This window comes from Strongylocentrotus purpuratus, unplaced genomic scaffold (assembly GCF_000002235.5).
Source record: "Strongylocentrotus purpuratus isolate Spur 01 unplaced genomic scaffold, Spur_5.0 spur5_scaffold_3, whole genome shotgun sequence".
In the NCBI taxonomy this organism is placed as follows: Eukaryota; Metazoa; Echinodermata; class Echinoidea; order Camarodonta; family Strongylocentrotidae; genus Strongylocentrotus; species Strongylocentrotus purpuratus.
The window spans coordinates 22948443-23014632 of record NW_022145609.1 but is presented as its reverse complement, the minus strand read 5'-3'; the positions used below and the strand labels follow the sequence as shown (position 1 = coordinate 23014632).

At 38.8% G+C, this 66190-nt stretch overlaps 2 protein-coding genes across 3 annotated transcripts; both read left to right on the top strand.

The window, feature by feature from the left end:
- Positions 1 to 8901: 8901 nt before the first annotated feature.
- Positions 8902 to 23931, top strand: LOC105444823. Its single transcript, XM_030995576.1, has 4 exons — positions 8902 to 9113; positions 18255 to 18336; positions 20506 to 20664; positions 22118 to 23931. The coding sequence occupies exons 1-4, from the start codon at positions 8925 to 8927 to the stop codon at positions 22432 to 22434; spliced, it is 747 nt and encodes a 248-aa protein (XP_030851436.1). The 5' UTR covers positions 8902 to 8924; the 3' UTR covers positions 22435 to 23931.
- An 11448-nt stretch (positions 23932 to 35379) lies between these two features.
- On the top strand, positions 35380 to 63243 carry LOC115928886. 2 transcript variants are annotated; one of them, XM_030996928.1, is made up of 4 exons: positions 35380 to 35536; positions 57522 to 57603; positions 60089 to 60244; positions 62675 to 63243. In XM_030996928.1, exons 1-4 carry the CDS (start codon positions 35513 to 35515, stop codon positions 62965 to 62967), a joined length of 555 nt encoding a protein of 184 aa, XP_030852788.1. In that variant the 5' UTR covers positions 35380 to 35512; the 3' UTR covers positions 62968 to 63243. The 2 variants fall into 2 exon arrangements, with proteins under 2 accessions (XP_030852788.1, XP_030852789.1); XM_030996929.1 differs by lacking the exon at positions 35380 to 35536 and adding an exon at positions 53984 to 54130.
- The last annotated feature ends 2947 nt before the right edge of the window (positions 63244 to 66190 follow it).

The window sequence follows — 66190 nt, the reverse complement described above, 5'->3', positions numbered from 1 at the left end:
TTCTAAGTGACAATCGTGACATTTTTGTGGTAATTTACAAATTAATTAATTGCTGTATTTGCTATTTTTGCTTGTTTCACTCTGTATATCATCTTATGTTAAGACCTTCTTGGCTTTCTTGCCCAACTATTATTATTGTTACATCCTTCACCATTGCAACCACTTCAATCAAATGTTAGTTTTATTTATACATCTACAAGCTGAGCTTTTCACTTTTTTCCTCACATTTCACCCTGTATTCAATACAATTAATTTCGACGTCTTTTCAAATAATTGATTAATAATGTGATCATGGGTGTCGACCCCGGGGGGGGGGGGATGGGGGGATATATATCCCCCCAATATTTCAGGTGGGGGATGGCTTGTACAATCATCCCCCCCCCCCAATAATATTCATCATAATTTTTTTTTTTTTTAATGAAGAGAAAAATTAATGATGAGAGTCCGATGAGAGTAGTTATTGGTTATTACTCGCAAGATGACCATTAATAAACACATTTTGCTATCTCATTTTCATAATACATACATATATACGAAGTAAATAAGACAACCGTATATAAGACAATAATAAATTGAATTCTCGCTCATACGGCTTCATCAGGAATTGATGAGAAATGCAGTGCGCCAAATGCAAAGACGCAGCATCAAAAGCAACGAGCTAAATGTTAAGCGCGAAACACAAAAGTAGCAATCTGCAATGCACATCAGACAATCCTGGACAGTGTAAACATAGATGAACTCTGTGACGATTTCGTGCCAAATCGGAGACCAGGGGCGGATCTAGCTTTTTGCTAAGGGGGGGGGTTTGACCAAAATAATGACGATGCAGAGCATCGTCCACGAGCCGCGTAGCGGCGAGCCGATTTTTTTTGGGGTGTTTATTTGAACCCCGTAAGTGATGTTTTCCTGGCATCTATTAACACAATGGAGACCATAAAAAGCAGTGCATGATAACGTCTTTTTAAATCAAGTAACAGCTTAATACACAGTTATATCCAGCCTTTTTATCATGTGTTTGGTTAAGTTACCAGATGAGTTGAATATCTTCTCACAATATTTGCACTTGAAAGGGTTTCTCTCCAGCGTGCGTTCTTTTTTCTTTCTTTTTTTTTTTTTTCTTTCTTTCTTTTTTTCTTTTTCTTTTTTTTTTTTTGGGCCGCCCAAGGGGGGGTTTGAACCCCCTAAACCCCCCCCCCGTAGATCCGCGCCTGCAGACAAGGAGAAAGATTTTCGGACATTAGTATGACTTATTAAACTATAGTTCACTAGTTGTTATGTTGTTTCCGTGCACCCTTTTTAAAATTCACGTCATTGTATCTTTATTTTTTATTTTTTTCACTCATTTTATTTCCTGATATTTTCTAAAACAGTTTTCATTTTTGGAGAATTATTATGTCACAACTTATTTGTGACACAACTTATTTTCAGTGGGGAAACTGAATTCAGACAAGGATTAATACATAATCTGCAATGCACATCAGACAATCCTGGACAGTGTAAACATAGATGAACTCTGTGACGATTTCGTGATGAGATCGGAGATAAGGAGAAAGATTTTCGGACATTAGTATGACTTATAAAACTATAGTTCACTAGTTGTTATGTTGTTTCCGTGCACCCTTTTTAAAATTCACGTCATTGTATCTTTATTTTTTATTTTTTTCACTCATTTTATTTCCTGATATTTCCTAAAACAGTTTTCATTTTTGGAGAATTATTATGTCACAACTTATTTGTGACACAACTTATTTTCAGTGGGGAAACTGAATTCAGACAAGGATTAATACAGAGAACAGTACAACGAATCGTCTTCTTTCTCTGATAATTTAGCGAACAGGGCAAAGCTGTTGGGGGGCAACTGAATTCAGACGTGGATTAAGAGTAATAATCAAATGAAACGTCAAAGGACACGATACAACAGTACTAATCGTCTTCTTTTACTAATAATTTAATGAAACGTGAAAGCTTCCGCGCTACGCGCGGAATGGGCGAAAATGAATACAGACAAGGATTAAGAGTAATAATTTATTGAAACGTTAAAGCTTCCGCGGTTCGCGCGGTAGGGGGGAAACTGAATTCATGAAGGACACGATACAACAAATCGTCTTCTTTCTCTAATAATGTAATAAAATGTAAAAGCTTCCGCGCTTCGCGCAAGAATGGGCAAAAATGAATTCAGACAAGGATTAAGAGTCGAGAATGGTACATATAGAATTGTCTTCTTTGTTTAATAATCTAATGAAACGTCAGAGCTTCCGCGCTACGCGCGGGGGAAGGGGAACTTGATTCAGACAAGGATTAAGAGTCGAGAATGGTACATAGAATCGTCTTCTTTCTTTAATAATCTAATGAAACGTCAGAGCTTCCGCGCTACGCGCGGAGGAAGGGGAACTTGATTCAAACAAGGATTAAGAGTCGAGAATGGTACATCGAATCGTCTTCTTTCTTTAATAATCTAATGAAACGTCAGAGCTACCGCGCTATGCGCGGAGGAAGGGGAATTTGATTCAAACAAGGATAGAGAGTCGAGAACGGTCCAACAAATCGTCTTCTTTCTCTAATAATTTAGTGAAACGTCAAAGCTTCCGTGCTTTGCGCGGGGGGGGGGGAGGAACTCCCCCTCCCTGCACCCAACCCCCTAGGAACCCCGCTTCGCGTGCTCACTACCGCCCCCCTAAAATTAAATCCTGGCTACGCGCTTGGGAGGGGTGCAACTTGCCACACGCTTCTACCACTTTGGTTGCTTTGATCCATTACCGAATATATTTTGGCACCTATCATCCCCCCAACCACGAATACAAATCGACACCCTTGATGGCCAGTTTTGTCGATAATCGTTGGCCTCTACCCCCCCCCCCCCCCCCCCCCCACTGAAAAGGTCTGGCGACGTCCCTGTCTGCGTGGAGTTAAAAAAAAAATGTCTTTTGATGCTTTCCAGATGTGATCTCAGTGGAACGTATCACCGAACATGCAAAATAGATAATTTTCAGTCTGTGTACGTTATATTGATAATTTGTAAAGCGAGCAAAAAGAAAAGGGGGTTGGCACATTAATTCCTTTTTGAATGTTTTCAGACAGGTTCATTATCTACAATTAATCTTCGAATTAAAGTTTGAAGATATGTCAAATTGTCTTATAATGGTATTGTCTGCTAGTGGGGAAGTGCGTGAACCATGTGCCCCCAGTAGCTTCTCTTCCATCTTTAAGTTTAATTGGCTTGATGGCCTAATAAATCACCATTTTGCAAAGCCGGTCAAGTAAAGGCCGAGCAGAAACTTTTTGGAAAATTTTATTTTAGAATTCGTAGTAATTCCAACAATTAAGTGAAAACTCGGACGTCTTTTCTTGGTTGAAAATGTCGGGGGGGGGGGGGGCGGGGGTAACTGCCAACTTCCCCCTTTTTGCTTCCTTGAAATACACGTCCGTTCCAGAAGAAAATAAATGTGTTATTTGTATTTGATCATCGGATCAGTCATGTGTGACGTGCAAATATACAACCCCCAACACACATATTTGATCTTTATTTAATATTTGTTCAGAAAATTTCAAACACAAGTAGTTTAGCTAAAACAGTAAACTGATGAAGTTCAGTAAAAAAAAAATATGATCAGATTCTATAAAACTATATAGATGTTTTTGCACGAAATGATCCCCATTTCTGTCACCCATGTAAGATAAATTTACAGTGGATCTGCTTCCTTTGAAACTTGAAAGTTAAATCACGGGTCATTGTATTAGCCTAGCTCGATCTCATGTAGAAGTTACAAATAATTTGTTTAATTTCTTGCCATTTTCTATAATGATGATGATGTTGATTATGCATGATGGTTCTAGTACAATGATTATCTCCTGGAGTCTACACAATAAATCACCGCCGGGCAGGCGCGTACGCAATTAGGGGGGGGGGGTTAAACCCCCCTTCAGTATTTTGTATGTGTATGTTTTTTTGGAAACCCCCCCCCCCTTTTGATTTTTTTTGTTTTAATTAAAAAATATCAAAAATCCTAATGGGTGACCAAAAAAAGCTGACCTTACCCACCCCCCCCCCCCCCACCCCCCAACGGAACGGAATGTCGATCGGTTAAATTTTCAAATTTTGGAACAAAAAAATTTGTTAAAAAAATGTCCTCTTACCCCCCGTTCTGGCAATTGGAGTACAAAGAATGATAGCAGGTAAATGAAATGCTTTAACAACACAAACACCTGGGAAGGAAGCATCCATAAATTTGAATAATTTAGTTGATAAACGACTCTGCATGTGGACGTTTTTAATCAACATATTTCTTTTTATTCTCAGCTGTTGGTCTCTTGACATAACTACCATAAAGCTTATGTTTACGATTTATTGATTTCAATAAATCACGAGTTACCCATGGCTTTTTACATTTGCTCTTTAATGTTACCTCAACTAATGGGAAACATAAATTTTATAAATGTTCATATAAATCACTGACGCCTTCCAGTGAAGGCAGAGCCTGCCAATCAATGTCAGCCAAGTGTTGCTTGAACCTTGAGATTGTTTTAACATTTATTCTCCGCTTCAAGACCTGTCCATCTCTCTTAACTGAAGTTACTTCAGAGCCCTTTTTTACACAAAATATAGGCATATGATCTGAAATATCTAAACATATTACACCTGAGCTAAACTCATTTTGAATGCAGTTTATGAAAACAGTGTCAATCAATGTTGCACTAATTTCAGTTATACGGGTAGGTTTAGTGACAAGAGAAAATAATCCAAATGAGAACATAAAACAACAAAATCTTTAACACTATGATCATTATTATAATTCAATAAATTGATGTTGAAATCACCCATTAAATAGATTTCCTTGTTTTCTTTACCCAATATCTGTAGCTGAAGTTCTAAATTTTCAACAAAGGATGAACCAACATAGTTAGGAGCCTTATATACACATCCAACAATAATCTTTTTACTGAAGCTTGTTATTTCAACAAAAACAATTTCATACCCTGAATTTGACGCAGATAAATCTACACGTAATTTCAATTCCAAATCATCTTTAATGTACAAACCAACCCCACCGCCATTCTGTTCTGCTCTACATATATGACCAAAAGAATAGCCAGGTATCTGAAACATATTGATATCAGTTGTAGTTTTAAACCAAGTTTCAGAAACACCTATGATAGGGAAGGAGATGTATCTGGCAGACACCCTAAGCAAGGCACATCCCAATATCACAACCTCTGCTTTTTGACATCAGGGATGCAACGCAGAAAGACAAGACGATGCAGAGATTGCAAGATATGGTCAAACGAGGTTGGCCAGAAAATAAGAAGGATGTGGACCCGGAGCTTATCTCATATTTCCATGTGAGAGACGAGATCAGTATCGGAGATGATCTCATATTCAGAGGAGAGAGAGTGGTCATTCCTAGAGCCAGGAGACGGGACATGATAGGACGAGTTCACGATTCCCACATCGGTGTAAATGGCTGTCTGAGAAGGGCAAGGGAATGTCTGTACTGGCCTTCATGGCTTTCTAATAGGCCATTTTCGTAATGTAACCAAATTTAATGCATAAGTATTTGTGAAGTGCCTCAATACAGATCATTTTATTCACCTGATAAGAATAATAGTATTTCAATAGACAGAATCCGAACTGCATTCATTACTTGTTGCCAGGTTGGACAACATGATGGCTTGACCTACCTAGCAACACTTAATATATGCAGCTGAATTCTGACTATTGAAATACTATTATTCCTATCAGGTGAATGAAATAATTTGTATTGAGCCACTTCACAAAGACTTATGTATTAAATTTGGTTACATTACGAAAATGGCCTATTGTTTTATAAGGTCATAGGTGTGTGCGAAAGTTTGCGAATCAGTAATAATACATTTCATATCACCAAAATCGTCTGCTTTTCAACTTTGCTGTTCCCCATTGGGGATGTTTTTATTGAAGACATACTTTTACAGAGCACACCATCCAAACAAAACCCAAGAGAGGGAAACTGCTCCTTTGTCAATGCCCGAAAATGCTTACGCAGTCGTTATTGTTAAAAACAGCTGAATGTTCTCATTAAGATAATCAGAAGGCGGCGACTATCATAGGATCAAAGAAAGAATCACGTTGAATGTCCATTCGTAATAGGTCCATGGTATTACCATGGACACCCAACACATGGATTCATTTATGAAAGTAGAAAAAGGACTGAATGACAAGTGGCGAACAGACTCAGTTAATACGGAATGAACTCAGTTAAAATGAAGATGTTTAATCTTGTCAATGCATCTAAAATTCTCTTGTTTTATAAACAAAGGAGGATGTTATGGAATAGCGCCATCTGTGGCGAGGCACAGTGTAGTGCACAAGATGGATCCAGATTAAATGGCTGAACCCAAAGTAACTCGAGATTGTAAGCCTCCGATATTGGTTGTTGTGATTCTGTAATGTCTAGTAAGTCCATGGTTATAGGTTACAGTAGGAACAGAAGACACAGCATAACAAAACAGAGTGTGGCAAATGTAGATCAATGTTTTGCCAAAGGACATTAGTGCCGCGGTGGGACTCGAACCGCGGACCTTGTGATCGACAGTCCGGTGACATATCCACTCTACCACGACACCTCTACAGGGTATATCCCTTCCCATCTGGTCAAACTGCCCCTCAAAAATAGACCATCTAGTAGCGTTTTAAACCGGGGTGCCGCTAGAGAGTTTTGATTATATTAAAATATTTTTGTTTGAATAACGTCATCTAAATAAAAACAAACTACCAGAAACCACAAGTTGCCCAAACATTTATCCCTTTGGGCATTTTCATGAGTAAATACATTTCAGGGATAGTATAGTACCTTTTTCTACGCGCGCTTCGCTTGCTCGCATGGTGCCTGAACGTAACTAAAAGTTACCAAATTTTCAAACAGAATCAGTTGATGGGTGAGTTCTGACTTCCAAACTGAATATAGAAATGTGCGCAGATATCAGAACAATCAATATCGTTGAATGAATTAACGAAGGAGTAGTTCTACTGATTGAAAATACTGCCTTCGAGAGCTGAAAAATTTGGCCAATCGCGGTATGGATCGATCTTGTGTTTTTTTTTTCAGACCCAGTATTCCTACGGTGTAGGGTTTATTACTTGGGAAAACGTTCTATTGTGTTACTATTAAAACATGTGGTCATGGCTCAAAAACAATCTCCCTGCAAAGACTAAGATTAAAGCTGCAGCGATTGGATATGTTATGATGTACGGATTACAGGTACAAATGGCATTGTCTTTCATTCATATAATTACCTTAAAAGATCAAAGAGTAATTGTCGTTTGCTAATGAAATCAATTCCAATCTTGTTCTTTCATGTCATTATCATGATTATTATCATATGATGAACAAACGGTCCAAGGTGGCATTGTTAGATACTATTTTGTTGATATGGACCAAGAATGCGACAAATCATAAACACAATGCTTACCAATATCAACATCACTATGAACATTGAGCATATCAGCATCAAGTTTTTATCAAGCAGTATGCATCTATTTTTCATAAAGTCACTGATGGGGTTTGTATTCAAAATTTCGGGGTAGGTGAGAAGAAAAAAACCCTACTGGTTTAAGTCGAAGGGACAAAGATTTCGGATAGATACGTATATATTTTACATCATATTATATGAATTGTTGCTCCTAATAATTCATGGTCATTTCAAAGAATTCCAAAGAAGGAACAAATAGTTTTTAAGGAAAAAGAAGAACGATCTTTATTCTCCCATTAATCTTGGAGGCCTCATGAATGTTTCTGGTATTTCCAGGCACATATTTTGACCAGATACATGTACTGTCAAACCTGTCTATAAAGGCCACTCAAGGGAATCAGGCACAGATTTTGACCAGATACATGTACTGTCAAACCTGTCTATAAAGGCCAACCAAGGGAAATCAGACACATATTTTGACCAGATACATGTACTGTCAAACCTGTCTATAAAGGCCAACCAAGGGAATCAGGCACAGATTTTGACCAGATACATGTACCAGTGGCGGATCCAGGGGGGGGGGGGGGAGGTTTGCCCGACCCCCCCCCCCCCTTGAGAAAAAAATCATGTAAAAACACGAAATTTTTACCTTTTTGGGGGGTTGGGCCCCCCCCCCCCCCCCTGGCGCTCAAGGGGGGGGGGTGCAAATTTAAAAAATGTTGAGGACCAAAAAAAAAAAAAAAAAAAAAAAATGTGCTCACTACCCCCACGGCCGGCGCGATTTTCAAATTTTCGGGAGCAAAAAAAAAAAAAAAAAAAAATAGTGCTCACTATTCCCCCCCCCCCCCCCCCCACTGAGCAACTTTTCGGCCGGCGCCCTCCCCTAAGAAATCCTGGATCCGCGCCTGACATATACTGTCAAACCTGTCTATAAAGGCCACTCAAGGGTATCAGGCACAGATTTTTTTTTTGGGGGGTGCAAATTTAAAAAATGTTGAGGACCAAAAAAAAAAAAAAAAAAAAAAAAATGTGCTCATGCACTACCCCCACGGCCGGCGCGATTTTCAAATTTTCGGGAGCAAAAAAAAAAAAAAAAAAAAAATAGTGCTCACTATTCCCCCCCCCCCCCCCCCCCCCCCCCCCCCCCCCCCCCCCCCCCCCCCCCCCCACTGAGCAACTTTTCGGCCGGCGCCCTCCCCTAAGAAATCCTGGATCCGCGCCTGACATATACTGTCAAACCTGTCTATAAAGGCCACTGTGGACAGGTGGACTTTTTAGGCAGGTACTACAACTAAATTTCTACGTACGTATGTACAATGTAGGTACATGTAGGTAGGTAAGTAGGTGTTATTTGTAGACTTCTCTTCTGCATTTAATACGACAGTTCCTGGAACCTTGGTGTTGTGAATCCCAAATTATGTCAATGGTTAAGGGATTTCATGACAAACAGGGTGCAACAAGTACATTTTGGAGATGTTATGTCCCAAGATAGACGACTTACCACAGGCACTCCACAAGGAAGTTTGCTCTCGCCCATCCATTACACCTTGCTTACTAGTGATTTCTCTTGTTCGACTGCTTCATCTTGTCACGTAGTAAAGTATGCAGATGATACTTGTATCATTGGCTTGATCACCAACACCGCTGAGGTTGCACATGGGGATACAGTAAGTTGATAAAGTTTGCTTCTTGGAACGAAAAGAATTCATATGTTCTATTAAATGCCACACAAACTCATGAAATGATCTTTGACTACAGAAAAAACGTTGGCACAAATAACGTGCCCCTGTACATTGATGGGGAAAAGCCATACAACAGGTGGCTGAATGTAAATACCTAGGAATTGTAATTGATAACAAACTGAAGTGGGATAGCAATACCAAGGTAATACAAAGCAAGGGTAACCAGCGTATGTATTTTCTAAGAAAGATGGAAGCATTACATGTGAAAAATGAAACAATGTTTCTGTTCTACCATGTGTCATTCAGTCAGTCATCTGTTTCTGCTGTCTAGCCTGGTTTAACAGCCTTTAATAGTGGGAAAACAAAGCAAAGTTGGCTAGGATAGTGAAACATGCCAGCAGAGTAATTGGGGTCTCCGTGAAGGAGCTTGAAGATGTTGCAGAAAGGGCATTATTAGGGACTTTTAGATTTGCACGTCGACAGAGTGGACTGCTACGTGTGACGTCCTGTTAAGACAATGTGACGTCCGTTTAAGGTACTGTCAGTGCCTTATAAGGAAGTCACACGTAGCAGTCCACTATGTCGACGTGCAAATCTAAAAGTCCCTATTGGCTAAGCTACATAGGCAAGTGGTCTTTAATAGATCAGGAAGAATTAGGCTACCTAGAATAAGAACTAATAGGTTCGGCAGGTCCTTTCTCCCAAGTGCAATGAAAGCATTTAACAACAATTTATGTAGATGAGTAACATTTTCATATCCCGAGTACTTCTCATACCCTCTCATTCTCGGTCTCTTTCTCATTCTCTTTCTCTCTCTCTCTCTCTCTCTCCCTCTCTCTCGCTCTCTCTCTCTCTCTCTCTCTCTCTCTCTCTCTATACAGTGCGTCCCAGAAAAAAACGAAACCGAGAATCATCGATGTTTTATCATAACTTAATCACGATTATAATTAATGAATGACACCTATTTGTAAAGCTTAGATCCTCTTCCTCCGTTTGATGCAACTCATATAATGCATATTTCATGAGTGATTAAAATGAATTTGAAGAGAGGAAACCAAAAAATCATTTGGCGGACGGTATCTGAATTTCAAAGAGAAAATGTACTAGCATACATTTGTCTTTTTGGCATGCATATTATTGTTTCATATGTTATGTTACAGTACTAAGCACAGGTGCAATAATAATAATGTCTATTACAAAGCAATGTTTTGAATGTAATTGTATATGTATCATCTCACACTGAACTGTTCCTCTATTCCATTCTCTCTCCCCCCCCCCCCTCTCTCTCTCTCTCTCTCTCTTTATTCCTTTCTCCCTTTCTCTCTTTCTCTCTTTCTTTCTCTCTCTTGTCTCTCCTCTTTGACATCCAGTATGATGTACGGTTAGTTTATGTCTGCTACCAAAGATATAGTTTTTATCTGAAATTGTTTATAATTGATGAATAATTTATTTTAGATCTTGGCTGTGCTTTGGTCTATTTATAAAGGACCGCTATTCATTTTGTTCCGCGTTATGGATAGCGGTCCTTATGAATTACAGTCCTTCATGATTCATAATAGTCCTTATGAATAGCGGTCCTTATGAATAGCGGTCCTTAATCCTTATGGATAGCGAGCTTGACCCTATATAGTTATCATAGAACGATACAAGGAAACCATCAATGGCAAGGGTTCGATCCCAGTCCGGCACTGACGTCCTTTGGTCGTCAGCTCTGACCAGGTTAAAGGTAAAGACCAGTAATGGTCATGCGATTGCATTGTGAAAGAAACGTTGTGGAATCGATCAGAAAAGGTTGATCATCTAGCATCTAGCATCTGCAAGGTTCTGGAATCATCAAAATGATAAGAAATTTGGCCCATTCTTCGTAAAGTTACAAGCACTATACACAGAAAGATGTATATGGGACTACCCTATCTCTCTCACACGACCATGAGAGAAATAAATTTACCAAATATATGAATCAGTAGGCGGTTTCCCGGCAAATTTTTTATCATCATGTATTAGTCAAAACATATTCTTTCACATGATTGGTAATGAGAGCTTCCATTTCATTTTTTGAAATTGGGGCGTTACCAATACTGGTCTTTACCTTTAATAGGAGCATCACGACATGACCGGCATGTGCGCAGTACAGATGTCACCATGATTATTGTTATTATCAAGCGAATCTTTCTAGATGTTCGTGTATATTATCGTTTTCGTGGTACTTGAATATATTGTCCGGCTTCGGTGATCAAGCGAATGGAACAATGCATTGTAAATCGCTGAGCCTGTCATTAATAATATCATATTTTCAACAATACCAGGAAAAATTGTTACTACACTATTTACACAGCTGTCATGTGTTAATGTTATTTTTAAAGCGGCGCAGAACAAAAGCATGAGGGGGCGTTTCGCGCAAAACTGCTTATGACCTTGTCGACATTAAAATGGGTTGTGCTCCAAAGTGTAACCTCTTTTTTCCATTGTGTTGCCAAGCAACATTTGACGTCAGTTTAAATCAATATTGGAATTTATTGCACAATCACTGCCAACCGCGTCAATCGGGAAGGGCTAAAGGATTTTTAGTTTCCCCAATTCTTTCTCCGGCGAAACGTTTGGTGTACTCGATATCAACCATTCCTTAAAATTATAATAATACTGGTAATGGGTTCTTGTATCGCGCTCGTGTCCTTCAACGTATCCGGACACCTACCCCCTGGACATCCGAACCCGGATAACCACCCCCATTCAACCGCCCCTAGGAAAACTACCCCCTATATAGGACAACTATCCCCTAGGACAACTACCCCAAGATAATTCCCCCTAGGACAACTTCCCCTCGGACAACAACCACCGGACAACTACCCCCTAGGATAGTTGTCCGGGGGTAGGTGTCCTAGAGGATGGTTGTCGTAGGGGGTTGTTGTCCGGGGGTAGTTTTCCGGGGGTAGTTTTCCGGAGCTAGTTGTCCTAGGGGGAAGTTGTCCTAGGGGTAGTTGTCTGGGGATAGTTGTCCAGGGGTGGTTGTCCTAGTGGGTAGTCGTCCTAGAGGGCGGTTGCCCTAGAGGTTTGTTGTCCTAGGGGTAGTTGTGCTAGGGGGAAATGACTGGGGGTGGTTATCCGGGGTGGTTGTCCAGGGGGTAGGTGTCCTAGAACCATCTTTCAAACTTGACACTCTTCGCTCTCCAAACGCGACCTCGATCGGCATTAGCATGGCTGCCATTTTGGCGCTCGATCATTTAAAGGAGTTTAAGTACCCGTTGACCTCACCTAGGTCGAGTGTAGCAAATGTAGATTAATATGTTGTCAAAGGACGTTGCGGCAAGGACTCGAAACCCGTACCCGGTGGTTCACAGTCCGGTGACTTATCCGTAAGACCACAACACCTCTACATTGTTGTTGAAAGCACTAGGTCCAAGCTACTTGTCATGAGGGGCAACACCCACATGAATGGGGGCACCTCAGTAGACCGACAGCTGACGAGACCGATGGCCCACAAACTACGAGACCGACTTGCCGGTTTGGAGGACGTTCGGTCTCGTGAACCCTCAATTTAGATTCTTGATAGGCCTATACCATCATGGGAAACACAAACTACACTGAAATAGATTATTGACTCCTAAAATATACGTGATTATGTTGGTATCAGACATTTAACGTGCTATTTCTTAGCTCCATAATGATACACTATTATACTCATTAATTCATTCATTCTTATCATACGTTTGATGTCACTACAATGTGACTATCAATTTACATTCGTGCCATGAATTTCTGTACTTTTAACAGTGTCAGATTTTAGCTGCATGTCCGATTAGTTTTATAACAATATGCCATTGCAAAGACGCCACATGTAAAAATTAATGACCTCCAAATACCCACAGACATTTTAAATATGGAGAAGTCCGAGTTTGCCTGTGCATTTTAGATAATACAAAAATATACTCGTAGATCCTAATCAAACGATTGATCAAACGAGGTCACGTGGGATTCATTTACTGAGCCTATTCCAACAAAAGTCTTCATGTTTTTTAAAATGAAAAAGTGTAAAAGTTTCCAGTACTATCCAACGATTTTTGAGTACGCGATGTGCAATGCGTTTATGGAGGTTATACTGCATGTCGATCATCTTTATTAATCTGCCTTCATTTTAAGAAAACCATCGACGATTTGATATAATAATGATGATGCAATGATGACGTGATAATGAATGTTTTACATAAGGATTTCGTAAGGAGCGTGTTGCAGTGGTATTCATCAGTTACTGAGTATGTTTCTATTATGATTAAATTAACAAATATAATTTATGTTTGTTTCCAATACACCAGAATGTGAATAAACATCGGTTTGACAAATCCATCTGAAGAGGCCAATCACAAAACAATATAACCACGATTGTTGAATGTGTACATTTCCCCGGCCTTGAAAAGAAATGGTTTAAATGACGAGACAGAAAATACACTGTTATTCAACATTTTTTCTTTAAAATAATGACACAAAATCAGACTCGTAAATATTGAATCTTCATGAATTAAATCAATTCGTCAGTTTAGTCGGAATTCTCTGTTTGCAGAGGTTTGCGGTAAAATCCGTTGGTGAAATGAACAATAGTTAAGATGATTCTTTTGTGATTTTGTATTAATAATTGTTTTAATTAGATATCCTTGTGCGGATGAAGGACAAGTAAATATTTATCACAATTTGATGTGTGCTTAACATAATCAACCACTGTGTAGGTTATACTGATAAAGCATCGATACTTCTCGGTTTCGTTTTTTTCTGGGACGCACTGTATAGTGTATCTAAGGATTACACGACAGACCCTCTTCTGTTCAGAGCTCTATAATAGATCAAAAGCTTGTTGTGCAGTGATTGCCGATGACCCGATGGGGGCGGCATATTCTGAAACCAGTCGGATGTACGCTATAGATATTGATCAGTTCAGATTGTTGGACCTTTGGATTGGAGGTTGCATTTTCTTAAACGACACAATAATATAAAGACGTCTACTAGACGCGATGGCTCAGTGGTAAAGCAGTGTTCTCGTATCCGGGAGGGCCCGGGTTCGAAACCAAGTCAATACGTTCGTGCCTTTTGGTAAAGCATAAATCCCCATTATTAAATCCCCCTGGTTGTTTACTTGCAAACATATACATGCTTTCTTAGCAGTCAAAACAATCATCATCAAACAAATATAATACCCAAGGACAGAGTGTGAAAAGATTTTTCAGATGGAGATTTAGTTCGAGTACCAGTTCGAGTAATCCTTTATAAGTTACATTAAGTAAAGTAGTTTAAAAATTAACATTTGCGTACAGATGCCTTTGTATTCAATCCATTACTTATTTATACACAAATAAATGACAGAATAAATAAATAGCTTTAGAAATGAATATCTAAGACAAAATTAAAAATTAAACAAACGTATGAGTGGATAATTAAATAACTAAATAGATGAATAAATACATAGGTAAGTTAATGTGTCAATTACATAATTAATAAGTTATACAGAATCTGTCAATTTCAAAGTAGTTTCGAGTGATTCTTTCTCCGTTCCATTCATACAAAGTAGTAAAATCAAAATGATATAATGTTCATGTAAAAATGCCTACAAATATAAACAGAAAACTAAACAAATGAACAAACAGGTGAATAGAGAAATGACTGAATACATAAATCGATAAGAAAGTAAGTACTTTATAAATAAATTAATGGAGTATTAAATTATTCATTCATTGATAAGTTATCAAGAGTCGGTACGCCATGAAATCGATATGAAAGCTATCATTTAACAAGGCTTGTTTTTTGTTAATACCTTTTGGTTGACTAGAGGCCTTCTATAGAAAAAATGACGGTCGGCCTTGAGACAGAGGGGGCGTTAAACGGATAACATGCATTTAACATTTCATTAAAATCCTTCTGGCACTGAAACCGACGCAATTACAGTTTACTGATGGTTAGATAATATGCTACATTAGTGACCTTCCTCCAAGTAAAAAAAGGTATTAGCTAAATTACTACCTTTGTTTCAAAATTTAAAGTTTCCAAAGTAACAGGCTATGACCGTGAAAAACAAGTTTGCACACGAAATCCAGCGAAGCGAGAGATTGTGATGAGGAAATAATGATTCACGCTGTCAGAATATGCAAACAAATATAACGCCCCCCAAAAAATATGTTTTTAATTTCGAATATAGTTTGTGGCTATTAACCTAGGCGAAGGTTAATATGCGCACTTTGTGGTTTCAGGGGAGAGAAGGGGGGGGGGGGGGGGGTGGGGTGCATATTTCTCATTGATGCTTATTTAAGGGTTGTCGGCATGAGCATCTCACCATTCGTCGAATCTTTGCTGGTCTATCCTCCTCATCTTCGATTCTCTTCGGATTTCCCCTAGCCTGCTGTCACACTTTTCAGAGGTTTTCATCCATCTGACTTTTCAAAAGAGCAAGGTAACGTTATATTATATTGCTTTCTTCATGTGAAGCGCACTTCTTCTTTTTTGCGACATATTAGTGAGGAAAAGGTTTAAAATGGGATTAAGTCTTATTGAAGGTGAACAAAAATCTGGAATATTGCATATGATATATATATACATCTTCTTTTTTAAATGTAAAAATTACGTTGCCGTTCTTCATTGATAAAGTGGCAATTATTCTTCCTCTTATTTTTGTGATGGGGACATATCCTTTCTTTTTAATATCCCAAGTAGCAAACGAGTAATCAGTACAGGAGACTAAAGTCAAATGTATTATAGAGTCGCATGAATTAAGAGTATGAAAACTAATTGTTTACCACATGCGAGCTTACGTTTCTACTGAAAGCAAACCAAATTGGAAAGCACCTCAACAGTCGTAGGCCTATTTTAGAAATAGTGGAAAGTGTACAAAATATAACTCTAGTTGTGTGTCACATCATTTTCAGCGAGGTTGTGATCTGAATAATGCAGTACCACGCCTCTTCCAATTTTTTTTTTTTTTTTTTTTTTTTTTTTTTTTTTTTTTTACTCATCGCGTATTTTTTCAAAACGAGAATAACAAAAAGGAAATCACTTCCAACTCTGTTCATTCACTCAGTATTTATCTTCTGGTCACTCACTGCGGCAATTCATTATTGTATTTCTCACAAGTTTTTAAAATTACGATTCTGAAATACTTCATTGACTACGATCCATGACAGTTTCTCCCGATCAATGATCCCTAAGACAACTTTTCACCGAGGACAGTTACCTCGGAATATCCTCTTATAGGAAAAGTATCTCAGTCAAAAGCAATTTTGGTGACATTACTCTTACGATGGAGTAGTTGTCTGGGAATAATTGTCCTAGGGGCAGCTGTCCTTGGGGTAGTTGTCTAAGGATATTTGTCCGGGAAATTTGGAGGGTAGCTTTCCTCATATAGGCTCTATGAAATAGTGCTAAATATCACTTAGAACATAACGCACATTATTTCTTTGTCCTTGATTCTTAACTCTCCCGTCCTAATATATTGTATTTACATTGTCCTCGAAACACCTTGCTTCTTGACCATACATTATACAGTTATTGACTGGCAGGGGGTGTAACATAACATTATTTGGACCGCTAACCAAGTGGTTATATTTTCCCGAAGCGCGCAGCGCTGAGGGAAAATAAAACTCCCTTCAGGTCCAAAGAATGTTATATACCCCCTGCCAGTCAATAACTGTTATATTAGATAGCCTTGGTTTGATTTTATTTGTAGGGGGGGGGGGGTCCATTTTTTTTTTTGCCCGAAATTTTTTTCATATTCTTTTTCGGGGACAATCACAATTTTAGAAAAAGAAGTGCAAAAAAAAAATAATAATAATAATCTGTCGAGATAATTCAAGAAAGAAAAAAAATTGGAAAAAAAAAAATTCTTACCCCCCAAAAAGCATTTTTCAGGAAGGAAAAAAAAATCGAAAAAAATAAAAACATTTTTTGGGAAAAAAAGAAAATGTGGAAAAAATAATTTCAAGGGGGAAAAAAAAGAAAAAAAAAAAAGACCCTCGGTAATGGTGTAATGTGTGTAATCGGTGACATACAGTCCTCAAGAGGACGACATGCATTGATTAAAAATATATTCATTTCACCAGCTGCTAAAATATAATTTGGATCCTCGCAATTGATATCACGTGACGAGCTCTGGACCAATCACATCTCGGTATCTGTCTAAGCTATCTAATATTACTCTTTATTTATGTTAGTTACCGAATTGTTTTTATGTAAATGTGGAACAAATAAAATTCGAACTTCAAATATGGTTGTTCCTCTGTAGGAACGTAAAAACTTCATTGAAACGTTGTACGTTCTCAAATTGATTAAATTCATCACGTTACAATACACATCTTCCGATAGAATATACTGCTTGGTGGTGAAATTTAGGAAAACTCTAATTTCAGCCAATTTTGTTTGTGTAGGGGCAACTCAATATGCGGATAAGAAAGATGGTCTGTAATTGTACGCTATTTGTACCGGGTAACATGATCATGAAAAACTTCAAGGTGACATTTCTAGAAATTAGGCCTACACAAGTTCTGTAAAAATTGCTAAATTTCTAATTGTTCATCCGAATTCGCTCACATTTTCACAAATCTCTTGCTGTAGTCCTTGCTGAAAAGTAAGGATTTCTATTTCAATATGTGCAAAGACTTTAGATAACTGTATTAAATAATACATATAAAATCAAACTCCGATTATGAAATTCATCACTGTAATAACTCACTTGTAAGTTACTTGATCCAGGATTATTCAGTCTTTAGACTGTTGTTCCTATCCATGGTTTTCTTTGGTTTGGGTTGTCATCATATTTATCTGGGGCTTCTTTCCACCAGTTCTCAAGTCTGGATTTGAAGCGGTTGATGGTCCGCACATTTCAAAAGGTGACGAACAAGGCTATTGAGATTTGTCAAAAGTCTTTGCGATAAGTTAGACCTCTTTTGTTATGTGAACAGATGATAATGGTTTGGTTGTTCGCATTTATATAATTGTGTATGGGTTTCTATTGTAGTTTCATCTTTCTGTCTTGATTTTCTGTATTGCCTATTTTTGCTGGTGAACGCCATAATTTCACATTTGTGGACAAGAATAAATGGACCATCAATTTGAATGTACTGTATATTATTTTTACCTCCATGCACATAACCCCAGATGGCGCTTTTCAGGTTTACGGTCGTTTTTCTGGCTTTAACGTGCCTTATGATGGGCCAAATGATGGTGCATGGAAGAAGCGGTAAGTCAATTTGTCTAATTAGTCCGTTATTTTACTGTCAGGAAGTTCACTCCGATTCAATTATATTTTAATAAACTAGTCCGTATGTATCCCCTGTCACAAATTATGTCAATTAGCTACATCATTTCTTAGCATATATAGGGTTACTACGCTCTGCATCCCGAAGTGAAGAAGGCACTATAATTATAATATATATGTTAAGGTTTTGCCTCATTTTCACCTGTTTATCTAGTCAACTGCCTGGACTGTTTCCGTGTCGCGCGCCCAATCAGATGAGAAAATAATACACCCTCAACGCTAAACCGGAGACGATCCTTGAAGCCTTTAATTTTTTGTTTAATGTTGCTTTGTTCGTGCAAAAATGAAGGTAGCAGTTTTTCTCATGATATTGGTCTAAATGTCTGCATGTCGCTAGATCGGTTTGGAAGGGGGATTTCTAATCAAATTTGCCGGCTAATTACTAATACTGGGAATCTTTTTTTCTTCAAGTTGTCAAATCTCCACCCACCTCATCCCACCCCTTCTTTATAAGTAGAGAGAGAGAGAGAGAGAGAGAAAGAGGGAGAGAGAGAGAGAGAGGGGGGGGGGGGGTGTCAATAAAACAAAAAATGCCATGCAACCCTGTTATAGTAAGCATGTTTTATGTACGGTGTATTTATACAAATGGAACATTCGGATCATGTAAATAATTATTTATACATTGGGTAGGGGAGACCGGGGAAAAATGTTATACGGGGCAAATGTAACAGAGGCTTCCTCCCTATACTAGTATAATACCCTTTTCACATCTACCAAATATTGCTTAACCCCGGGAAATAGGTGGGGCTAAGGGGGCTCTTAGCCCCACCTATTCCTTCCTTAGCCCCACCAATTACCCGGGGTAATTTTAGCCGGCTTTCTGTTCACATTACGTTTTGCCAAAGTGGGCTAACCCCACAAATAGTACGGGACTATCTGGCCCTGCAAAATAGCAGGGTTAGCCGGGCAATTGCGGGGTTAGCCGGGCAATTGTGGTGCTAAGCTGCGTAGTGTGAATCCGAACCGGGCTAAGGAGAAGCGGGGCTAAGCAACAGCCAATCACAGACAGCGTGGTCGTGTGGTCGTGAATTTGCATTTATCGCGCGCTATGCATGCAGTTCACGTTACGCATGCATGCTCTCTGTATTGACGTTTAGTCTTTTACGCGGGTTTTTCCCCTTCATTTAGTCGAAAGGCGCATGCGCGGTAGCAAAAGCATTAATATTCATGAGCTATCGAATAGTCCGGGGCTAAGGCGAACGTAGTGTGAATCGCGTGAAATTTCTTAACCCCGGCTAAGCACATAGTCCGGGGTTAAGAAATAGATGTGAACAGCAAAAAAAATAGTATGGGGTTAAGGATAGTATGGGGTTAAGGATAGTCCGGGGTTAAGAAAAATAGATGTGAAAGGGTATTAAAGTGCTATATACAAACGCTCTCACAGAGCATGCGCATTTCATTGCCCCACACGCTGTCCTAGGGGAAGGGAGGTCAACACATCGATGAACTTTTTACACCCAAACATTTTTTTAACCCGGAAGTAAAATCTTGAATTACCTAATTTTTTGTCTCGACAAATATTTGCTTGAGCTATCACTGTCATTTTCATATGGTCAAAAAATTAGTTTTTAGGCCTGTATTTGGCGGAAGTTTCAACGACGAATACTAATGCTAAGATACAACAAAAATATGGCCGCCCTCCTCGGGGGGGGGGGGGCAACCGTAACAACGTAATAACTATTATTGTCCCCATGTTACTGGAAAAAGTATACCGTAATGTAAATGAGTCAAGCATTTGTCACGGTTTTTATTAAAATTATTTTTTACTTGGTTTTATAAAATAATAAAACAAAGTAAAATTTAAATGTGGTTACAACTGCCCCATTTGTGTGTTACAATTGCCCCATGGGAGTGTTACAATAGCCCCGTGTTGTGGGGCAATTGCAACACTTGACTTCCGGGTTTGAAATGATCAAAATAACCTGTTTTACTTAACCCAAACCTAGTCATGATTCAAGCCAATAATTTTCCCCGGTCTCCCCTACATTCATGTTACATGGATAGCAAATAATAATCGTCTCACGTTATTACTTATGAATACTTATAGGAAAAAACATACTTGTACGTTTTGTTTTCTGACTAAAATTTTAGCCGGGGGCCGGGGACTGGTGTATGACGACGACGATTTCACTGAACGTCAAGCAAGAAAGGCTGTCCTTGAGCGTAACAAGCGTTCTTCTTCAAGCTCAGGATCAAGCTCGGATGCAAGCTCGTCTTCAAGCTCAGAGTCCAGTGCCGAGATAGAAAGATGTAAGTAATGGCCGTTGGCCCGTTGCACAAAGGAGTTATTAGGGACTTTTAGATTGAGTGGAAGAGAACGGCGTGAACGTCCACTGATCATGCGTGTCTATGGCAAGCCGATTTAACATTTATTCCTATTTCTTGATATCAAGAATTACCATTGCTTTACAACAGAAAATCATTTCTTGATATCAAGAAATAGGAATAAATGTTAAAACGGCTTGCCATGGACACACATGATCAGTGGACGTCCACGCCCTTCTCGTCCACTCAATCTAAAAGTTCCTATTTACCGCGACCTAGGACTGCGATAGCGACTTATATGGTCTTTGATGCGGCATGCCATGGTGATATCGTGAACAAACAAAATTGATAAACAAACAAAAAAACTATTATAACATGTACAGAGCAAACAAGGAATTTCTGGCGTTTGTGGTTATTTCCTTCACAGCACTAATAAGCGCTGGTAACAATGAAGTCGAAATTTTGCCTAATGTGAAACAGAGCGATACTGAACTGGTGAAGTTCATGCCCTACCGTACCGTTTTTTGCACAGCGCCATCTGATCGTCAACTTGTATTGTATTGTATTGTATTAATTAAACTTCATTGATGTACATCAATATTCTGTTTATAAACATATAAATCAATTTACAATGTAATGTAACAAATCAATGCGTTAGGTATCGAGCGTGTGTTATCAATTTTTGATGGGAGCTTTTTTGCACGATGGGAAACACTAATACACGCCCACGTGATGTCAATTGACCAATCGGATTGCTTAGATTCTAGAACCCGTCTTATAAACATAATTATTGCAACCTCGCATAGAAGAGGACTTGATGCTAAATCCAAAAGAGCAGCTAGATAAGCAGTGAGTTACTGAAGAAAACAAGGAATGGCGCGTCACGCTTTAGATATCTGTATCTTATAACACACACCGATATACATGTATAGTAATTACGCCAAGCCACCTTTTATTCACCTATACTTGCCATTAAAGAAAGTTATCTTAAAACTATCTGCTGCAGCAAGATGGGTTCATGAAAGTATGTACAACATTTCAGATCAAAAGACTATGTGCTTTTCTGTCTATGAGTCAAAATTAAAGCCCTCATTTTTATACACAACAAATGGGGTAAATAAGACAATAACATAAAAATCAAGACTGAAAAGAATAGTGACTGCAATTTTGCTTATAATGATTATTTTGCCATCATGCTTAAAGTTTAAAATTATGATCTTTTACAACATTTATTACAAGGGATAGTTTCACCTTGCAAAATAAGAAAAAGAAGAAAGACAAACTTTCTTTTCTAGCAAGTCATCATGTCAATTTTCCCAACAGTAAATTAAAAACTCAGAATCAAAGAGGTGTAGAATAACTCTCTCTCTCTCCCTCCCTCTTTCCCTCTCTCTTTCTCTCTCCCTCTCTTCCTCTATCGCTGCATGTACCTGTGTAGCCACCATAACTCGATGTGCAGGTGATGATGCAGCTGCTATCTCTTGTGAAGATGACCAAACGATAAATATCGTCAGCGCTGATTTTGGCCGTCGTGATATGACCACTTGTAGTGATGGTGTTACTAATCCAAATCGTTTAAACGAAGACAACTGTCGTTCGACGACAGCCCAGCCAGAGGTCCAAGACCTGTGTAACGGCATGGTAACTTGTGACATTCCTACGACCAGTGCCGCTTTAGGCGGCAATCCCTGTCAGGATATAGCCAAGTACATCACAGTAGTCTACGATTGCATACCGTGTGATTGTGAATATTGACGTAATGTGTAATACGCTTCACATTAATGTACATCATAACACACAACCCAATGAATATGCAAATGTCTTTTGTTGCGCGCAGTTGCATGTCATTCATTTACACCTCCGCAGTTAAATTACCGCGTCATATCTGAACGTACCTTAATTGTTCACTTATGTGAAAGCAGAAAAATAAGAGAAATAGCGAAAGTTTGAAATAAATCGGACAAACAACGAGAAAGTTATAAAAGTTTTAAATATAAGATGCCTTTTATTTGGAATCTCAAATCAGAAACCTGATTGGGGGTACATAATTAACTCAACATAATTTCAAAAAACGTAAATATTACTGTTATTTTTTTTTTTTAATTTGATCAAACCACTTCTTTGATTATCAATTTAATGTGATTACGTATCTGAATCTTCTTTGGAACAAACATCTTCATGAAAGGAGGTGACAATCTGGTATTTTGTCTAAAACATTAACTGAATAGAATTTTTATCAAACGTAAATTAGATTTATTGAATAGTATGTTCACATAAGCTAACATAACGGGAATCATGGTATCACTATAGTATGTGTAAATATAGTATAAAGTATAGTATACAAATAAACACTGGCTTGATAGGTTCTAGTTAAAACTATGGTACTACATGTATTTGAGTCATAGAGGCATATAGTTTTAACCAGCACCTCGAAAAGAAGGATTGGTATAAATGTTATATATCTTGCATCAAAAACAAAAGCAAATTATTGAAATTTAATGTTTAAGCGTTTTAAACATTTTGGAATTCAATAAAGGTCATTGAAATGAGAAAAACATTATCACTTACATTTTTTAAATTTAAAATGTCATAGTTGTGATAAAAATAATTTTTAAAAAGAATTGTATTTTTTTTAAACTCCCAAATAGTACTCCAAAGTAGTTCTTCTACTACCAAATAGTACTTTTTCAGAGCAACCTTAAAATGGTTGAAATATTTCTGGTCACGTGAAGAGCTCTCAACCAATCAAAAACCAATAAATTGTTGATGCAGGATATAATATAGTATAGTATGTATGGTACCTCCTCTTCTCATGAAAGATAGTGTATTAGAGGAATGCTCATACTTGTTGCAGCATACGAACATTATGAACTGCGATAGGCCTATATGTAGTAAGCGGGTAAGCATTCACACGATTAATGTCTATTTACATGACTTTGTACATTGTATGTGTACTGTATATTATTAGAATTCGTTGTAAAATCATCGTTACAATAGAAAGCAACACAATGTATGTTAATGTACTTTCTTAAAATCTCAGATAACTTTAGAGATGAGGAAGGAAAGGCGAGGGAATGTAGGGAGAAAAGCAGATGGAGGGGCTAAAAGTGGAATGCTTTGATAAGTTATTTAAAGTTTAGTTGTTAAATTTAGTTTGTCTCCTGTAATCAAAGTAAAGCTATGTGTCATAAAGATTGACATATATTTGTAACGTTCACGGCTCATAGACAAATTGTTTAATTTATTAAATAGATCATCGTAGAAAAATAATGATTTGATTGCACTTATTTGTCTTGATGGTGAAATCCGTTTTTCAACATTACGCTATGAATGATAACACAAATAATCGTTCCCCCCATCTCTCTCTCTCTCTCTCTCTCTCTCTATATATATATATATTATCATACTTTATTGTCTGACAATGTTTATCAATATTTTCCTCCTTATCAACGTTCATTTTTTCTTGGAAAATAAAGGAAAGGGGGAAGAGAAGGCCGCGAGAGAGGGAGAGAGAGAGAGGGGGGGGGGGGGGGGGGGGGGAGAAAGAAGGTGTGAGAGAGAGAAGGAGGGAAATAGGGATAGAAAGAGAGAGGAGGAGAGAGAGAAAGAGGGATATATATATATAGAGAGAGAGAGAGAGAGAGGAGGAGAGAGAGAGAGAGGGAGAGAGAGAGAGAGAGAGAGAGGGGGGGGGGAATATGGAATTCACACAAGTATGATATCTTGAGATTGGGAAAACTGTTTATATTGGGTTGACAACAGAAGTAGAGGAGGATAGAGTAGGTATATGAAACAGGGAGACATAATGTTTTTAAGTGACACTAAATATCGGACCTTCAACAAAATAATGTGAATACAGAACAAATATGCAACGAGCATTTGATTATTGATTGTTGCAGAGGGCGCTACACAAAATGTGAGATAATGAAAAGCTGAGTGTCACATTTCAAACACCATACAATTTAGATGACAAAATCATCTTTGATTGATCGGAATCGGTTTAGAGACGGCTGAAATATCCATAAATGTAACGATTTCTAATATTTGTGGTGTACCACAAATGTTTGATAATTTGTACTAGCCGTTATACGTTTTATTCCAGCCAATGACGATGCTGTTTTTTGTTGTTTTGTTGTTGTTGTTGTTTTTTTTTTGGGGGGTGCGGGGGTTTGTTGTTGGTTGTATTCGCACAAGCTGGCTTGTGTATTGTTAGGTATGATTAATTGATTAATTAATTAAAGGTCACCGTATTTTGTTTAAAGTGGAGCTGAATTGGTTTGATCGTATTGGCTAAATTTCACACATTTCTTGGGCCTCCCGAATTCAGCTTGTGACAAAGCTTAAGATTGCCCACGAGGCGCATGAGGTATCATTTCGATTTCGTTATTATATGTGCTAAAAAGCGAGTCATGCCTATGAAGACAATGACCTTATATGACTGTTGTTTAAAGCAGGCGCGGATCCATGATTTCTTAGGGGGGGGGGCCAAATTTAAAATTATGCGAGCCAAACATTGGTACGTTTTGGTGACACCGGCAGTGGCAAAACGTTTTTTTTTTTTTTTTTTTTTTTTTTTTTTTTTGGGGGGGGGGGGGGGGGGGGGGGGGGGGGAGGGGGGGGTAGACAAAAAAAAATCCCCATCACCCCGGCTCTTACATGCAGGTTCCGCTGAACGTTTCTCGGCGGGGGGTCAAGGGGTGGAGCCCCCAGAAGCTCAGGGGGTATAGGCATTTAATTACTGTCAGATGACCATATTTTGATACCTAATAAATTTGTGACACTCGCAGGACACAAATTGGTGTGGGGTCCAGGGGCGGAGCCCCCAGAAGCTCAGGGGTTTTATACATTGAATAACCTTCAAATAAGCATATTTTATACCTTATATGTGACACTGGCAGGTAACGAATTGGCGTGGGGTCCAGGGGCGGAGCCCCCGGAAGCTCAGGGGTTTTTGAGCAATAAATTATGATCAGATGAGCATATTTTGATACCTTATTTGTGACACTGGCCGGACACAAATTGGTTCTGGGTCCTGGGGGCAGAGCCCCCAGAAGCTCAGGGGTTTTATACATTAAATTATCGTCAGATGAGCATATTTTATACCTAATTTGTGACACTGGCAGGTCACGAATTGGCGTGGGGTCCAGGGGGCGGAGCCCCCGGAAGCTCAGGGGTTTTGGGCAATAAATTATGATCAGATGAGCATATTTTGATACCTTATTTGTGACACTGGCAGGACACAAATTGGTGTTGGGTCCAGGGGGCGGAGGCTCAGGGGTGTTAGGCAACTGTTACGGTCAGATGAGCATCCAGGGCCGCCTAAGGGCCATTGGTTGGGTTCGGGGGGGGGGGCAGAGCCCCCATAAGCTCAGGGGTTCTGTGCAATACATTACGATCAGATGAGCATTTTTATACTTTATTTGTGACATTGGCCGGACACAAATTTATGTTGGGTCCAGGGGCGGAGCCCCCAGAAGCTCAGGGGTTTGATACATTAAATTATCGTCAGATGAGTATATTTTATACCTTATTTGTGACACTGGCAGGTCACTAATTGGCGTGGGGTCCTGAAGCTCAGGAGTTTTAGGCATATTTTAACTGTTAGACAAGCATGCAGGGGCCTGCCTTAGGGCCCCTGGTGGGGTCGAGGTGCGGAGTCCCGGAAACTTAGGGGTTTTAGGCATTTCATTACGGTCAGATGAACATAATTTGATACCTTATTTGTGACACTGGCAAGACACTAATTTGCGTGAGGTCCAGGGGGCCGAGACCCCAGATGCTCATGGGTTTAAACCATTAAATTATCGTCAAATTAGCATCCAGCCGTCCGCCTTAGGGCCCTAGGTGGGGTCCAGGGGGCAGAGCCACCGGAAGTCAAGGTGTTTTAGGCATTTAATAACGGTCAGATGAGAATATTTTGATACCTTATTTGTGGCACTGGTAGGTCACTAATTGGTGTGGGGTCCAGGGGCGGAGCCCCCAGGAGTCCAGGGATTTTAGGCATTCAATTACCGTCAGATAAGCATCCAGGTGCCTGACTTTGGGCCCTAGGTGAATCACTTCTTTCTTTTTTTTTGCTTTCTCTAGCACACACCAACAAAAATCTTTCCTTCTTTTTTGTTCCTTCTTTTTTTCTCTCTTTTTTTGTTTTCGTTCTTTTTCCCCCTTATTTTTTGTGGCCAAGGGGGGGGGGGGGGGGGGGGGGGGGATGGGCCCCCCTGGATCCGCCACTGATTTAAAGGTACTATGCCACGTTTGCAGCCAACATCAAATTCTGTAGAACTTTGCATATGTCACATAATGTCCTATCTGTGAAATTTAAATGTTAGCAGTGTACTAGTTTGCAAATTATGCAAGAAAACCCACCTACTTTCGCTATTGACACTTCTGAGTGACTGATTGATTTTTTTTCCGTTGGTAATAACATACAAAAATGAGCTGTAAAGGGTACATGCACATTTGTCTACATCAATAACCCACTTCTTGTAATGGCCAAAATTAAACTGATTGAATCTTTGCGCATCACAAAACGTACGACCATTTCGTACAAGGGTCTCAGAAAATCAGACTATTTACTAAATGGATTCAATTCAATTCAATTCAAATGAACATTTAATTTTCTTCCATTAAATTTGACAACATACACTGTCGCTCATAAAGGTAGAATATTTTAGTTTTACCCCAATTTATGGAATTATTAAAAAAATTATTTAAAAAAATAGATCTAGATAATAGTATACATTCTCAGATTTTAATTGAATAATAATTTGCCAATGTGTGTTTTGCGGGACTGCTAAAGCATGTGTATGCTACTATGCTTATTAACTTGGGGACCTACGCCCTCAAGTCATAAATGACAGTAATGAGGATTAATGCCCCACATAAGGGCACTAATATAGCACACTGACACGGTTTTTCATCCTGAGGTCTCACAGTTACGAGGCCATTGTTTTGTCACTGAACCATGACTGTACGCAGCGGAGGCTAGGGTAGGGGGCAGTTTCCATAAATCAGTGAAAGCATATGCGATCCTACAATATTTAGTGATCGTTGTCGCGGTTGAAATCGAGTCTAAAGTTATGAAATTGTAAGTAATAAACTTTTTATGTTGTATAGCTCCCTCTCAAGGTCTAATAAAACACAAGATCGATCCATACCGCGACAGGCAAAAATTTTCAGCTCTCGAAGGCAGTATTTTCAATCAGTAGAACTACTCCTTCGTTAATGTATTCAACGAGATTGATTGTTCTGATATCAGCGCACATTTCTATATTCAGTTTGGAAGTCAGAACTCACTCATCAACTGATTCTGTTTGAAAATTTGGCCTGAGTTTTGGACAAATATCGATACAAATGGTTTTTTTTTGGGGGGGGGGCAAAAAAAGTATATTGCGAGCGGGCGAAGCGAGCGACCCCCAAAAAGGGGCGCGTTTGATGTGGACAAAATGTTTGATATTTATTCATGAATATATACTAGATAAAATATCCAAATTCGGTCATCTCGTTGCCACTTTGTTGTGGTATAAATTTCATTTCGAGATAAAATTGCAATAAATAACCTTTGGTTATGTTCAGGCACCATGCTGTGGGAATCATGACAATATTCGGACAGCGAGATGCCAGAATATCGTCATAATCATATGGGAATATTCATGGACCTCACTGCCTGACACTACTCGCTTCCAAATTGTGCGAGCAAGCAAAGCGCGCGTGGAAAAGGTACTATACTATCCCTGAAATGTATTTCCTCATGAAAATGCCCAAAGGGATAAATGTTTGGGCAACTTGAGGTTTCTGATAGTGTGTTTTTATTTAGTTGACGTTATTCTAGAATACATATTTTAATATAATCAAAATTCTTTAGCGGCACCCCGGTTTAAAACGCTACTAGATGGTCAAATTTTGAGGGGCAGTTTGACCAGATGGGAAGGGATATACCCTTTTTACCTTTAGAGTGTGATTTTCCGTTCATTTAAAAGTGAAACCAAAACTTATACATAGCCTCTTTATTTCTTTTAAATTATCTTTCACTCTTATCTCAATTTCCTTTTTTCCTCTGCCTTGCATTGTAAAACACATTCACCCAAAACTAAAAATGAACACCCAGACACCCACATACATACGAATATTAACATCAAGAACAGAAAATAAAATATAAACAACAAGAAAAATGTATTAGTTATCAAAGACAACAAGACAAAGGGAAAGTCTTATAAAAACAGGTATAAAACGCTGACACTATTCCGACCTGGCCCTTTTTGTATTTACTAGTTGTTAAAGAATGCTAACATGTTTGTTTGGTTTGTTGTATAGAGTTGGATGGGTTTTTGGAGAAAAGGTGAGCGGAAACAGACAGAAAAAGAAGAATTTTTTAAATAATTAAAGTGACTGAATTGCGCTAACGCGTCATTATCCTCAGATATAAACATAGTGATCATTTACTGAAAACAATTCTAGTAAACAATGACATAGCGTAGAACCTTCTATTTATGGGGCACTGACATCATGCATGGGGGCGGGGAGGGGGTCATATTAGGTTAAATGAAATACTAGTACTAATCAACATGGCCACCGATTCGGGTGAAGATGCGGGTAGGGTCGACCTGTCACATTCCCTTTTCCCTTCTGTCCCAATTTTTTTCATTTTGCATTCGTTCGAGGAGAAGAGGGCGTGCTCCTCTACCCATGTGCATGGCTCTGCACAACATCTATAGATGGCTCTGCCCCTGTGGCTACTACGCCAAGGCTTTCCGGGATCAATAGAGTTTGTCAGTCTGTGTCAGTAGAGCATGTCACCGTGTATGTAGAGGCATGGGCGGCGATCCAGGGGGGACGTCCCCCCCTGGAAAATTTGAAAAAGTGCAAAAAAAATGCCCCCCCCCCAACGCTATTGCTAATTACGCCACTGACTGCGATACCAACGGAATACAGATTTCCCTCGTATTTAGTCCGCCCCCCCCCCCCCCCGGGACATGAAAGAAATCGCCGCCCCTATGTGGGTGCCCATGGTTCTGTAAACATGAAGGTTATTAACCTTCTTTATCGACCCAAACCGCCTACTACTTTTATACTGACGAACTTTGTCTCGATTAGTGAATGAAGCTATAACCCGAGTTCGCAGGCACACTTGTCAGTCGTTGTGCGTAACAGTGTCTGCGCTATAAGCCTACAATAGACTCTGTACTATACTAGCCGATGCTGACACTGCCAGAAACTGACAGATCTATGCTCAAGGCTTTTGGAATTGTTGTAAAGCGTCAAGTTAGAGTCTGTGCTTGCAGACTAAGCTAATCCCTACGTCAGTTGCACTCGAGATGCCAGTTTGTTTGCGTGGTACTGCATCAGCGACTAAGCATGGTCTTTTGCGAACCATTTGAGAGATAAATAATATAGAAGGTAAAAGTAACATGTCCTAGTCTGCAGGCACGAACTTTAATTTAACAATTCAATACAATTTCTAAATCCTTGAGCAGAGCCTAACTGTGTCAGTCTCCGATGGCTGCTTCAAATAAACGGCTGAAGTAACGCAGTATGCTATCAACCTGTAGTCTCACAGTGCAGACAGTGTTACGTTCAACCACTTATGGGGGGGGGGGGGGGCAACTGCTCCCAAGCCCAAAATCATGACGCCGGTGATCATGGTGATACTAACGGAATACAGATTTTTTAACAATATTTCCATTTTTAGGGATATTATGCCAGGGAGCATAGCGACCGAGCGAGATTTGTTTGGATTTTATTAGTCTAAACGCTGCACTCTTGGGCTAAATGTGTTGCAGTCTTTGGTCAGCATTTTCTATACATTTTGTTTGCACTTTTTCAAATTTTCCAGGTGGATGACCCCCCCCCCCCCCCCCCCTAAAAATTTGATGGAGACGTGTCCCCCCCCCCCCCCCCGTCCCCCGGGATCGCCGCCTCTGCCTCTACATACACGGACACTGACACTGACTGACAAACTCATTGATCCCGAAAAGCCTTGGCGTACATAGCCACAGGGGCAGAGCCACCTATAGATGTTGTGCATATATATGCACAGGGGCAGAGCAATCTATTCACATAGTTTGGCCAACTTGGTTTCACTGGGTCACAACATGGCGTATATTCTTTTGTTTTGTGCTTGCCCAACAAAGCAGTAGTCGCCATATTATGTCCAACTCGAACCGGGTTGGCCAAACTTTCCTAATCAATGGCACTGCATACTTGCACAGGGGTAGAGAAGGAGCACGCCCTCTCCCCCTCGAACGAATGCAAAATGAAAGAAATTGGGACAGAAGGGAAGAGGGAAGGTGACAGGTCGACCCCTCCTCGCATCTTCACCCGAATCGGTGGCCATGTTGATTAGTACTAGTATTTCATTTAAACTAATATGACCCCCTCCCCGCCCCCATGCATGATGTCAGTGCCCCCTAAATAGAAGGTTCTACGCTACGTCACTGTCTGCTAGAATTGTTTTCAGTAAATGATCACTGTGATTATATAATTATATCTAGGATCTATTTGAGGGTCATAACGCGTTAGCGCAATTCGGTCACTTTAATTGTTTTAATTCTTCTTTTTCTGTCTGTTTCCGCTCACCTTTTCTCCAGAACCCATCTAACTCTATACAACAGACCAAACAAACATTTTAGCATTCTTTAACAACTAGTAAATACAAAAAGGGCCAGGTCGGAATAGTGTCAGCGTTTTATACCTGTTTTTATAAGACTTTCCCTTTGTCTTGTTGTCTTTGATAACTAATACATTTTACTTGTTGTTTATATTTCATATTCTGTTCTTGATGTTAATATTCGTTTGTAAGTGGGTGTCTGGGTGTTCATTTTTATTTTTCGGTTAATCTGTTTTACAATGCACAGTAGAGGAAAAAGGAAAGAAATTGAGATAGAAATGAAAGATAATTTAAAAGAGATAGAGAGGCTATGTATAAGTTTTGGTTTCACTTTTAAATGAACGAAAAATCACACTCTAAAGGTATAATAATAATAATAATAATAGTGGTTTCTTGTATAGCGCTCATGTCTGTCGTACGTGTGACACTCCTGGCGCTCCCGATTATTACCCTAGCTTTAGCACGGTTGCCATACGGCGCTCTAGCATTTCAATTTTGATTATATTAAAATATGTTTTCTTGAATAACGTCAACTAAATAACAAACACAGAAACACAAGCTGCCCAAACATATATCCCTTTGTGTATTTTTATGAGGAAATACATTTCAGGGATAGTGTAGTACATTTTTCCACGCGCGCTTCGCTTGCTCGCACAATTCGGAAGCGAGTATAGTGTCAGGCAGCGAGGTCCATGAATATTCCCATAATGATTATGACGATATTCTGGCACCTCGCTATCCGAATATTGTCATGATTCCCACAGCATGGTGCCTGAACGTAACCAAAAGTTATTTATTGTAATTTTATCTCGAAATGAAATTTATACCACAACAAAGTGGCAACGAGATGACCGAATTTGTATATTTTATCTAGTATATATTCATGAATAAATATCAAATATTTTGTCCACATTAAACGCGCCCATTTCTTTTGGTCGCTCGCTTCGCCCGCTCGCAATATACTTTTTTTGCCCCCCGAAAAACCCATTTGTATTGATATTTGTCCAAAGTCAGGCCAAATTTTCAATCAGAATCAGTTGATGGGTGAGTTCTGACTTCCAAACTGAATATAGAAATGTGCGCTGATATCAGAACAATCAATCTCGTTGAATAAATGAACGAAAGAGTGGTTCTACTGATTGAAAATACTGCCTTCGAGAGCTGAAAAATTTGGCCTGTCGCGGTATGGATCGATCTTGTGTTTTATTAGACCCAGTATTCCTACGGTGTAGGGTTTATTACTTGGGAAAACGTTCTATTATGTTACTATTAAAATATGTGGTCATGGCTCAAAAACAATCTCCCTGCACAGACTTAGATTAAAGCTGCAGCGATTGGATATGTGATGTACAGATTACAGGTACAAATGGCATTGTCTTTCATATATATACTTTAAAACAACAAAGCGTAATTGTCGTTTGCTAAATGAAATCAATTCCAATCTTATTCTTTCATTTCATTATCATGATTATTACCATATGATGCAGGCGCGTACGCAGGGGGGGGGGGGGGGGGGGGGGGGGGGGGGGGGGGGGGGGGGGTTTGGGGTTAAACCCCCCCCCCCTCGAGTTTTTTATGTGTATGTTTTATGTGTTTTATTTTGGAAACCCCCCCCCCCCTTTCGAGATTTAAAAAAAAAAAAAAAAAAAAAAAAAAAAATTGCCAATGGCTGACCTTAAAAAGGTGACCTTACCCCCCCCCCCCCAACTTGACAAAATGTCAAATTTTAAAATTTCGAGACCAAAAAAAAAAAAGTGTCCTCTTACCCCCCCCCCCCCCCCCCCCCCCCCCCCCCCAGCTTATTCAGCGGCTGGCTGAGTCGTTGCGAAATTTTGGACCCGATTTGTAACCCCCCCCCCCCTTGAAAAAATCCTGCGTACGCCACTGGTATGATGAACAAACGATCCAAGGTGGCATTGTTAGATACTACAGTTTAACCTGTCTACATCGACCGCCCAAGGAAACACAAAAAGTGGTCTTTGTAGACAGGTTGCTTTAGTACATGTTTCAATGAGAAACCATTTTCAAGGGAAATAAAAAATGTGCTTGTTGTAGACAGGTGGTCACTAAAGCAGGTTTGACTGTATTTTGTTGATATGGGTGTTCATTTTTATTTTTCGGTTAATCTGTTTTACAATGCACAGTAGAGGAATAAGAAAGAAATTGAGATAGAATGAAAGATAATTTAAAAGAGATAGAGAGGCTATGTATAAGTTTTTGTTTCACTTTTAAATGAACGAAAACCACACTCTAAAGGTATAATAATAATAATAATAATAGGTTCTTGTATAGCGCTCATGTCTGTCATACGTGTGACACTCCTGGCGCTCCCGATTATTACCCTCGCTTTAGCACGGCTAAATGGGGTCTGCTCGCTATTTATAAAAGATCGCTACTCATTTAGTCACGCGTTATGGATAGCGGTTCTTATATGAATGGCGGTCCTTATGAAAAGCGAGGTAAATTGGTTATGGTTTGCTCGCTATTTATATCAAGGGCCGCTATTCATAAAGGAACGCTATTCAGTATGTTACGCCTTATGGATTACGGTCCTTATGAATAATGGTCCTTATGAATAATGGTCCTTATAAATAGCGGTCCTTGTGGATAGCGAGCTTGACCCTTATAGTCATATAGATCGATACAAGGAGTCCATCAATGGTTAAGTACATGTAAAATATACGCTGATGATGTTGTCATACATGTTTCTAATATAGATATTAATGTCATTACATCTAAGCTCCAAGCAGATTTATATGCTATAAATGAATGGTATTGTAAAAATAGATTACGTATTAATACTAATAAGAGTAATGTTATGCTGTTGAGTAGTAACACACGAGGTAACAATAAATTAAGTCTGAAGGTGCATATTAATAATGAAATAATAGAACAAGTAAGAAGTATCAGATATTTAGGGATTGAAATTGATGATAGATTATTTTTGGATATCCACATTAAATCTCTTACCAAATCATTAAATTATAAGATATTACTTTGAGAAAGCTCAGTAAATTTCTAAGCTCTTCCATTTTGAATAAAAAATACAAAATGTACCATAAAGCCAATCTTAGATTATTCTTGTTCCGTATGGGGGAACTGTTCTTTACAAAACAGTAATATTCTGTTAAGACTACAGAAAAGATCTGCACGTATTGTCGTAGGGAACTTTGATTATGATGTAAATAGCTTGAATATAATGAATTCATTAAAATGGCAATCCATTGGTACGATTGTGCAATGAAGTGGAAATGGTTTTGACAGACATGGTCTTAACTCTAGACTTGCCAATACGTTGAATGTTGTTTTACCCAAGCCTAATCTTGAATGATTTAAGAATTGTTTTAGATACGCTGGTGGTAAAATCTGGAATACCTTTTGCTTTTCAAAATGCTACATCCATCGATATCTTTAAACGTATGTACAAGGACAAATTATTGTGTGATACAATGCCGATTCATATACTGCTCTTGACATGGCTTATTTCTCTCTGTCCTTCTCTCTCTCTCTCTCTCTCTCTCTCTCTACAATGTATATCTGATTCTTGTTATCCTGAATAAATATATTTCTAAAAACAAAACAAAACAGCAGCACAAAGTCACCATGATTATTGTCATTATCAAGCGAATCTTTCTAGATGTTCGTGTATATCATCGTTTTCGTGGTACTTGAATATATTGTCCGGATTCGGTGATCAAGCGAATGGAACAATTATGCATTATACACCAGCGTTCCAGGTGCTAACGCAGTGCTTCACACAAAAGAAATTCAAAGTAATTTAAAATTCAAATGAGATAGGTCGCCACTCGGCTATGAAAGAGCGGGGATCTGAGAAGGTATTCCTCTTTTTGGAGAATGTAAGGTGGAAGGAGATTGTGTACTATGTACAAAGAAAGTGTATTGAATGTGTGTGCATAGTCCAGGTGCTAAGGCAGTGCTTCACACAAAAGAAATTCAAAGTAATTTAAAATTCAAATGAGATGGGTCGCCACTCGGCTATAAAAGAGCGGGGATCTGAGAAGGTATTCTTTTCATTGCCTAATAATTCTGCTTGTGCATGATGATACCATTTCCAACATTCTACATGGCAGCAACTACCACTGCATGTAATTGACATAGAAATGTGCAATCTCAATGTAACAGTAAAAACTTCCCATTCGTTACCATGAGTGTGACATGTGGCGTCTCGAGGGGTATGTTTTAGGTGCTTAAAGTAGGCTGAAAATAATGTTAGGGCTGTTTAACAGAAGGGTGAGTTTTCAGCACTACAGGTGTGATTTTGTGCATGCTGTTCGTGTGTGTTCTTTAGCACTATATTGGGTGCAAAAGTGTTAGCACTAGTAGTGCCGTTTTGGGGGCTCTAAAAGGGGTTATTTAATGCACTAGAAGTGTGGTTTTTGCGAGCTGCATGCGTCTAATAGCACCAGAAGTGTAAAAAGGCTTACACTCAGTGTTTGAAGTAGCACTTGGACTGGTGTTGAATTATGGCACGTGTACAAGTGCTACTTTAGCACAATTTGGGCAGTCCCTATGCGTGCCCTTACAGGTGCTGCCTCCAAATCTTGAGGTGCTAAAATTAGCACTTGATTTTTTAGAGTGTACTATGTCCCTTTTGCAACCAACATCAAATTCTGTAGAACTTTGCAGGAACTATGAATATGTCATTATGTCCTAGCAGTGTCCTTATATTCAAATTAGGCAAGAAAACTTGTTTACCTTCTAAGGTTCACTGTCGGACACCATTGAATGACTGCCTGACATATTTTTGTCTTTGGTGATAACATGTATACATAAAATGAGCTGTAACAGGTACGTGAGCATTTGTCTACATCAATGAACCACTACTTGTAAAATTGGCCAAAATTAAACTGATTGAATATTTGTGCAGCACAAAACGTACGACCATTCGGTAAAAGGGTCTGAAAATCAGACTATTACTTAGGTGATTGCAATCACTAAAGTCGATGCGACAACTAATGTTCGTTATTTTCCCACTAAAAGCCACGTCCAAGCCCTTTTGTTTTAAGGGAAGTTCTAAATTAGTATTGTCTTTCAAATGCCGTGGGAATTTAACCTTTTCATGTTTTGGCCCGAAAATGGGACATAGTACCTTTAAAAAACAATTTACAGCTAGAAGTAAAAGTGGTGACATGCAGCTACTTTCAATCTTTGAAATGTACAATACAAAGAAATTGGTCCATAGGACGTAACATTGTCATAAACAAACAAAGAGTACAATTTGTCCTGAATAAATGAAATCTGTTAGAGATGTAATGTGCGTATTTTCTGAGAGACGTAACAGCCTTATATAATTATGTATAATTGCTCATATGTTTATTAATGACTGTAACTTTTGTAAGCAATGAATGTATTTGTCATTAAGATTAGAACGTGTTAATGATTGTTCTAGGACACCTACCCCTGGACATCCGCCCCCGGATAACCACCCCCAGTCAACTACCCCCTACGACAACTACCCCTAGGACAACTACCCCCTAGGACAACTACCCCTTAGGGCAACCACCCTCAAGGACGAATACCCCGTGGGCCAACTACCCCCGGACAACTACCCCCAGTAAACTACCCCCTAGGACAACTACCCCCCAAGTGAACTACACACTAGGACAACTACCCCCTTCGACAACTATCCACGGAAAACTACCCCCAGTAAACTACCCCCTAGGACAACTACCCCCTAGGACAACTACCCACGGAAAACTACCCCCGGAAAACTACCACCCAGACAACTACCCCCAGACAACTACCCCCTACGACAACCATCATCTAGGACAACTACCCCCAGACAACTATAGGGGGTAGCCTAGTCTACGAGACCGATTTGCCAGTTTGGAGGACGGTCGGTCTCGTGAACCCTCAATTTAGATTCTTGGTAGGCCTATACCATCATGGGAAACACAAACTACACTGAATTAGATTATTGACTCCTGAAATATACGTGATTATATTGGTATCAGACATTTAACGTTTGATTAGGTACGTAATGATTCATTCATTCTTATCATTCTTGTGATGTCACTACAATGTGACTATCAATTTACATTCGTGCCATGAATTTCTGTACTTTTAACAATGTCAGATTTTAGCTGCATTTCCGATTAGTTTTATAACACTATGCCATTGCAAAGACGCCACAAGTACAAAGTAATGACCTCCAAGTTCCCAGTTTGCCTATGTATTTTAGATAATACAACAATATACTCGTAGATCCTAATCAAACGATTGATCAAACGAGGTCACGTGGGATTCATTTACTGAGCCTATTCAAAAAAAAAGTCTTCATGTTTTTTTTAATGAAAAAGTGTAAAAGTTTCCAGTACTATCCAACGATTTTTTAGTACGCAATGTGCAATGCGTTTATGGAGGTTATACTGCATGTCGATCATCTTTATTAAACTGCCTTCATTTAAAAAAAAACATCGACAATTTATTATAATGATGATGATGGTGATGATGATTATGATGCAATGATGACGTGATAATGAAATTGTTACATAAGGATTCCGTATGGAGCTTGTTGCAGTGGTAGTATTTCGTGTAGTATTTATCAGTTACTGAGTATGTCTCTGTTAATATTTAAATTAACAAATATATGTTTTTTTCTAATACACCAGAATGTGAATAACATCAAATTGGTTTGACAAATCCACCTGAAGAGGCCAATCACAAAACAATATAACCACGATTGTTCAATGTGTACTTTTCCCAGCCTTGAAAAGAGATGGTTTAAAAGACGAGACAGAAAATACACTGTTGTACAACATTTTTTCTTTAAAATAATGACACAAAATTAGACTTGTAAATATAGAATTTACATGAATTGAATTATTTTGTCAGTTAGTCGGAATTCTCTGTTTGCAGAGGTTTGCGGTAAAAACCATTGGTTAAAATGAACAATAGTTAAGATGATTCTTTTGTGATTTTGTATTAATAATTGTTTTAATTAGATGTCCTTGTGCGGGATAATGTGGTAAGAACAAGTACATATTTATCACAATTTGATGTGTGCTTAAATCAACCTCTCGACGCCACAAGTACAAAAGTAATGACCTCCAAGTTCCCAGTTTGCCTGTGTATTTTAGATAATAGAACAATATACTCGTAGATCCTAATCAAACGATTGATCAAACGAGATCACGTGGGATTCATTTACTGAGCCTATCAAAAAAAAGTCTTCATGTTTTTTAATGAAAAAGTGTAATAGTTTCCAGTACTATCCAACGATTTTTGAGTACGCGATGTGCAATGCGTTTATGGAGGTTATACTGCATGTCGATCATCTTTATTTCTATTGTCTTCACTACATTGATTGGTTCTAGGACAATTACCCCCTGGGCAATCACCCCCCCCCCCGGAAATTTACGCCCCGGAAAACTACCCCCGAAGGACAATTACCCCCCCCCCCCGGAAAATTACCCCCCCCCCGAGAATAACCCCCCGAGGACAACTACCCCCAAGGACAATACCCCCGGAAAATTACCACCCGGAGAATTACCCCCGAGGACAACTACCCCCCGAGGACAATGACCCCCGAGGACAATTACCCCCCGAGGAGTACCCCCGAGGACAATTACCCCGAGATGACAACTACCCCCGAGGAAAATTACCCGCCGAGGACAATTCCCCCCTCCCCGAGGAGTACCCCCGAGGACAATTACCCCCCGATGACTACTACCCCCGAGGAAAATTACCCCCCGAGAACAACTACCCCCCGTGGACAATCAGGATTCAATAGCAAAAGACGATCTGATAGATTGAGAGATGGCTACGAGCCTATAAGACCCCCTTCATGAACCCATATTCGTTCAAATACTAGCACGTTGTCTTCCTCGATACTAAACATTTCTCTTTAATACATATAAGTTATACAACGGCAGTGCGGCTGCTGATTTCCAAGAAGGATGTAAGTTTTAGGTAATTGTAATTCGCTCAGACCCCCCCCCCCCCCTCCTGGATCCACCACTGGTGTCCAACAATTTTCCACAAAATAACTAAAATTTCTATCGTGCAAAATGTATGTACTCTCATTAACTTAGCCTGCTTATACACTCTTTCAATTCAATGGACTTGAAATTTCTCTGTGCATTAACCTCTACAACTATAATTACTTTTACCTCATTTATCTCTAATCTTTTTTTTTGAAGAGCACATAAAAAGATTGTAAAATAGGTGTTTGTAGTAATATTTTAATCATGAAGTTTGTATCGTTATGCACATAATCAAGAAACTAAGGTTACCTGTTTACGATTCTATTCCATATCGTGTTTTAATTATTATGATAATCAGAAAGATTTGATTGCCGTGCACTAATGAAGAACCTAAGTTTACCTGTTTACGATTCAATTCCATAATGGTGTTTTAATTATTATGATAATCAGAAAGGTTTGATTGTCGTGCACTAACCAAGAACCTAAGGTTACCTGCTTACAATTCTACTATTCCAAACAGGGGCGTACGCAGGGGGGGGGGGGGTTCAGTGTGTCCGCTTACCCCCCCCCCCCCACTGATCGACTTTTCGGCCGGCGCGATTTTCAAATTTTCGGGAGCAAAATATTTTGGGCCAGATTTTAAACCCCCCCCCCCCCTTGAAAAAATCCTGCGTACGCCCCTGATTCCAAACGGTGTGTTCATTGTAGCTTGTTTTATATGCTTAGGAGTATAATCAATCCATCGGAGTGAAAACATAATTGGAATTAGTACATACAATCCATGATTGTGCAAATCGATATCTGGGGGCAGGCAACGTTCGGTAAAATTTTAGCTTTATATTCAAACCACGTTTTGCGTAACCTTTTAAAGTTTTGTTAACAAAAAAAAAACCTATAGACGACCTGTATATACTTGAAATGTTGGTTTACTTTGCTGAGAGAATATTAAAAAATGTTGCTGAGACTTGTTGAAGAAAAATGGTCTAATGGAAATGGGAATAGATTACCCTTTTCTGCTCATTATTGAATACAGGGAGGGAAGTCCACCCTGATATTAAGTTAGCTTCATTAGAAGCAGAACAATAATTTGGGTTCTCTGTTGTACGCAGAAATTTTTTGTATTCTTTCATCAATATTCGACTTTAAACGCATTTGTTTTGAAAACCCTCTCAGAAATATGTCTTAAATTAGATCCTCTTTCACATTATGATACAATTTGAGTCAAGTTTTACCATCAAATTTTGGGGCTCCCAACGCTTGAGAAGCTCTACACCAGGCGCGGATCCAGGATTTTTTAGGGGGGCCTTCGCGCGGGAGGGGAGAGACTGAATTCAGACAAGGATTAAGAGCAGAAAACAGTACAACGAATCGTCTTCTTTCTCTAATAATTAAATGAAGTGTCAAAGCTTCCGCGCTATGCGCGGGTGACGGAAAAACTGAAAAATAACTTAGTTTCTGGCCCCGGGTTAATAGTGTTAAATTTATAGACATTGGGGCATTGGAATTAATATACTTGTCGGTAATTGGTGGCTCGTTTTGTCGGTAATCGGTGGCCTCCGCACCCCCCCCCCACCCCCCCCCTACTGAAAAAGGTAAAGCGATCGACGCCTCTGATAACAACACAGTTTATACACTCGAAAGAATTTTTGCAAGTACTACTGGTGAAGTACCAGGCCCAGGGGCGGATCCAGCCGGCGGCAGGGGAGGGGGCCCAATTCGTGAGAAAATATTTAGCGGCGAAACAGCCGGCCGATAATTCGCAAAGTTGGGGAGGGGGTTGGAGGGGGGATGGGGGGGGGGGGGGGTAGTGAGCACTAATTTTTTGTTTTGCTCCCTTAAATTGATAATCGTGCCGGCCGATAATTCGCTCAGGCCCCCCCCCCCCCCCCCCTCCTGGATCCACCACTGGTGTCCAACAATTTTCCACAAAATAACTAAAATTTCTATCTTGCAAAATGTATGTACTCTCATTAACTTAGCCTGCTTATACACTCTTTCAATTCAATGGACTTGAAATTTCTCTGTGCATTTACCTCTACAACTATAATTACTTTTACCTCATTTGTCTCTAATCTTTTTTTTTGAAGAGCACATAAAAAGATTGTAAAATAGGTGTTTGTAGTAATATTTTAATCATGAAGTTTGTATCGTCATGCACATAATCAAGAAACTAAGGTTACCTGTTTACGATTCTATTCCATATCGTGTTTTAATTATTATGATAATCAGAAAGATTTGATTGCCGTGCACTAATGAAGAACCTAAGTTTACCTGTTTACGATTCAATTCCATAATGGTGTTTTAATTATTATGATAATCAGAAAGGTTTGATTGTCGTGCACTAACCAAGAACCTAAGGTTACCTGCTTACAATTCTACTATTCCAAACAGGGGCGTACGCAGGGGGGGGGGGGGGTTGGGGGTTCATAGTGTCCGCTTACCCCCCCCCCCCCCCCCCACTGATCGACTTTTCGGCCGGCGCGATTTTCAAATTTTCGGGAGCAAAATATTTTGGGCCAGATTTTAAACCCCCCCCCCTTGAAAAAATCCTGCGTACGCCCCTGATTCCAAACGGTGTGTTCATTGTAGCTTGTTTTATATGCTTAGGAGTATAATCAATCCATCGGAGTGAAAACATAATTGGAATTAGTACATCCAATCCATGATTGTGCAAATCGATATCTGGGGGCAGGCAACGTTCGGTCAGATTTTAGCTTTATATTCAAACCACGTTTTGCGTAACCTTTTAAAGTTTTGTTAACAAAAAAAAACCCTATAGACGACCTGTATATATTTGAAATGTTGGTTTACTTTGCTGAGAGAATATTAAAAAAATGTTGCTGAGACTTGTTGAAGAAATATGGTCTAATGGAAAAAGGAATAGATTACCCTTTTCTGCTCATTATTGAATACAGGGAGGGAAGTCCACCCTGATATTAAGTTAGCTTCATTAGAAGCAGAACAATAATTTGGGTTTTCTGTTGTACGCAGAAATTTTTTGTATTCTTTCATCAATATTCGACTTTAAACGCATTTGTTTTGAAAACCCTCGCAGAAATATGTCTTAAATTAGATCCTCTTTCACATTATGATACAATTTGAGTCAAGTTTTACCATCAAATTTTGGGGCTCCCAACGCTTGAGAAGCTCTACACCAGGCGCGGATCCAGGATTTTTTAGGGGGGCCTTCGCGCGAGAGGGGAGAGACTGAATTCAGACAAGGATTAAGAGCAGAAAACAGTACAACGAATCGTCTTCTTTCTCTAATAATTAAATGAAGTGTCAAAGCTTCCGCGCTTTGCGCGGGTGATGGAAAAACTGAAAAATAACTTAGTTTCTGGCCCCGGGTTAATAGTGTTAAATTTATAGACATTGGGGCATTGGAATTAATATACTTGTCGGTAATTGGTGGCTCGTTTTGTCGGTAATCGGTGGCCTCCACACCCCCCCCCTCCCCTACTGAAAAAGGTAAAGCGATCGACGCCTCTGATAACAACACAGTTTATACACTCGAAAGAATTTTTGCAAGTACTACTGGTGAAGTACCAGGCCCAGGGGCGGATCCAGCCGGCGGCAGGGGAGGGGGCCCAATTCGTGAGAAAATATTTAGCGGCGAAACAGCCGGCCGATAATTCGCAAAGTTGGGGAGGGGGTGGGGGGGGGGGGGGGGGGGGGGGGGGGGGGGGGGGGTAGTGAGCACTAATTTTTTTTTTTTGCTCCCTTAAATTGATAATCGTGCCGGCCGATAATTCGCTCAGGCCCCCCCCCCCCCTCCTGGATCCACCACTGGTGTCCAACAATTTTCCACAAAATAACTAAAATTTCTATCTTGCAAAATGTATGTACTCTCATTAACTTAGCCTGCTTATACACTCTTTCAATTCAATGGACTTGAAATTTCTCTGTGCATTTACCTCTACAACTATAATTACTTTTACCTCATTTGTCTCTAATCTTTTTTTTTGAAGAGCACATAAAAAGATTGTAAAATAGGTGTTTGTAGTAATATTTTAATCATGAAGTTTGTATCGTCATGCACATAATCAAGAAACTAAGGTTACCTGTTTACGATTCTATTCCATATCGTGTTTTAATTATCATGATAATCAGAAAGATTTGATTGTCATACACAATTTTATAATCAACAACCTGAGGTTACTCGTTTACGATTCTATTCCATATGGTGTTTTAATTATTATGATAATCAGGAAGGTTTGATTGTCGTGCACTAACCAAGAATCTAAGGTTACCTGCTTACAATTCTACTATTCAAAACGGTGTGTTCATTGTAGCTTGTTTTATATGCTTAGGAGTATAATCAATCCATCGGAGTGAAAACATAATTGGAATTAGTACATACAATCCATGATTGTGCAAATCGATATCTGGGGGCAGGCAACGTTCGGTCAGATTTTAGCTTTATATTCAAACCACGTTTTGCGTAACCTTTTAAAGTTTTGTTAACAAAAAAAAAACCCTATAGACGACCTGTATATATTTGAAATGTTGGTTTATTTTGCTGAGAGAATATAAAAAAAATGTTGCTGAGACTTGTTGAAGAAAAATGGTCTAATAGAAAAAGGAATAGATTACACTTTTCTGCTCATTATTGAATACAGGGAGGGAAGTTCACCCTGATATTAAGTTAGCTTCATTAGAAGCAGAGCAATCATTTGGGTTTTCTGTTGTACGCAGAAATTTTTTGTATTCTTTCATCAATATTCGACTTTAAACGCATTTGTTTTGAAAACCCTCGCAGAAATATGTCTTAAATTAGATCCTCTTTCACATTATGATACAATTTGAGTCAAGTTTTACCATCAAATTTTGGGGCTCCCAACGCTTGAGAAGCTCTACACCAGGCGCGGATCCAGGATTTCTTAGGGGGGCCTTCGCGCGGGAGGGGAGAGACTGAATTCAGACAAGGATTAATAGCCGAAAACAGTACAACGAATCGTCTTCTTTCTCTAATAATTAAATGAAGTGTCAAAGCTTCCGCGCTATGCGCGGGTGATGGAAAAACTGAAAAATAACTTAGTTCCTGGCCCCGGGTTAATAGTGTTACATTTGTAGACATTGGGGCATTGGAATTGATATACTTGTCGGTAATTGGTGGCTCGTTTTGTCGGTAATCGGTGGCCTCCACCCCCCCCCCCCTACTGAAAAAGGTATAGCAATCAACGCCTCTGATAACAACACAGTTTATATACTCGAAAGAATTTTTGCAAGACTACTGGTGAAGTACCAGGCCCAGGGGCGGATCCAGCCGGCGGCAGGGGAGGGGGCCCAATTCGTGTGAAAATATTTAGCGGCGAAACAGCCGGCCGATAATTCGCAAAGTTGGGGAGGGGGTTGGGGGGGGGGGGGTAGTGAGCACCAGTTGTTGTTGTTTTTTGCTCCCGCAAATTGAAAATCGTGCCGGCCGATAATTCGCTCAGGCCCCCCCCCCTCCTGGATCCACCACTGGTGTCCAACAATTTTCCACAAAATAACTAAAATTTCTATCGTGCAAAATGTATGTACTCTCATTAACTTAGCCTGCTTATACACTCTTTCAATTCAATGGACTTGAAATTTCTCTGTGCATTAACCTCTACAACTATAATTACTTTTACCTCATTTATCTCTAATCTTTTTTTTTTGAAGAGCACATAAAAAGATTGTAAAATAGGTGTTTGTAGTAATATTTTAATCATGAAGTTTGTATCGTTATGCACATAATCAAGAAACTCAGGTTACCTGTTTACGATTCTATTCCATATCGTGTTTTAATTATCATGATAATCAGAAAGATTTGATTGCCGTGCACTAATCAAGAACCTAAGGTTACCTGTTTACGATTCAATTCCATATGGTGTTTTAATTATCATGATAATCAGAAAGGTTTGATTGTCGTGCACTAACCAAGAACCTAAGGTTACCTGTTTACGATTCAATTCCATATGGTGTTTTAATTATTATGATAATCAGAAAGGTTTGATTGTCATGCACAATTTTATAATCAACAACCTGAGGTTACCTGTTTACGATTCTATTCCATATGGTGTTTTAATTATCATGGTAATTAGAAAGGTTTGATTGTCGTGCACTAATCAAGAACCTAAGGTTACCTGCTTACAATTCTACTATTCCAAACGGTGTGTTTATTGTAGCTTGTTTTATATGCTAAGGAGTATAATCAATCCATCAGAGTGAAAACATAATTGGAATTAGTACATACAATCCATGATTGTGCAAATCGATATCTGGGGGCAGGCAACGTTCGGTCAGATTTTAGCTTTATATTCAAACAACGTTTTGCGTAACTTTTTAAAGTTTTGTTAACAAAAAAAAACCTATAGACGCCCTGTATATATTTGAAATGTTGGTTTATTTTGCTGAGAGAATATAAAAAAAATGTTGCTGAGACATTTTGAAGAAAAATGGTCTAATGGAAAAAGGAATATATTACACTTTTCTGCTCATTATTGAATACAGGGAGGGAAGTCCACCCTGATATTAAGTTAGCTTTATTAGAAGCAGAACAATAATTTGGGTTTTCTGTTGTACGCAGAAATTTTTTGTATTCTTTCATCAATATTCGACTTTAAACGCATTTGTTTTGAAAACCCTCGCAGAAATATGTCTTAAATTAGATCCTCTTTCACATTATGATACAATTTGAGTCAAGTTTTACCATCAAATTTTGGGGCTCCCAACGCTTGAGAAGCTCTACACCAGGCGCGGATCCAGGATTTCTTAGGGGGGCCTTCGCGCGGGAGGGGAGAGACTGAATTCAGACAAGGATTAATAGCCGAAAACAGTACAACGAATCGTCTTCTTTCTCTAATAATTAAATGAAGTGTCAAAGCTTCCGCGCTATGCGCGGGTGATGGAAAAACTGAAAAATAACTTAGTTCCTGGCCCCGGGTTAATAGTGTTACATTTGTAGACATTGGGGCATTGGAATTGATATACTTGTCGGTAATTGGTGGCTCGTTTTGTCGGTAATCGGTGGCCTCCACCCCCCCCCCCCCCCTACTGAAAAAGGTATAGCAATCAACGCCTCTGATAACAACACAGTTTATATACTCGAAAGAATTTTTGCAAGACTACTGGTGAAGTACCAGGCCCAGGGGCGGATCCAGCCGGCGGCAGGGGAGGGGGTCCAATTCGTGTGAAAATATTTAGCGGCGAAACAGCCGGCCGATAATTCGCAAAGTTGGGGAGGGGGTTGGGGGGGGGGGGGGGTAGTGAGCACCAGTTGTTGTTTTTTTTTGCTCCCGCAAATTGAAAATCGTGCCGGCCGATAATTCGCTCAGGCCCCCCCCCCCCCCCTCCTGGATCCACCACTGGTGTCCAACAATTTTCCACAAAATAACTAAAATTTCTATCGTGCAAAATGTATGTACTCTCATTAACTTAGCCTGCTTATACACTCTTTCAATTTAATGGACTTGAAATTTCTCTGTGCATTAACCTGTACAACTATAATTACTTTTACCTCATTTATCTCTAATCTTTTTTTTTTGAAGAGCACCTAAAAAGATTGTAAAATAGGTGTTTGTAGTAATATTTTAATCATGAAGTTTGTATCGTTATGCACATAATCAAGAAACTAAGGTTACCTGTTTACGATTCAATTCCATATGGTGTTTTAATTATCATGATAATCAGAAAGGTTTGATTGTCATGCACAATTTTATAATCAACAACCTGAGGTTACCTGTTTACGATTCTATTCCATATGGTGTTTTAATTATCATGATAATTAGAAAGGTTTGATTGTCGTGCACTAATCAAGAACCTAAGGTTACCTGCTTACAATTCCACTATTCCAAACGATGTGATTATTGTAGCTTGTTTTATATGCTAAGGAGTATAATCAATCCATCGGAGTGAAAACATAATTGGAATTAGTACATACAATCCATGATTGTGCAAATCGATATCTGGGGGCAGGCAACGTTCGGTCAGATTTTAGCTTTATATTCAAACAACGTTTTGCGTAACTTTTTAAAGTTTTGTTAACAAAAAAAAACCTATAGACGCCCTGTATATATTTGAAATTTTGGTTTATTTTGCTGAGAGAATATAAAAAAAAATGTTGCTGAGACATGTTGAAGAAAAATGGTCTAATGGAAAAAGGAATAGATTACACTTTTCTGCTCATTATTGAATACAGGGAGGGAAGTCCACCCTGATATTAAGTTAGCTTTATTAGAAGCAGAACAATAATTTGGGTTTTCTGTTGTACGCAGAAATTTTTTGTATTCTTTCATCAATATTCGACTTTAAACGCATTTGTTTTGAAAACCCTCGCAGAAATATGTCTTAAATTAGATCCTCTTTCACATTATGATACAATTTGAGTCAAGTTTTACCATCAAACTTTGGGGCTCCCAACGCTTGAGAAGCTCTACACCAGGCGCGGATCCAGGATTTCTTAGGGGGGCCTTCGCGCGGGAGGGGAGAGACTGAATTCAGACAAGGATTAATAGCCGAAAACAGTACAACGAATCGTCTTCTTTCTCTAATAATTAAATGAAGTGTCAAAGCTTCCGCGCTATGCGCGGGTGATGGAAAAACTGAAAAATAACTTAGTTCCTGGCCCCGGGTTAATAGTGTTACATTTGTAGACATTGGGGCATTGGAATTGATATACTTGTCGGTAATTGGTGGCTCGTTTTGTCGGTAATCGGTGGCCTCCACCCCCCCCCCCCCTACTGAAAAAGGTATAGCGATCAACGCCTCTGATAACAACACAGTTTATATACTCGAAAGAATTTTTGCAAGACTACTGGTGAAGTACCAGGCCCAGGGGCGGATCCAGCCGGCGGCAGGGGAGGGGGCCCAATTCGTGTGAAAATATTTAGCGGCGAAACAGCCGGCCGATAATTCGCAAAGTTGGGGAGGGGGTAGGGGGGGGGGGGTAGTGAGCACTAGTTTTTTTTTTTTTTTTGCTCCCGCAAATTGAAAATCGTGCCGGCCGATAATTCGCTCAGGCCCCCCCCCCTCCTGGATCCACCACTGGTGTCCAACAATTTTCCACAGAATAACTAAAATTTTTATCGTGCAAAATGTATGTACTCTCATTAACTTAGCCTGCTTATACACTCTTTCAATTTAATGGACTTGAAATTTCTCTGTGCATTAACCTGTACAACTATAATTACTTTTACCTCATTTATCTCTAATCTTTTTTTTTTGAAGAGCACATAAAAAGATTGTAAAATAGGTGTTTGTAGTAATATTTTAATCATGAAGTTTGTATCGTTATGCACATAATCAAGAAACTCAGGTTACCTGTTTACGATTCTATTCCATATCGTGTTTTAATTATCATGATAATCAGAAAGATTTGATTGCCGTGCACTAATCAAGAACCTAAGGTTACCTGTTTACGATTCAATTCCATATGGTGTTTTAATTATCATGATAATCAGAAAGGTTTGATTGTCGTGCACTAACCAAGAACCTAAGGTTACCTGCTTACAACTCTACTATTCCAAACGGTGTGTTTATTGTTGCTTGTTTTATATGCTAAGGAGTATAATCAATCCATCGGAGTGAGAACATAATTGGAATTAGTACATACAATCCATGATTGTGCAAATCGATATCTGGGGGCAGGCAACGTTCGGTCAGATTTTAGCTTTATATCCAAGCCACGTTTTGCGTAAACTTTAAAAGTTTTGTTAACAAAAAACCCTATAGACGCCCTGTATATATTTGAAATGTTGGTTTATTTTGCTGAGAGAATATAACAAAGATGTTGCTGAGACATGTTGAAGAAAAATGGTCTAATAGAAAAAGGAATAGATTACCCTTTTCTGCTCATTATTGAATACAGGGAGGGAAGTCCACCCTGATATTAAGTTAGCTTCATTAGAAGCAGAGCAATCATTTGGGTTTTCTGTTGTACGCAGAAATTTTTTGTGTTCTTTCATCAATATTCGACTTTAAACGCATTTGTTTTGAAAACCCTCGCAGAAATATGTCTTAAATTAGATCCTCTTTCACATTATGATACAATTTGAGTCAAGTTTTACCATCGAACGTTGGGGGTCCCAACGCTTGAGAAGCTCTACACCAGGCGCGGATCCAGGATTTCTTAGGGGCCTTCGCGCGAGAGGGGAGAGACTGAATTCAGACAAGGATTAAGAGCAGAAAACAGTACAACGAATCGTCTTCTTTCTCTAATAATTAAATGAAGTGTCAAAGCTTCCGCGCTATGCGCGGGTGACGGAAAAACTGAAAAATAACTTAGTTTCTGGCCCCGGGTTAATAGTGTTAAATTTGTAGACATTAGGGCATTGGAATTAATATACTTGTCTGTAATTGGTGGCTCGTTTTGTTGGTAATCGGTAGCCTCCACCCCCCCCCCCCTACTGAAAAAGGTATAGCGATCGACGCCTCTGAGAACAACACAGTTTATACACTCGAAAGAATTTTTGCAAGTACTACTGGAGAAGTACCAGGCCCAGGGGCGGATCCAGCCGGCGGCAGGGGAGGGGGCCCAATTCGTGAGAAAATATTTAGCGGCGAAACAGCCGGCCGATAATTCGCAAAGTGGGGGAGGGGTTGGGGGGGGGGGGGGGGGGGGGTAGTGAGCACTCATTTTTTTTTTTTTGCTCCCGCAAATTGAAAATCGTGCCGGCCGTTAATTCGCTCAGGCCCCCCCCCCCCACCCCCTCCTAGATCTACCACTGGTGTCCAACAATTTTCCACAAAATAACTAAAATTTCTATTGTGCAAAATGTATGTACTCTCATTAACTTAGCCAGCTTGTACACTCTTTCAATTTAATGGACTTGAAATTTCTCTGTGTATTAACCTCTACACCTATAATTACTTTTACCTCATTTATCTCTAAAAAAAAAAAATCGTTCCCCGGGCCCTGGGGTGAACTGAATTCAGACAAGGATTAAGAGTCGAGAATGGTACAACGAATCGTCGTCTTCCTTTATCAATTTAATGAAATGTCAGAGCTTCCGCGCTACGCGCGGAGGAAGGGGAACTTCATTCAAACAAGGATTAAGAGTCGAGAACGGTACAACAAACGTCTTCTTTCTCCAATAATTTAATGAAACATCAAAGCTTCCGCGCTTCGCGTGGGACGGGGAAACCCCCTTCCTGCAGCTACCCCCTATAGGGAGCGCGCTTCGCGTGCTCACCACCGCCCCCCTAAAATAAAATCCTTGCTACGCGCTTGAGAGGATAATAACCCAAGTTGCGAGCCCAAATGGGTCCCATATTCTCAGAAATGTTATTTTTATTGAGAGTGACTTGAACAAATTAATAACTTGTAAGGGAAGTGGTGCAACCTGCCACACGCTTCTACCTCTCGGTTGCTTTGATCCATTGCCGAAAATATCTTGGCACCTATCATCCCCTCCCCCCCCCCCCCAACCACGGATAAAAATCGACACCGTTGTGACCAACAATGACGGTCGCATACTACCGGGTACCCATTTAACACCTGGGTGGAGGGTAGCAAGTGCAGGTTAATATCTTGCCAAAGGATATTAGTGCCGGTGTCGTGATTCGAACCCTCGACCTGCCCATATCATTCTCCCGCATGACAACATAAACATATAGATAACAGAAATATATAGATAACGTGAAGAAAACCTTAATTTCGGATCATCGACGAGGGCCCATTATACAAAGACAAATACACGAGCAGCTTATTAAAAAAGTTACAGAGGATACATAAATGAAATAGTACATCCTAATTTCTTTGTTTTGCCATTGTCGGTGAGAGAGGCTGTAAGGCGTATTCGTCTGCGCGCAATGTATTGTTGAATTTCTTCAAAAAATGTAATTTCTGTTCTTTACTCGGTAGCAAAACTTCGGGGGAATTAGGCAACTCCCAGCCCCCCCCCCCATATCGAAGTAAATAATTTGAAAACACTAAAATGAACTTCACAAATAACATAGAAATTGAAAGTTTATGAAATTTTCTGTAAAGAGCGATTTGGAGAGAAGCTCGCAACATTTGTCAATGTCTTACAAATTCCTCGGGGGTGATTGTCATTGGGGGTGATTGTCATTGGGGGTAGTTGTCTTTGGGGATAGTTGTCCTCGGAGGAGGGGGTAGTTGTACTTGGGGGAAATTGTCCTCGGGGGTAATTGTCCTCAGGGTATGTCCTCGGGGGTAGTTTTTCTCGGGGGGTAATTGTCCTCGGGGGTAATTGTCCTCGGGGGTAGTTGTCCTCGGGGGGTAGTTGTCCTCGGGGGTAATTGTCCTCGGGGGTAATTGTCCTCGGGGGTAATTTTCCAGGGGGTAATTCTCTTTGGGGGGTAATTGTCCTCGGGGGGTAATTCTCCGGGTGGTAATTTTCTGGGGGGTAATTGTCCTGGGGGGGGGGGGTAGTTTTCTGGGTGGTAATTTTCCAGGGGGTGATTGCCCAGGGGGTAAATGTCCTGATACGGCTATAGATATTGATCAGTTCAGATTGTTGGACCCTTGGATTGGAAGTTGCATTTTCTCATTAAAACGACACAATAATATAAAGACGTCTACTAGGCGCGATGGCTCAGTGGTAGAGCAGTGGTCTCGTATCCGGGAGGGCCCGGTATTATTCGAAACCAAGTCAATATGTTCGTGCTTTATGGTAAGGCATAAATCCTCATTACTAAATCCCCCTGGTTGTTTACTTACAAGCATATACATGCTTTCTTAACCAAGTCAATACGTTCGTGCTTTATGGTAAGGCATAAATCCTCATTACTAAATCCCCCTGGTTGTTTACTTACAAGCATATACATGCTTTCTTAACCAAGTCAATACGTTCGTGCTTTATGGTAAGGCATAAATCCTCATTACTAAATCCCCCTGGTTGTTTACTTACAAGCATATACATGCTTTCTTAACCAAGTCAATACGTTCGTGCTTTATGGTAAGGCATAAATCCTCATTACTAAATCCCCCTGGTTGTTTACTTACAAGCATATACATGCTTTCTTAACCAAGTCAATACGTTCGTGCTTTATGGTAAGGCATAAATCCTCATTACTAAATCCCCCTGGTTGTTTACTTACAAGCATATACATGCTTTCTTAACCAAGTCAATACGTTCGTGCTTTATGGTAAGGCATAAATCCTCATTACTAAATCCCCCTGGTTGTTTACTTACAAGCATATACATGCTTTCTTAACCAAGTCAATACGTTCGTGCTTTATGGTAAGGCATAAATCCTCATTACTAAATCCCCCTGGTTGTTTACTTACAAGCATATACATGCTTTCTTAACCAAGTCAATACGTTCGTGCTTTATGGTAAGGCATAAATCCTCATTACTAAATCCCCCTGGTTGTTTACTTACAAGCATATACATGCTTTCTTAACCAAGTCAATACGTTCGTGCTTTATGGTAAGGCATAAATCCTCATTACTAAATCCCCCTGGTTGTTTACTTACAAGCATATACATGCTTTCTTAGCAGTCAAATAAAACAATCATCACCAAACAAATATAATACCCAAGGTCAGAGTGTGAAAAGATTTTTCAGATAGAGATTTATATCGAGTACCAGTTCGAGTAATCCTTTATAAATTACATTGATAGTATAAAGTAGTTTAAAAAATGAACATTTCTGCACAGATGCCTTTGTATTCAATCCATTACTTATTTATACACAAATAAATGAAAGAATAAATAAATAGCTTTAGAAATGAATATGTAAGACAAAATGAAAAATTAAACAAACATAAGAGTGGATAATTGAATAACTAAATAGATAAATAAATACATACGTAAGTTAATGTGTCAATTACATAATTAATAAGTAATACAGAATCTGTCAATTTTAAAGTAGTTTCGAGTGATTCTTTCTTCGTTCCATTCATACAAAGTAGTCAATGTTTATGGACAAATGCCTACAAATATAAATAGAAAACGGGAAATGAGTATTAAAGATAAACTTTAGTACTGGTAATGCGATTGCATTGTGAAAGAAAAGGTGTGGAAAGGATCAGAAACAGTTGATCATGTAGCATGTAAGTATTGGTGTGCACTGCAAGGTTCTGGAGTCAACAAAATCATAATAAATTTGACCGAGTCTTGGTAAAGTAACAAGCACTCACATATTTATCTTTAACTAAACAAAATGAACAAACAATTGAATAGAGAAATGACTAAATACATAAATCGATAAGAAGGTATACAAATAAATTAATGGAGTATTAAATTATTCCTTCAATGATAAGTAATCAAGAATCCGTCCGCCATGAAATCGATATGAAAGCTATCATTTAACAAGGCTTGTTTTTTGTTAATACCTTTTGGTTGACTAGTGGCCTTCTATAGAATACAATGACGGTCGGCATTGAGACAGAGGGGGCGTTAAACGGATAGCGTGCATTTAACATTTCATCAACATCCTTCTGGCACTGAAACTGACGCAATTACAGTTTACTGATGGTTAGATAATATGCTACAATAGCGACTTTCCTTCAAGTAAAAAAAGGTATTAGCTAAATTACTACCTTTGTTTATTTTTTGTTTCAAAATTCAATGTTTCCAAAGTGACAAGCTATGACCATGAAAAACAACTTTGCACACGAAATCCAGCGATGCTAAAGATTGTGATGAAGAAATAATGCTTCACGCTGTCAGAATATGCAAACAAATATGACGCCCCCCCCCCCCAAATTTTTTTTTTTTAATTTCGAATATGGTTTATGGCTATTAACATAGGCGAAGGTTATGCGCACTTTGTGGTTTCAGGGGAGAGGGGGGCGGGGCATATTTCTCATTAATGCTTATTTAAGGGGTTGCCGGCATGAGCATCTCACCATTCGTCGAATCTTTGCTGGTCTATCCTCCTCATCTTCGATTCTCTTCGGATTTCCCCCAGCCTGCTGTCACACTTTTCAGAGGTTTTCATCCATCTGACTTTTCAAAAGAGCAAGGTAACGTTATATTGTATTGCTTTCTTCATGTGAAGCGCACTTCTTCTTTTTGCGACATAATTATTAGTGAGGCAAAAGGTTAAAAATGAGATTAAGTCTTATTGAGGGTGAACAAAAATCTGGAATATTGCATATGATATATATATACATCTTCTTTTTTTAAATGTAAAAATTACGTTGCCGTTCTTCATTGATCAAGTGGCAATTATTCTTCCTCTTATTTTTGTGATGGGGACATATCCCTTCTTTTCAATATCCCAAGTAGCAAACGAGTAATCAGTACAGGAGACTATTGAATAGAGGAAACACATCTTTTGTTCAATTTCAAGTCAAATGTATTATAGAGTCGCATGAATTAAGAGTGTGAAAACTATTTGTTTACCACATGCGAGCTTACGTTTCTACTGAAAGCAAACCAAATTGGAAAGCACCTCGACAGTCGTAGGCCTATTTTAGAATTAGTGGAAAGTGTACAAAATATAACTCTAGTTGTGTTTCACATCATTTTCAGCGAGGTTGTGATCTGAATAAAGCAGTACCACGCCTCTTTTTTTAAACTTTTTTTTAAATAATTGTTTATAATTTTTGTTTTTACTCATCGCGTATTTTTTCAAAACGAGAATAACAAAAAGGAAATAACTTCCAACTCGGTCATTCACTCAGCATTTATCTTCTGGTCACTGACTGCGGCAATTCATTATCGTATTTCTCACAAGTTTTTAAAATTACGATTCTGAAATACTTCATTGATTGCGATCCTTGACAGTTTCTCCCGATCAATGATCCCTAAGACAACTTTTCACCGAGGACAGTTACCTCGGAATATCTTCTTATAGGAAAAGTATCTCAGTCAAAAGCAATTTTGGTGACATTACTCTTACGATGGAGTAGTTGTCCGGGAATAATTGTCCTAGGGGCAGCTGTCCTTGGGGTAGTTGTCTAAGGATATTTGTCCGGGAAATTCTGAGGGTAGCTTTCCTCATATAGGCTCTATGAAATAGTGCTAAATATCACTTAGAACATAACGCACATTATTTCCTTGTACTTGATTCTTAAAGTTGATGTTTATTGATTTTAAAAACTAACTTAATTTCATTATTGCAAAGTTGAAACGTTGATTCGACAAGGTTATCAAAATTCAATGCTTGGAAACATTCGAAATAATGATTATTATAAATTATAAAACGCTTAAATACAGCCCCGTCATAGCACCTGAAGAGCTCCCCAAACGCTGCTGAGATCATTGCGTGAGATCACAGTATGGACATGACTTGCACAAGCAGACGATGTCCCATGACATCTCACACATTTTCAGTGCCTGTGTTTTCATCTTTTCTTGAGTTCTTTCTCTTACTCCACTACCGTCAGGCTAAATGTATAATCTATTGCCTCACTCTTAACCCCGCACATGGTTTTATTTTGATGACAAATGCAGCGATACAAAAATAAAGGAATTTGTCGCTTGTAAACAAATAAGACGCCATTGAATATTCAGCTGGACACACCGCGGTATGTTCGGCGTTTCAAGAGGGAACAAATGCCGTCCTCAACATCGTTCCGGGGGTTTTCAATTCGAAAGTCTGGTTTCTTTGACTGTTAATTAACCCCTATCCTGTGTATTTACAAGCAAAAGATTTTAGTTATCGGAATCGGGTCATATCCCCTTTTGAATGGTTTGACATGCCATCACATTTATATACACTAAACTCATTATAATTTGACAAATAAAAGCTTTGCAATTATGTTCATTCTCTATGGGATGTCGTCTGCTTGGGCAGTATTGGTCCATATAGTGACGTCATTAAAACATCTTTATTTTTCCGGCGAATCTCTCGTATATCCCAGCTGCTATGCCGGTGGTTGTATTTGTATTTTTATAAATCACCCGATATGTAGTTGACCTAAAACTTGTACGATGGCCATCTGTTAGCTTACCAGTTTCTAGTCATACATTAGTTGACATATTTGTGATTTTCTTTGAAGTTCAACTTTAACTCTCCCGTCCAAATATATTTTGTTTACATTGTCCTCGAAACACCTTGCTTCTGGACCATACATTATATTTTATTTCAGTTAGGTACGGTTTTGTTACTGTTCAGTTAGTATCACTATGAATATGACGGACAAAAAAAGAGGACAAAATATACAGTTCCTCAGGTAGAGAAAGGAACATCCCTTCACTGCTATTATGTAAAGTGGTAGAACAGGTGTCACATGCACATTCACCACTTTACATAATAGCAGTGAAGGGATGTTCCTTTGTCTACCTGAGGAACTGTATATTTTGTCCTCTTTCTTTGTCCATCATATTCATTTATGTAAATGGGGAACAAATAAAATTCGAACTTCAAATATGGTCGTTCCTCTGTAGGACGGAAAACTTCTTGAAAAAGTGTAATGCAACGTGCGTTGGACAAGTTGGAAAAATTGTGAATGTTCGAAAGCTGATATCACTAAATCTCTAATTGGCGGATTGGTCGACTGTACTGGGCACAATAATATTCTCCAATTCGTTGTACGTTCTCAAATTGATTAAATTCATCACATTACAATACATATCTTCCACTAGAATGTACTGTTTGCTGGTGAAATTGAGGAAAACTCTAATTTTAGCTAACTTTGTTTGTGTAGGGGCAACTCAATATGCGGATAAGAAAGATGGTTTGTAATTACACGCTACCGGGTTACATGATCATGAAAAACTTCAAGGTGACATTTCTAGAAAATAGGCCTACAAAATTTCTGTAAAAATGGCTAAATTTCTAAGTGTTCATCCGAATTCACTCACATTTTCAAAAATCTCTTGCTGTAGTCCTTGCTGAAAAATAAGGATTTCTATTGCAATATGTGCATAATATATGTGCAAAGACTTTAGATAACTGTATTAAATATTACATATAAAATCAAGCTCCGATTATGAAATTCATCACTGTAATAACTCACTTGTAACTCACTTGATCCAGGATTATTCAGTCTTTAGACTGATGTTCATCATGTTCCTATCCATGGTTTCCTTTGGTTGGGGTTGTCATCATTGTTATCTGGTGCTTCTTTCCACCAGTTCTTAAGTCTGGATTTGAAGCGATTGATAGTCCGCACATATCAAAAGCTGACGAACAAGGCTATTGATATTGTCTTAGGGTGATTTTTCAAAAGTCTTTGTGATAAGTTAGACCTCTTTTATTATGTGAACAGATGATAATGATTTGGTTGTTCGCATGTATATAATTGTGTATGTGTTTCTATTGTAACTATATCTTTCTGTCTTGATTTTCTGTATTGCCTATTTTTGCTGGTGAATGGCATAATTTCACATTTGTAGACAAGAATAAATAGACCATCAATTTGAATGTACTGTATATTATTTTTACCTCCATGCACATAATCCCAGATGGCGCTTTTCAGGTTTACGGTCGTGTTTCTGGCTTTAACGTGCCTTATGATGGGCCAAATGATGGTGCATGGTAGAAACGGTAAGTAAATTTGTCTAATTAGTCCATTTTGTTTACTGTCAGGAAGTTCACTCCGATTCAAAGATTATTTTTAAATAAACTAGTCCGTATGTATCCCCTGTCACAAATTATGTCAATTAGGTACATTATTTCTTAGCATATATAGGGTTCCTAAGCTCTGCATCCCGAAGTGACGAAGGCACTTATAATATGATATATATATATATGTTACGGTTTTGCCTCGTTTTCAGAAACAAAATTACCATGAAAATTTCACTTGTTTATTTAGTCAACTGCCTGGACTGTTTCCGTGTCGCGCGCCCAATCAGATGAGAAAATAATGCACCCTCAACGCTAAACCGGAGACGGTCCTTTCCTCTCTCTCTCTCTCTCTCTCGACGGATGTATTTTCGGGTATTGTGGGGGGGGGGGGGGGGGGGGGGGGGGGGGGGTCGCGCGATCTTTATAATGAAATGCAAGAAATGGTGCGTAAATGAATTATGATTACAGACTGAGCACGTGTTTTGTATTTGTCTAGATTATTACAATTTTGAAGCCTTTGAAAAAAAAAATTGTTTTGCTTCGTTCGTGCAAAGATGAAGGTAGCAGTTTTTCTCATGATATTGGTCTAAATGTCTGCATGTCGCTAGATCGGTTTGGAAGGAGAATTTCTGATCAAATTTGCCGGCTAATTACTAATACTGGGAATCTTTTTTTCTTCAAGTTGTCAAATCTCCACCCACCTCATCCCACCCCTTCTCTATAAGTAGAGAGAGAGAGAGAGAGAGAGAGAGAAAGAGGGAGAGAGAGAGAGAGAGGGGGGGGGGTGTCAATAAAAAAAAATGCTATGCAACCCTGTTATAGTAAGCATGTTTTATGTACGGTGTATTCATATTCATACAAATGGAACATTCGGATCATGTAAATAATTATTTATACATTGGGTAGGGGAGACTGGGGACATTATTGTAACACGGGGCAAATGTAACAGAGGCTCCCTCCCTATACTAGTATAAACGCGCTATATACAAACGCTCTGCAGAGAACATGCGCATTCCATTGCCCCACATGCTGTCCTGGGGGAAGGGAGGTCAACACATCGATGAACTTTTTACACCCCAAACATCGTTTTTTTTTAACCCGGAAGTAAAATCTTGAATAACCTAATTTTTTGTCTCGACAAATATTTGCTTGAGCTTTCACTGTCATTTTCATATGGTCAAAAAATAAGTTTTTAGGCCTGTATTTGGCGGCAGTTTCAACGACGAATACTAATGCTAAGATACAACAAAATATGGCCGCCCTCCTCGGGGGGGGGGGGGGGGGGGCAACTGTAACAACGTAATAACTATTATTGTCCCCATATAACTGGACAAAATATACCGTAATCTAAATGAGTCAAGCATTTGTCACAGTTTTTATTAAAATTACTTTACTGGGGTTCTATAAAATAATCAAACAAAGTAAAAATTAAAATTAAAAAATCCTGGAATATGATGTGTTGGTACAATAGACCAGGGGGGTGTTTCACATATAGTTCCTAAGTTGGACTTAAAAATTATGGAAAGCCATTAGCATCTTTGAAAATGTTTTGTAAAAGTTATTTTGAAAGGCATTAATTGTTTATTCAAATCATTCATATTTTCTATCATCAAGGAGATTTCATGTTCTGGATGTGGAATTCATAAAAAGTCTAAAATACTTGAATTTCTGCTTTTGAATATATTTCATTTTAAGACTCCAATGGCTGTCCATAATTTTAAAGTCCAACTTAGAGTTATGTCCTACTTAGGATCTTTTTGAAACACCCCCCCCCCCCCAGTTCATAGATACAATCTGCGCATGCGCAGATAAAGGTCACTTGTACACAATTTTAAACCCACCGAGACTAATACTGGACACCTGCTCACGAAAGTTATGTAATCATTATTAATGCATGCACCTGTGATACATTCTATTGAGCACAGGTGGAAGTAATCATTTTAAGAGGGCAAACAAAGAATCACCTCCATGTCTTTAGCTGTGCATTATTCAGAAAGGCACAAAGTGGGATTTATCTATGTTTAAAAGATCTGTGGATATTTGGGGTCCTCTGACGACATGTGCTAACTACAAACTGGTCTATTGAATGTGGTTACAACTGCCCCATGGGTGTGTTACAATTGCCCCGTGTTGTGGGAGCAATTGCAACACTTGACTTCCGGGTTTGAAATGATCAAATATTAAACCTGTTTTACTTAACCCAAACCTATTCATAATTCAAGCCAAGATATGCATCTTTCATTTCATATGCCTTTAAGTAAGTATTAAACTTTTAAAAAGTTGATATGTCAGACTTTGAAGAAGAAAAAAATGTTACAATATTATTGTCCCCAGTCTCCCCTACATCCATGTTACATGGATAACAAACACATGATAGCAAACAATAAGCGTCTCACGTTATTACTTATGAATACTTTTAGGAAAAAACATACTTATACGTGTTGTTTTCTAATTAAAACTTTAGCCGGGGACCGGGGACTGGTTTATGACGACGACGAGTTCACTGAACGTCAAGCAAGAAAGGCTGTCCTTGAGCATAACAAGCGTTCTTCTTCAAGCTCGTCTGAGTCGTCTGAGTCGTCTGAGTCGTCTGAGACGTCTGACTCGTCTGATGAACCATGTAAGTAATGGCCGTTGCACACAAGGAGTTATAGAGTGGTGAAGTCAGTGTGACGTCGTCAAAAATCTATTTTTAGAATTTCTCAATTTTTTTCTTCATTTTCCGAAAGAGCATCCAAAATAATGTACGAATGTCGGAAACCAATTGAATATATATAGTATCGGCTGCGATATGACCATCTGAATAAATAGATGTCCTTTGGGAACTCAGTGGTACATTAGGAACCAGAGCACTATAACACTGAGTTCCCATAGGACATAAATCTATTCAGATGGTCATATCTCAGCCAATACTTAACATATTCAATCGGTTTTCGACATTTGTACATTATTTTTTAATGCCAACAGTGCCAACAGTGCGTCATACAGTGCGTCCCAGAAAAAAATGAAACCGAGAATTATCTATGTTTTATCATAGCTTAAAGGTACTATGTCCCATTTGCAGGCCAAAAAAATGAAAAAGTTAAATTCCAACTGCATTTGAAAGATAATACTAATTTAGAACTTCCCTAAAAAAAGGTGGGGCTTAAAAATGTCTTCAAGTAGGAAAATAACGACTATTAGTTGTCAAATCGACTTTAGGGCTATAGAGCCCAAAAGTAATAGTCTTGATTTTCAGACAATAATTGTACCGAATGGTCATACGTTTTATGCTGCGCAAAGATTCAATCAGTTTAATCTTGGCCATCACAAAAATTGGGTTATGGATGTAGACAAATGCTCATGTACCCTTTACAACTCTTTTCATGTATGTTATTACCAAAAAAGAAAAAAAGCCAGTCAGTCACTCAATATGTCTGACAGTGAAGTCTAGCAAGTAAACAGGTTTCCTTCCATAATTTGAATATGAGGATACTGCTAACGTTTAAATTTCACAGATAGGACATACATGTCTTATTAATAATTCCTGCAAAGTTCTTCAGAATTTGAGGTTGGCTGCAAAAGGGACATAGTACCTTTAATCACAATTATAAATAATAAATGACAAATATTTGTAAAGCTTAGATCCTCTTCCTCTTTCATTACTTTGATGCAACTCGTATGATGTATATTTCACGCATTAGCGATTGAAAGCGATTTGAAGAGAGGAAACCAAAAAGTCATTTGGCGGGCGGTATTTGAATTTCACAGAGAAAAATCACATTTCTAGAAAGTTCATATTTTGCCCTTTCATAATTATGACACCTCAATCAGGAAAAATGAGCCTTTGAAAGCACCCCCTTAAAGTCCGGTGAGTAAAGTCAATACGGGCCGATTTCTTTGTGTATGACGAGCCGGACTTTGTTGCGTGAACTTACCCCCTTTACCGGAGATTTTGGGTACATGAATGCGGTCCCTCCGTTCCCAGAGGAGAGGGGGGGGGGGGGGTAAAGTAATGCTTGCATTTCCATAATTTGATTAATCGAATTCGTTTTCACTGGCTGCCTGTCGTAGCAACAAACAGAGTTGACGAAAGACTTAACTCCGGTTTGACGATCAGCCATGCAGCAACAACTTTGTTATTCCTGGCTCATTTTTCCTGATTTAGGCGGCATATGAAAGGGCAGAAAATAAAATTTTTAGAATGTGATTTTCTCTGTGAAATTTAAACACCGCCCGCCAAATGACTTTTTGGTACCCTCTATTTAAATTGCTTTTAATCACTCATGCGTAAAATATGGATCATATGAGTTGCATCAAATGAAAGAGGATGATCTAAGCTTTACAAATACGTATCATTAATTAATTATAATTTTTATTAAGCATAGAAGAGGACTCGATACTAAATCCAAAAGAGTAGCTAGATAAGCAGCGAGTTATACTGAAGAAAACAAGGAATGGCGCGTAAGCGTATCACGCTTCAGATATCTGTATCTTATAACACACACCAATATACATGTATAGTAATTACGCCAAGCCACCTTTTATTTACCTATACTTGCCATCAAAGAAACTAATCTTAAAACTATCAGCTGCAGCAAGATGGGTTCATGAAAGTAGGTACAAAATTTCAAATAAAAGACTAAGTGTTTTTCTGTCTATGAGTCAATATTAAAGCCCTCATTTTTATACACAACAAATGGGGTGAATAAGACATTAACATAACATTCAAGACTGAAAGAATAGTGACTGCAATTTTGCTAATAATGATTATTTTGCCATCATGCTTAAAGTTTAAAATTATGACCTTTTACAATATTTATTACAAGGGATATTTTCACCTTGAAAAAATAAGAAGAAGAAGAAGAAAGAAAAACCTTTTTTTTCTAGCAAGTCATCATGGCAATTTGCCCAACAGTAAATTAAAAACTCAGAATCAAAGAGGTGTAGAATAACAAAATTTTAATTGTGTTTCAATTCATAAACATGTAAATTATTTTATACTTTTTTTTTACCCCCCTCTCTCTCTCTCTCTTTCTCTCTCCCTCTATCGCTGCATGCACCTATGTAGTTGTATCACTTGCATGTGAAAATAATGGACCTATTGCGATTGAGTGTCAACCTGGCGAAGAAATAACTATCGTCGGAGTTACATATCGCCGTCAAGCTACGCTCACTTGTCCTCCATCAAACGACAGCGATTTCGACTGTTCATCGGAGGAAGCCCTGTTTAACGTCAAGGACCGGTGTGAATCTCAGTTAAAATGTCAGTTTCATACAGGCCCAGTAGTCTTAGGCACAGATCCATGTCCGGATACAGACAAGTACATCGAAATACTCCACATGTGTACACCTGTGGGATAAAAGAGCGAGACCCGTAGAATTTAGAATTTATTTGTGGAATGGTGAGGAGAGACTTTTGGGAAGATCTGAGGGTTCTGTTTTAAACAAAGAGGTTAAGTAATTCCGTTAAATAAGAAGGAGTTAATCATTTCAGGCACTTAAAGGTTAAAACAAGGTTCTTGAACTCAATTCTAGCGCGGACAAGTAACCAGTGTAGTTTTTTTCAGAATAGGGTAGATAATTATGTTCACTTAAACGAGATCTCGTAACAAGCCGTGCGGCAGAATTTTGGATTCTTTGGATTCGATTCAGTTGCTTTTCAGGTAGATTGTAGAGAAGAGCATTATTGATATGACATATTACAAGACTATGAACTAGTCGTTCTGTCAGTTTCTCATCTAAGTAACACCTAATCTGTCCTATTTTATATAAGGAGAAGGAGACTACACGGAAACCTTACTTACTTGATCAGTCAGTAATAAATGTTTTCCACATATAACACCTACATTTCGAACGATTTCTGATGGTTGTAAAACATGGCCTTCCAACAATATTGCAGGGCATCCAGTTTGGCGAAATCGTGAGGAAACATGAATTACTTGTGTTTTCTTTTCATTCAAGAACAAGGAATTATTGTAAGACCATGTTTTAACATCATTAAGATTATACAAAAAAACGTTTTAGACATTTTGGTTTTAAAGCTTATCTTTACTAGTTTCGCCAGGAGGGATTAGACCGCACAGCGAGGTCACTGACAGGTGGCTATCTAATCAACTCAGCTCTCAAATAACATAAGAAATAGAGGATCATGGGGGACCAACAGGCACCGATTGGGGAAGTTTCTATAAAGAGGGAGCAAGTAGCTACAAGTAGGACAGTGGGGCTTTAATACTGAAAGTTCATTAAAATGAGAAAGATTTTTTTTTTTTGATCCTGTATTTAAAATAATATAGTTTGAAGAAGAAAAAACTCCCAAATAGTTATCCCAAATAGTACTTTTTCAGAGCAACCTTAAAATTGTTGAAATATTTCTGGTCACTTGAAGAGCTCTCAACCAATACAAAAGCTCTTCTCACTCAGTTTTCTGTCCTATTACAATCATGAAAGATAGTTTAATAGAGGGATGCTCATACTTTTTGCAACATACGAACATATGAACTGCGATATAATTGTAGTAAGCGGGTAAGCATTCACACGATTAATGTACATTGTACTTTGTACATTGTATGTGCACTGTATATTATTAGAATTCGTTGTAAAATCATCGTTACAATAGAAAGCAAAACACAATGTCTGTTAATGTACTTTCTTAAACTCTCAGATAACTTTAGAGATGAGGAAGGAAAGGCGAGGGAATGTGGGGAGAAAAGCAGATGGAGGGGCTAAAAGTGGAATGCTTTGATAAGTTATTTAAAGTTTAGTTGTTAAATTTAGTTTGTCTCCTGTAATCAAAGTAAAGCTATGTGTCATCAAGATTAACATTTATTTGTAACGTTCACGGTTCATAGACAAATTGTTTAATTCATTAAATAGATCATCGTAGAAAAATAATGATTTGATTGCACTTATTTGTCTTGATGATGAAATCCGTTTTTTCAACATTACGCTATGAATGATAACACAATAATCGTTCGCCCCTCCCCCTCATCTCTCTCTCTCTCTCTCTCTCTCTCTCTCTCAACCCCCCTCTCTCTCTCTCTCTCTCTCTCAACCCCCCCCCCTCTCTCTCTCTCTCTCTTTCTATATATATATTATCATACTTATTGTCTGACAATGTTTATCAATATTTTCCTCCTTATCAACGCACATTTTTTTCTTGGAAAATAAAGGAAAGGGGGAAGAGAAGGCCGCGAGAGAGAGAGGGAGAGAGGGGGAGAAAGACGGAGAGAGAGAGAGAGAGAGAAGGAGGGAAATAGGGATAGAAAGAGAGAGGAGGAGAGAGAGAAATAGGGAGAGAGAGAGAGAGAGAGGAGAGAGAGAGAGAGAGACGGATAGAGAAAGAGAGAGAGAGAGAGAGAGAGGGGGGGGGATAGGGAATTCACACAAGTATGATATCTTGAGATTGGGAAAACTGTTTATATTGGGTTGACAACAGAAGTAGAGGAAGATAGAGTAGGTATATTAAAAGGGAGACATCATGTTTTCAGTGACACTAATTATCGGACCTTCAACAAAATAATGTGAATACAGAACAAATATGCAACGAGCATTTGATTATTTGATTGTTGCAGAGGGCGCCACACAAAATGTGAGATAATGAAAAGCTGAGTGTCAAATTTCAAACACCATAAAATTTAGATGACAAGATCATCTTTGATTGATCGGGATCGGTTTAGAGACGGCTGAAATATCCATGAATTTAACGATTTCTAATATTTGTGGTGTCCCACATTATGTTTGTTAATTTATACTAGCCGTTATACGTTTTATTCCAGCCAATGCCGATGCTGTTTCTTTTTTCTTTTTTTTCTTTTTTTATTATAATTATTATTATTATTATTTTTTTAAAATTATTATTATTATTTTTTATTGTTATTTATTTATTTATTTATTTTTTATTTATTTATTTATTTTTCTCGGGAAGGGGGGGGGGGGGGTTGTTGTTGGTTGTAATTCGCACAAGCCGGCCCGTGTATTGTTATTTATGATTAATTAATCAATTAATTAACGGTCACCGTATTTTGTTTAAAGTGGAGCTGAACTGTTTTGATCGTATTGGCTAAATTTCACACATTTTGGGGTCTAAACTTACCTTCATAGCAATTTTAGTTTTGGGTGGACCAATTCGCGAACTTGAGATTGACGTAGATTTAGCACTCTCAGCCTTCAAGCATTCATAATTGCCCTTTCAAAATGTCATCTGCTTGTTTCTCGGGCCTCCCGAATTCAGCTTGTGACAGATTGCCCTCGTTATTATATGTGCTAAAAAGCGAGTCATGCCTATGAAGACAATAACCTAATATGACTGTTGTTTAAAGCAGGCGCGGATCCAGGATTTCTTAGGGGGGGGGCCAAATTTAAAACATTGGTACGTAATGGTGACAACGGCAGTGGCAAAAACGTTTTTTTTTTTTTTTTTTTTTTTTTGGGGGGGGGGGGTAGACCAAAAAAAAAATCCCCATCACCCCTACTCTTACATGCAGGTCCCGCTGAACGTTTCTCGGCGGGGGTCAAGGGGTGGAGCCCCCAAAAGCTCAGGAGGTATAGGCATTTAATTACTGTCAGATGAGCATATTTTGATCCC

Coding starts and splice junctions, on each gene's coding strand:
- LOC115928886 (XM_030996928.1), top strand. CDS start 35,513: ATGTTAGGGCTGTTTAACAGAAGG. Junction 35,537..57,521: donor TAGGGCTGTTTAACAGAAGG/GTGAGTTTTCAG, acceptor ACATAATCCCAG/ATGGCGCTTTTCAGGTTTAC. Junction 57,604..60,088: donor GATGGTGCATGGTAGAAACG/GTAAGTAAATTT, acceptor TTAAAACTTTAG/CCGGGGACCGGGGACTGGTT.
- LOC105444823 (XM_030995576.1), top strand. CDS start 8,925: ATGTCCCAAGATAGACGACTTACCACAGGCACTCCACAAGGAAGTTTG. Junction 9,114..18,254: donor AGGTTGCACATGGGGATACA/GTAAGTTGATAA, acceptor ACATAACCCCAG/ATGGCGCTTTTCAGGTTTAC. Junction 20,665..22,117: donor CAGTGCCGAGATAGAAAGAT/GTAAGTAATGGC, acceptor GTACCTGTGTAG/CCACCATAACTCGATGTGCA.